The sequence below is a fragment of the Antechinus flavipes genome, chromosome 1 (genome assembly GCF_016432865.1).
Source record: "Antechinus flavipes isolate AdamAnt ecotype Samford, QLD, Australia chromosome 1, AdamAnt_v2, whole genome shotgun sequence".
Classification (NCBI taxonomy): domain Eukaryota; kingdom Metazoa; phylum Chordata; class Mammalia; order Dasyuromorphia; family Dasyuridae; genus Antechinus; species Antechinus flavipes.
Genome location: NC_067398.1, coordinates 120780259 through 120852347, shown reverse-complemented (window position 1 = coordinate 120852347; position 72089 = coordinate 120780259). Strand labels below are relative to the sequence as shown.

General features: G+C 34.8%; 1 long non-coding RNA gene across 1 annotated transcript; it reads left to right on the top strand.

Moving 5' to 3' along the window:
• Positions 1-34333: 34333 nt before the first annotated feature.
• On the top strand, positions 34334-56458 carry LOC127556675 (uncharacterized). The gene is made up of 3 exons (XR_007952491.1): positions 34334-35133; positions 46320-46347; positions 55825-56458. It is a non-coding gene; the product is annotated as an uncharacterized LOC127556675 (long non-coding RNA).
• The last annotated feature ends 15631 nt before the right edge of the window (positions 56459-72089 follow it).

Here is a 72089-nt window from a genome sequence, read left to right as displayed (position 1 = left end):
AAGCTCAGTAGAAACACTGCTGGGTCAAAGGGTATGCAGAGTTTGATAACTTTTTGAGCATAGTTCCAAATCGCTCTCCAGAATGGTTGGATCTGTTCACAATTCCACTAACATTTATCAGTCTCCCAATTTTCCTGCATCCCCTCCCAACATTCATCATTATTATTTCCTGTCATCTTAGTTAATCTGACAGGTGTGTAGTTGTATCCCAAAGTTGTCTTAATTTGCATTTCTCTGATCAATAATGATTCGGAGCATCTTTTCATATGACTAGAAATAGTTTCAATTTCTTCATCTGCAAATTGTCTGTTCATATCCTTTGACCATTTAAGAGATTTCAGCAAGGTTTTGCTTTGTTGGTTTGATGGCAGCATAGTTTCTGCTGGACATTGGTCTCTGCTACCAGGTTTTTGTATCTTATCATCATGGCTACCCTTAGTCACCTCAGTTATAGTTTGCTAAGATATAGGAGCAAAAGGACAACTTGACAATATTTTAGTCATAGGTACCACATGAGCTAATACAATCTAAGCAGAATATCCCCAGGTTAAGAATGTCTTTTTTTTTTTTTTTGACTAGATGGTGATTAGAAATCTCTGTTATAGATAACTAACTTAGGGGTTAGTCATTCTAAGATACTCTTTGGCTTAGCATGCAAATTAATTTGCTATCCCTTTCCCACAAAATGTAAGCTAAGGGGGCAAGGGTCATGTGTTCTTTATTCACCTAGTTAACTTTCCTGCTGTTATTATGCTTATCTGAAAACAGCAAAGCTCTCTTCTTTTGGTGTTATATTGTGAAAAACCCTATTATATCTCCCTAAGGGTCATTTTTAGTTTTGGTCTATCTTAAGAGAGAGAGGTTTCTCCTACTACATGTTTAAGCAAACTCTGGATGAACATTTGTCTTATAGGTGGGAGAGGTGATTTATTCAAAAAAAATCTTGACCTAGATGACATCTAAAGGCCCTTCCAATGCTTGTGTGATTTTGTAATGTGTTAGACTTACTCTTTATTAAATACTTTTGTTGTGGAATCATTTCAGTTGTGACTGATTCTTTTTGACTCCTTTAGGGGTTTTCTTGGCAAAGAAACTGGAATGGTTTGTCATTTCCTTCTCTACTTCATTTTACATATGGGGAAACTGAGGCAAACAGGATTAATTGATTTATCCAAGGTCACACAGTTAATACATGTCTGAGGCCAGATTTGAACTCAGTTCTTCCCAAGTTCAATAACAATGCTCTATCCACTGAGCCACGCAGCTACCTGATTATAATCAAATGTTTATACTTTATAAAATAATTTTCAATTACTCTTAAAATTTAACTTCTGTATTATTTATATATTTTTTACTAGTGATTTGATATCTGTTGGTAGCAGTGTTCTTTTTTTTTTTTTTTTTTGCAAAATTGATAACTTTTCTTTTGTAAACTAGAATGCTCTATTGTTAGGTGCATAAACCCTGAAAACTGATTGAGAAAATCAATTGATCCATGACAACTTTAAGTATGATATATTTTGTCTCTCAATAATTTCTGATTTTAACTCAAGTTTGTTAGATTTCATCACTGAAATTCCTGATTTTCTGGAATGAGATATGGTAGTATGGTAAATTTTAGTACACTCTTCCATTTGAATTTGTAAATAAAAGTTTGATATCACATGTTTCCTATAGACAATATACTGTTGAATTCTATAATTTTTCAAAATCCATTTTGTAACTCTTTTTCTTTTTATGATGGAACTAAATCTACTTAAAATTAATTTTATTATTGCTCAGCATTTATTTACTCTTCCTTCCATCCCCTACCAAATGAACAATTAAAATATAAAGAGAGAAACTGAACCATCATAACAAATTTGCATATTCATGTCATTCAATAAACATTTATTAAATAGTTACTGTGTCTGAGGCACATTCATGTTGGGGATAAAAATAGGAAAAAAATTGTCTTCAAGAACCTTGCAGTCTAATGGGAAAAGATTTCACACACACACAAAAGAAGCTTAAAAAGGGAATAGGGAAAAGAAGAAGATCAGAAAAAGAGAGGGACCAAAAAAGAGGACAAGAAAAATTATGATGGAAAACTCAAGAGAAATTGCAAAGTAGTGCACACAGATGAGAAATGAAGATTTGTGATGAACTGAGTTTGAAATTCACAGTTCTGCCCCTCAACCAGAAGGACAGACAGAAGGTGGTGATGAAGTGGAGGATTAAGACTGATGGGTTCCTACAGGATGATGAGATTTTCTCAATAGTAAGCTTTCTTGGGTGCAGTAGAGAAGTAGGTCAGAGAAGTCCCCAACAATTGCATCTAGGAAAGAAATGAGTAACTAAACAAAACAAATCTCCATATTGATCATATCCAAAAATATATATCTCATTATGCATTTTAAATCTATCACTTCTCTGCAAGGGGTGGATATCATAGATCCTCTTTGGTCCTTGGAATGGTGGGTTGTTATTGCATTAACCAGAGTTCTAAAGTCTTTCTCCATTATTTTTTCTTAAGATGGTACATTTATAAAAAGATTTTCTTTTTCTGCTCACTTCACTGTGTATTAATTCACAGAGGTATTCCTATTTACCTCTGAAACTACATTTTGTCATTCCTTGTGGTGGAATCATATTATATTCATGTATCATAATTTTTTAGCAGAAAAACTAGCAGTTTCCAGTTTTTTGCTACTACAAAAGAGCTGTCATAAATATTTTTTGTACATAACAATCCTTTATTTCTTTCTTTGATCTTTTTGAGTGTAAGCCTAAGTAGTGACATCTCTGGATTTGTACACTTTAGTGACATTTGGGCATAATTCCAAATTGTTTTCTAGAGTGGCTGAACTAATGCATAGCTCCACCAATAATTCATTAGGATGCTTGTTTTCCCTCAGTCCCTCCAATATTTGTTAATTTCTTCTTTTGTCATTTTTGCTAATCTCTTAGGTGTGAGAGGTACTTTTGTTTATATTCCTCTAATTATTAGTGTTTTAGGGCATTTAAAAAATAGTATTTGAGACCTTGGATTTCTTCCTTTGAAAATAGCCTATTCATGTCCTTTGATCTGTGTATTTAGACTTTTGTTCTTAGACTTTTGAATTAGTTGCTTATATATCTTAGACATAAGGCCTTTTTCAGAGAAAATTGCTGCAGAGATTTTCCCCATTTACCTTTTCCCCTCTAATTTTAACTACATAAGGTATGGTTGTATGAAAACCTTCTACTTTATGAAGTCAAAATTTTCCATTTTTATTCTTTGGCATCTATCTTGGTACACAATATGAAATGTTGATTTACACCTAATTTCTGCCGAATCATTTCCTGTTTTCCTAGTAGTCTTTGTTAAATATTATATTGTTACTCCAGTTGCTGGAGTTTGGGGATTTCTGAACACTATGCTAATGTGTTAGTTTGCTTTTGTGTGTTTTATATTTAATCTGTTTTATAGTCAACCTCTTTATTTTTTAGCCAATACTAAATTGTTTTTAATGAGTATTGCTTTACAATTTGGTTTGAGATATGGAAGATCTCTTTCTTTTCTTATCTTTTTCCATGATTACATTTTCCATGATTCCAGACCTTTTGTCTCTCCATATGAATTTTTATAATTATTTTTTCAACTTCTATAAAATAATCTTTTGATAGTTTTTACTTGGCATGACACTAAATAAGTAAATTTATTTAACTTGTATTATCATTTTTATTATATTGGTTTAACCTCTCTATGGGGAATTAATATTTTTCTGTTTATTTAGGCTTATATTTATGTAAAGAGTGTTTTGCAATTAGATTAATATAGTCCCTGCTGGTGTTTTGGTACATAGGCTTCCAAGTATTTGATGGAGTTATTTTAAATTGAATTTCTCTTTCTGTCTCTTCTTTTTTGGCTTTTGTTGCTGAAATATAGGACTACTACTGACTTATGTAGATTTATTTTCTATCCTGCAACTTCTTTGAATTTATTGTTTCAATTAATTTTAGTTGACTCTAAGACTTTTCTAAATAAATCATTACATGTGTTAAAAAAAAGTTTTATTTCTTTTTTTGCTATGCTTATTCCTTCAGTTTCCCTTCCTTGTCTTAGAATTCAAATTATTTATGAAGTTATGATTGTTACCAAGCCCAAGAACTCTATCCTAGAATGGTTAAAAAAATGCTAGATGTGAGGCAACTAAATGGCATAGGAGATAGAATGCTGGAATCAACATTTATCTGTTGTATGACCCTGATCAAGACTCTTAACTTTTCTCAGCCTCTGTTTTCTCAACTGTGAAATAGGAATAATAATAGTATCTACCTCAGAGAGTCATGGTGCAAAACAAATTAGACAATACATGTGTAAAGTGTTTTGTTAATCTTAAAGTGTTATCTAAATTTACCTATGACATTGTTACTGAACCAGTATCAGTAACTTTTGAAAACTTGTAGAAAATGAGAAAATCATTATAGGACTGGAAAAGGGCAAATATCCTGCTTTTTATTAAAAAGAAAATAATGTACTATGGGCCAATGAACTTGCCTTTACTTCCAAAAAATGTTCCAGGTATAGTTAAAAATATTTAGAAAAGGAAGTGAGTATCACAAAGGCAATCATCGAGAACACGCATTATTGTTGGAACTGAGAATTGGTTCAACCATTCTGCAAAGAAATATGGAATTATGTAAAAAGAGTGTGTAAAATGTCTCTATCCCTTGATACAAAGATTCCGTGTTGTAAAAATAATGTGTAGAGAAACATGTAAAGACAGGCGAATTAATGTAAAGAAAAATAGCATAGGTATAGGTATACAATGACTACAACAATGTAAATGGAAATAACAATAATAAAACCATAGAAACTGAAAAATTGAGTTGGCCCCAAAGCAGAAATATACAAAATCATTTCCACCTGCTTCTTGCAGAAATGAAGGATTGGGGGTATAAAATACTGCATAATAATATCAATTTTTATGCTGATTAATTTTACTGAACTTTTCTACTTTTTTATTTTATAAGGTGCAGGTCTCTGGAGATAATAGGAGAGGATGTAATGGGACATGTTGGCAATTTAAAAAAGGATTTAAATAATTTTTAAAAATAAAATTAAAAAACCCAACCAGTTATGCAACATTAGCTTCATTTCCTTTTTTTCATTGATAATCTTCTCAACTAATATCAACTAACTATCAACTAATAGAGTAGAGAAATATTGGCAAAATTTTGGCAAAACATATGACAAAGTAAATCATACTATTTCTGTGGACAAGATGGAGAGACGTGGGCTAGACAACAGTAGATGAATTCTGAATTCTTGAAATGGCTTGTCATTAATGCTTCACTTCACAGGATGGATTGAATTTCCTGCCTTACATGACTGTGTCTGAACACCCATTGTTAAAACTGATTACTCTATTTCCCAAGAGGATGTATGTTTGGTCTGGAGGAGGCAAGGGATCTCATTGGTAAAGACCCTGCTTGGAGGTACGTGTTTTAAAATATACCTTGGTCAGCATGTCTGAAGAAAAAGATCTAGAAGAATCTGGAGTCAGGGAAATGGCTTTCTCGCAAGAGGGTTTAGAAGACTATCTATTATTGGGAGAAATTGGATGAGAATGATTTCACTTGAGAGTTCCAAAAAGCTCCATAAATCCAATAGCATTGGGGGTTTCCCCCCCACTGCTCTTGAATGGCATTAATTTTCTTTTTTAATATGCTGGGGAATTAGGGAAATTATGGAAGGATTACATTATAATTCTCTGAGAATTGGTAAGATACTACACTTGTTTGAATATGGAGTATTAAGACTGATGCTTTTATACTATTATGTTTCCTTTTTAATTCATCTTGCTATTATGTTTCAATTAAATACTTTTTGCTATTGGGTCTGTAGTTCCTGCCTGCTCTATAATTGAGGGTGTGTTGAAATGAGGTCTGGCTCTGTAGTTTGTATAATTATGATTAATTTAGATACTTCACACTGAATCTGAGGTAATGAGGGATTACAGGATTGAGATCCCTGTTATAGTTATCAACTTAAGAATTTTGAGTGTGATGCTTAGAGATTTTTGCTTTTTCCTTCTGCTAATGTAACAGTTTATAATTAATGACTTTAAAAAAGGCATAGATGACATGTATAGAGGGGACTGACTAATCTTCATTTCACATGCTTATCTGATTTGAAGATTATATAAATCTGGAGAGATTACTGACACCTTGAAAGATAATGAGATTTCCCAAAGATGATGATAGAACATTGTGTAAAGCTTGATAAAATGAAATTTGATGGAGATAAACATAAACTTTGAAGTGAGAATGTGTGGAAGGTGTTGTGGGTAACAAGCCACTGTTCATTAAAGGTGTACTTGGCTATTGGGATTGGGGAAAGTAGTCAGGCTAGGTACTACAAATGCAAAGCAGGTCATACAAGAGTGGCAGTGGATCAGTGGCTACTAAGTAATTGATTCCCTCAGTTTGTGACCCAAATTCTCTCATTCAGCTAGAATGTAGATTCTACCGACAATTTTCCTCCAAATTGTTCAATTAACCTTCTTTTTGATGAGGTATTTTGGGCAGATTACTAATACCAAAGCCTTCCCAGACAACATTTTGGACTTCCTTTAAATGCCAAAAGTTAGCCTGTAGCATATTCACACAATGTAAATGTCTTCATTCACTGGAGAAGAAAATAGAAAGACCATTCCAGTATCTTTGCCATGGACACCCCATGGTCAGTAGAGAATAAAGCACCAGGTCTATAGTCCAGAAGATTTGAATTCAAATCCAGCCTCATATTCTTGTTGCATGTACTTTATGCTCAAAGAGGACCAATGCCCTCAGGAAGGTGATGTCTTAATTTGTGTGAGAACTGGATTTAAATGAGACAGTTATGCACGAGACAAAGATCAAGATGACTGGTGATGGCCCAGGATGCAATGGATGACTTTGGCCTTTCTATATTAAGGTCTTTCCCAGGTCTCAGTTTGTCTGAGGGCACGGCTATTCAATGATTAAGGGCTAGATAAGAATGAAGCATCCTGTACCATTTTGTGTTAAAGTAGTTTCCCTTTAGGAGGCAGCTAGTGGTTCAGTGGATAGAGCACTAGGTCTGGTGTCAGAACGATCTGAGTTCAAATATTATCTCAGACATCTACTAGATGTGTGATCCGGTGCAAACCACTTAATCTCTATGTCTTAATTCGCTGGAGAAGGAAATAGAAAGCTCCCTTCGTGTCTTTGCCAAGAAACTCTTTGGTCAGCATTGGTGTATTATGGTCCACAGAATCATGAAGAATTGGATACAATGGATGGAACAGCAAAAAAATTTTCTTTGAAAAGTAATTTTATGTATTTAAATATTATTTCTTCCCTATGTCCAGTATTAAGATGCTCTGGGCAGTTTTAGTATTCTGGGTCATACAATGAGAGCCAGATATCTCCTATGGTCCTTAAAAATTGTTAACAGCCTGGATTAAATTTTCTTACTCACTGTTTGCCTCAGTTTCCTCATATATAAAGTAAGAATAATAGCAGCAACTACCTTGTTGTGAAGATAGAATGAGATGATATTAATAAGGCATTTAGCACAGTACCTAGTACATAATACATGTATATAAATGCTTATTCCATCTCCCCCTCCAAGCTCTAGCTCCTGGCATTCACACAATGGAAGTATTCTCCATTTTTGTGACCTTTCCCCCTGCTTGGATGCTTCACACAATCTCCATATAAGGAGGAGGGCAACCAACCCACACATGTTTCATTCTTCTCCAAGGTACATCCTTGTACTTATTCTATGATGGTCCTCTTCTTCCTCCTTTTCCCAGCTTCCTTTTATATGTTGTCTTCCCCTGTTAGTATATAAGCTTCTTGAGGGCATATGCCTGCATATAACAAGCACTTAATAAATGTTTGTTGATTGACTGACAAGATATTCTGGAAATCTTTTTCTTGTCTTGGATATTGAGAATTGAGTAACTAGAAGGGGTGGTTTTTGTAACAATGGTCCATGGCTTGCTTAAGATAACTAGGAGATAAAGGCGAAGAATGTTTAATTTTGATAATGGTTCTCATACCTTAAAGGTCCCCCTTCCCAGCACTTCCAAGTACAAAAAGTTTTGGAGAAAAATGTAATGTACCTATAACATAAATGAGAATCTCTATGATAACTTAAATTTACTGGGATTTTACATCCAAAAATCTTTGCTGTGAGATGTGAAAATTTTTTTGTTTTTCATTTTTTGGAAAAATACTGGTAGAGGTGAAGAGTGGAGAAAAAATATTAAGAGAGTTTGGAGAAGTTAGACTAAGTTAGAAGAATTTATTGAAATGAAACAAATAGTTAAGGAAAGAGCAGAATGTCCTTTGTGGTGTTTGGCTATTTCTCCCTCTAAATTAATGCTTTTCATGGCTACATTTGGACTGAGAGTCATTTCTGGGAGTTCTAGAACTTTTAAAATTTGAAGGAGACAGAATTAGTTTTTCTTACCCATTTCTATGATTTCATTTGGCAGCAAAGGTCTCTTTCCTGATGTGGAATTAAATAGTAAATGAACTTCTACACCAAGGAGTGAAAAGAAGAAAATCTTCACATATAACTTGCATGTCCAAATGTTATTTGTTTAAATATTCCATATAGACAACAAAGATCTCAGAAAGATTAAACAAAATAATGCTATATAGCATCCTATAGGTAGGAGAAGTGCTATGATCCTCCAAGACTGTGCACATGTTGGGGCAGTAATATGGTAGCTCCCCCAAAAAACTGACTTTTCAGTTTTCTCTTGAGTGTGTATATGTGTGTATTTGTGTATATGTGTGTGTGTATAGGAAAAGTTCCATCTCTAATATATATTAGGGAAACTCTTCTACTTTTAAGGACTTAACAGTGGTCACTGGTGGGGAAGCAAGATTTTTCTAATACCTTCAATGGATCTCTGAGTTCTTTAATAGTGTTGAATTAGCAAAGAAGGGAGAGATAGATAGTAGAGAGATTTCTGACATCCTATATTTCATAGAGATAGCACCCTACTTTTCATAGTCTTGGCTGGACATCTGAGAAACTCCCTGTACAGGTGATCGTGAATTCATACAGAGAATAAAGGTGCCGATGTTTGTTCATGGAGTAAATTTGATTTAACTCTTTATTGTCCTGAGCTAGTCTCAGCTTTTATGTACAATATATACAGTGAAAAGATTAACATCCATTCAGTATTTTTTGCTTAATACAGTGGGTGATTGTTCAGGGAAAGCATAGACCCAAACAATATCTAGCATCATTAATTGCCCTCTTCGTGACAACTTCCTGGGGAAGGAAGAGATGACCCTATATATTTAGAGACCCTGAGGCAAAACCTCATTTAATCCATCCTAGATACATCTCTAATGAAAGTAGTCTAAAGGCATTTGAAAAGAAATCATAGGGAAGAGAAATTAGACTTTCTTGGCTTGACACTAGTGTGTAGAAATAAGAGGAAGAGTTGTAAACAGGATAATTTGGACTGCATGTAAGGAAAACTTTCTTATATTTAAAACCATAGAGGTGGAATGAGGGGAAGTTGAGGTGTAATGAAAAGCGCACCAGGCTCAGAGTCAGGAGTAGCTAAATTTAAATCCAGTTTCAGATACCAGCTGTATGACCCTGGACAAGTCACTTAATCCTGTTTGCTCCAGTTCTTTCTTTGTAAAATGAGCTAGAGAAAGAAATGGCAAACCATTCCATTATCTTTTCCAAGAGAACTCAAAATGAAGTCATGGAGGCAACTACAATTGAAATGACTCAACAATGACAACATGACAGGTGGAATGGGCTGCCTTGGGAAGTAGTGATATCTTATCTGGAAGACCATTTATTGGATATGGTGTTGAAAGGCTTCTTGCTTAAGTAACAGCTGGACTATATGACTTTTGAGGATCCTTTCAACCCTGGGATTCACAGGAGAGAAAAAACCTCTCATGTTGTCATAAAATGGAAAGACAAAGTATTTTAAATAAACTCTATTATAAGTACAATACAACTATCATTTTAATGTGATACAATATTTTATAGAATCTTGTAATGGCTTAATAGTACTGAACAACTAATGAGCATCAGGCTTATGATACATTAAAAAAACCCTGTAATATATCAATGATATAGACTCTGTTAAAATATTATATGATCCATTGTTATTGTTAAAGTATTATTTATGGAAGAACATGAAAATGGTTATTATTTCATTCTATATGTTTTCTTTGAAGAGTGAAAGTGGAAATGAAAAATTGAAATGAAAAATAACAGGGAAAGGAAAGGAGTGACAGAATTATAAAATTGCATATCATAATCATAAGACAAAAAGAATGTTTCAAAAATACAACTTATTTCAATTGTAATTGTATAAATTATAACTCTTATTTTAATAAATCATTAACTTTACCAGCATATTAGAATGGTTTATATGGTCTCAGAGGAAGTGATAATCAATATTGTACTCACTTTTTTTCCTAGTTCTAAAAATAATGCAGAGATAACATTTTAGAGACATTATAGAAACAATCATTATATCTGAATATTCCAGTTAAGTAATAAAGACTAAAATATGCTTTTTATATTATGTTTATCAATTCTTACAGTTTTTATATAGTTATATATTTATGGTACATTTAGGCTTTTCTATTATGGACTAGATTCTTACTCTAGAATTTTCCAATAGAATTGTCTAAGAGAAAAATAATAACCATGGTACAAAATGAATTAGATTTTCAATTTATCAATATCTCAGGGAACTCCAAGAGTATAGATTGATACACATGAATTCAGATTCCATGATCTTGCAAAAATAAACACAGAAAATGAACAGTTCATCAAAGTTTTCTAGATGCCCATCCTTCCTCCATGAGGTAGAAAGATAGCAAAATACATATTCGCTTGGCATGAATCATTATTTCTGCTGAGAGGATGGATGACCATTTCCAAAACTAACTTAGTGAATAATAAAAGATATAATGACTTAATGAATAATAGTGTTATTATTCTATTCTTGGATTTTATTACCATTTCATCTAATGATATTTGGTCTGATTACCTGGGCAACAAGAGAAAACTGAGATTAATTTTCTAAGCTTTTTGCTGGTTGGTTCCTTAAGATATTATATATACATGTAGGTCAAATATCCTAGGGAAAACTGAAAAATTCAGCCAAATATCTGCATGTTTTCTTTGAATCAAACTTTTTGAGGTTTGGTATGAAGTATAAAAAAATCTGGATGACTGAATTTTAAATTAAATATTTTGCTTTTTTCTAGATGCTTTGGGACTATGAAGATAAATTCAATAACTCTATGTAGGATGATAAAGCATATATTTATTTGTCCATATTTGTAGTTATAATTATATATCAGTCTCCTTACATATAAACCATAATGAGGAGACATGTTTGTCATTTCTGGAAGCTGTGTGATGCTTTTAGTGACCAAACTAACCCAAAAGGATTAAGAGAAGCTAAATCAAGTCAAACCAACAAGCAATTATTAAGCAATAACAATAGCTTTCATTTAGATAGCACCTACTATGGATAGATCCTGTACTAATGCTTTACAAATATCTCATTTGATCCTCACAATAATTCTGAGAAGTAGATACTATCATTATCCCCATTTTAAAGTTGAGGAAAATGAGGCAACTAGAAGTTATGTGATTTGCCCACATAGTAAGTCTTTGAATTTGGATTTTAACTCAGGTCTTTCTGTCTTCAAACCTAGTACTCTATTCACAGTGTCATCTATCTCCCCTAATATGGGAGACATTATGTAAACAACCTTGTACAAACAACATATATGCAGGATAAAGTGGTGGTAGGGTCAGAGGGAAGCCTCTATTATCAATCAATACAGATGCTAGTTGAAAGCTTATCTGACATTAATAGGGAAGTGAGGAAAAGAGGAAAGTTTGAGGAGGAAAAAGATTCTGACTTCTGTTTTGTACTTTAAGATGTCTATAGGACATCCAAGTTGAAATGCAAAATTAGAAGTCAAAAGAGAAATTATTACAAAAGAGTAATAAATAGAGCTGAGATTCATCTGAAAAAAAGATGATAATTGAATCTATGGGAATTAATAAGTTCACCAAGAAAAATACCGTGTTTCCCCGATAATAAGACCTATCCCAAAAATAAGCCCTCCCATTACTGTGTAAGATTCCTCTAAAATAACCCCTCCCCCGAAAATAAGCCCTATTGAGATTGCTACTGTAGTGAAGGTGATCCCCTGTGCTACATGCTACATTACGGTAACCTCTGTATGCACCCCCCCACCCAGTGAAATGCACGCCACGCTCTGAGCTGCATCCAATCAGAGCTGCAGCAGTGAGCGCGTCATCCTGTTCTTCCCTAGTGATTTGCTTGCTGGCGCCATTGAGAGCAGTGCCGCGAAGGAGAGCTGAGGCAGGACAACATAAAACCTGGTATGTAAGTGGGAGTGAGGGGGCATGATGGAGGATAAAAGGGGAATGATGGAGGATAAAAGAAGAACTCAGGGGACATGATAGAAGATAAAAGAAGAACTCAGCCAGCACTCACCGCGCTAAAGAAATGAAAAACTTCCTTGCAGAGAGAAGAATAGATCAAGTAATGATTCCTGCAGGAATGACTGCCTATCTCCAGACCCCTGATATTGCAATAAACAAGCCATTCAAGGACCATTTGCGCATGGAAATCAATGACTACATTGAAAATAGAATGGAAAGAAATCAGCGTGGAAACTTTGTGAAGCCCTGTCTGTAAGAAGTTGTGACTTGGGTGAAGAAGTCATGGGATAAAATTACTGACAGCTGTGTAGCCAAGGCACTACGAGCAGGTTACCTGGACAAGACATGTTCATTTAAAGAGAGCTATATTGCTGGATATGACAGATTGGATCCACTTCTTCTGAAGGAAATAGAGGCGCAAGACATCCAGGACGGAATTCAGGGTATGGACACTTATGATGATGTTGTTGAAGAAGATGACATGATCATTATTGAATAAAGGTATTTTTTTTGGTTCACATTTACCTGTTTATTAAAATTGCTGTCAATGTTCATTAAAATAAGCCCTCCCCTGAAAATAAGCCCTCTTGTGTTTTTCTGTCCAAAAAAATAATGAGACAGTGTCTTATTATCGGGGAAACATGGTATAATTTGATTTTATTATGATAATATGAAGAAGAAACTAGAGGTAGAAAGATGGATTATACCAGAAAAAGAGGAAAAGGAAGGTAAAATGAGGGAAATTACATCTCATGAAGAGGCAAAGAAAATTTATTATAATTAAGGGAAAGAATGGAGGATGAATATCGTATGAATCTTACTCTCATCATATTTGTCTCAAAGAGAGAATATCAGACATATTTGGTTTCACAGAGAAACTTCTCTCACCTTATAGGGAAGTGAGAGAGCAAAGGAGAAAGGAAAAGGGGAGGCTAATAGAAGAGAAAACAGAAGTAGTAGGGGAAAGATGTAAGAAAGGTGGAAGGGTTGTAAAGGGAAAGGGCATTTTGAAGGAGATGGTGGTCAGAAGCAAAATACTGGGGAGGAAGGAAGGGGAAAAGAAAAGAGAATACCACAACCGGGTAAATAAGATGGTGAGAAATACAGAATTAGTCATTTTAACTGTGAATATGAATGGAATCAACTGTCCCATAAAATAGAAGCAGATAGTAAAATGTAAAATTCTACAAAAGATTGTTTACAAGAAACACATTTAAAGTAGAATAAAAACAGAGAAAGAAAATTATAGACCAATTTCATGTCCAGGATAATACACCATGACCAAATAAGATTTATACCAGGAATGCAGGGCTGGTTCAATATTAAGAAAACTATTAGCACAATTGACTATATCAATAACTAAAGTAACAAAAACCATATGATTATCTCAATAGATGCAGAAAAAGCATTTGATAAAATCCAACACATTCCTATTTAAAAGACTGTAGGAATAAATGGAGTTTTCCTTAAACTGATCAATAACATCTATTTAAAACTATCAGATAGCATCATATATAATGGGGACAAACTAGAACCATTCCCAATAAGATCAGGAGTGAAACAAAGTTGACCACTATCACCATTACTATTCAATACTGTATTAGAAATGTTAGCTTTGGCAATAAGAGAAGAAAAAGAAATTAAAGGAATTGGAGTAGCTAATGAAGAAACCAAATTATCACTCTTTGCAGATGATATGATGGTATACTATATCAGCTAAAAAACTACTAGAAATAATTCACAACTTTAGCAAAGTTGCATGATACAAAATAAATTCACATAAATCATCAGCATTTTTATATATTACCAACAAAGTTCAGCACAAGAGATACAAAGAAAAATTCCATTTAAAATAACTGCTGATAATATAAAATATTTGGGAGTCTATCTGATAAGGCAAAGTCAGGAACTATATGGATTCTACTACAAAAGATTTTCCACATGGATAGGCTGAGTGAATATAATAAAAATGACAATATTACCTAAATTAATCTGCTTATTTAGTGCCATACCAATCAAATTCTCAAGAAATTATTTTACTTATCTAGAAAAAAATAACAAAGTTCATCTGGAAGGAAAAAAGGTCAAGAATTTCATGGGAATTAATGAAAAAAATGCAAATGATGGTAACCTAGTTGTACCAGACCTAAAACTATATTGTAAAGCAGTGGTCATCAAAACCATTTCGTACTGGTGAAGAAGTAAAGTAGTTGATCAGTGGAATAGGTTAGGTTCACAGGACAAAATAGTCAATGTCTATAGTAATCTAGTGTTTGAAAAACCCCAAAATCCCAGCTTTTGGAATAAGAAGTCACTATTTGACAAAAACTGCTGGGAAAACTGGAAACTAGTATGGCAGAAGTTAGGCATTGACCCACACTTAGCACCATATACCTATATAAGATTGAAACAGGTTCATGATTTATACATAAAGAGTGACATTATAAGCAAATTAGAAGAACATATAATATAGATCTGTGGAGAAGGAAGGAATTTGTGACCAAATAAAAATTGCAGATCATTAGTGAACACAAAATAGATAATTTTGATTATATTGTTAGAAAGTTTTTGTACAAACTAAACTAATGCAGACAAGATTATAAGGAAAGCAATAAATGGGAAAATATTTTTACATTCAAGGATTCTAATAAAGGCCTCATTTCTAAAATATGTAGAGAATTGACTCAAATTTGTAAGAATTTAAGCCATTATCCAGTTGATAAATGGTCAAAGGATAAGAACAGACAATTTTAAGATGAAGAAATTGAAACAATTTCTAGTCATATGAAAAGTGCTTCAAATCATTATTGATCAGAGACATGCAAGTTAAGACGACTCTGAGATACCACAACATACTTCTCTGATTGGCTAAGATGACAGGAAAAGATAATGATGAATGTTGGAGGGGATGTGGGAAAACTGGGACACTGATACATTGTTGGTGGAACTATGAATGGATCCAACCATTCTGGAGAACAATTTGGAACTATGCATATTGATAACAATGTGTTATCAAACTGTGCATACCCTTTGACCCAGCAGTGTTACTACTGGGCTCATATCCCAAAGAGATCTTAAAGAAGGAAAAGGGATCCACATGTACAAAAATGTTTGTGGCAGCCCTTTTTGTAGTGGCCAGAAACTGGAGACTGAGTGGATGCCCATCAATTGGAGAATGGCTGAATAAATTGTGATATATGAATGTTATGAAATATTTTTGTTCTATAAGAAATGACTAGCAGGATGATTTCAGAGAGACTTAGAGAGACTTACATGAATACATAAATATGTATAACTATATTGAATTTAACATGTATTTTTATCATGTTTAATATATATTGGATTACTTGCCATCTAGGGAAGAACGTGGGAAGAAGGAAGGGGGATATTGGAATACAAGGTTTTTCAAGGATCAGCGTTGAAAAATTATCCTTGCATAAGTTTTGAAAAAAAAAACTTCAATAAAAATAAAATAAAATAATTCTTTGGCATACATATAATTTTACCACTTATTAAAGGCAAAAACAAATTTACATACTAATGACACTAATGTGCTTTTTTATTTTTACATAAAGAATTAAATCTTGGTAGAATAGTTGATACTGCAGGATATAGAGCATACAGAAATCTCTTATTGTTGCCAAATTTTTCGTGATCTCCATATTCAGTTACATGGCCCTATATGGGGTTATAACCCATAGTTTAATTCAGCTTTGATCTAGATGAATGAAGGCCTAGAAAAGACCACTAGATTTGGAAATCAAGAGACCATTGGTAATGTTAGAGAGAAGGATTTTAGTTAAATAATGAAGTTGAAAGCCAGAATTAAGAAGAAAGTGAGAAGAATGTAGGTAAAAGAAGAATTTGTCTTGGTTAGAAGAAAGACCATCTCTTCATGTGAGAATGGAGTGAAAAATGAAATAGTAGAGGAAAGTATTTGAGTGATTTGGGATAAGGAGGTATGAAGAAGAAGAAACTCATTGAGTAGAACTTTCAAAAATGTCTTGTCTATTCCCAGAGAGCAGTACATTGTGGTGAAAATCTGACTCATTGTAGACTTGCTATAGGAACTGCTACCTGAATTTACATTTGTGTCCCTGTAATGTTAGGTTCACTTATGATTTTCAATTCATAGCTTAGAAATCACAGTACAAATAAATTCACATTTTTAAATTGTTTTCCTAACCCAAATCCTGATAAAGTATAAATTAGGAAACTAGAGTTTTTAAGAAAAGAAAGTGGCTATATAAATTTCAAATAAGGTAGAAGTGAAAGAACAACTAAATTTTCTTCAGGTTCTGTTAAGGAAAAAAATATCCACTCAAAAAATCCTTTAAAATACACAAATATCATCAATCATAAGATCATAGGCTCAGAAAAAGAAAGGTTATTAGTAAATTCATGAATTCAGATCAAGTCTATAATTTTCTATTATAGAGATGATCATTTGTTGGCACTTAGGGCTCTTATTCACTACTATTATTGTGGTAGACATTAGTGATAGAATTTTATATATTTTTAGCAAAGATTCTGACTCAATACTTTTGTACCACTATGATCATATTGTCATAAACTCTGATTTAAGGTCATTCTCTTCTTGTTAGAAACATGAATCATATCTTATTGAACAGTGTAAAATTTCTACCTTGTTTGAAGACTCAAAAATACATAGAGTGTACTGATTCATAGACTGCACACAATTCTTCATAATTTCCTGTAGAGTCCTTGAAGTTTTATAGAGAAGGAAAATTATTAGGCATTATGTTAATGTTGTTTTTCAAAGTAATATTCTTTTTTCAGGCAGCTAGATGGTCTAGTAGATAGAGTACCAGGCCTGGAGTCAGGAGACTCTGAGTTCAAATCTAGCCTCAGATACTATGTATGACCCTGGGCAAGTCATTTAACCCTGTTTGCCTCAGTTTTCTTATCTGTAAAAAGAAGCTGAAGAAGGAAATGAGAAACCATTCCAATATCTTTGTTAAGAAAACCCCACATGGGATCATGAAGAGTTAGATGTGACTGAACAACAATAATAACAAATTATTTATTTTGGGTAGCTAAAATGATATATACCATGGCAATAATCATGACAGTTTTTTAAAGTGTGGTTTTTCATCAGTGGCAATGTTGATTTTGTTTTTGCCTATAGCATATAAGAGTGTTTGTTTAGACTTTGCATCTTTGGTAACATGATGCAAACAAAAAGTGTTTTTCTAAATGACTACAATTACAAAGCCATTTTAAAAATTGATTTGCAGAGAAATGACCACTTTTGGGCGAACACTATGACAAATATCCTATTAGTGAATGATAGAGACTCGAAGTCCTCCATGGTCTCTATGGTGTGAGTAGATTTAAACTGATTCATACCTTTTCATTTCTAAATTTTTCTAGTTTAAACTTCCAAGGAGAATGCTGAATTCCCTCCTTTACAAATCTGGACTTTGAATGGTATCAGTGGAGTACCCAGGGTTGTTTAAATGGCTGGTTGGTTGTTCCTTCTTGAAGAAGAAGCAAAATAATATTACTGGCTTATATTTGAGTTAGTCTGACTGTGGCTGATCAGACCAACACAAGCTTGGAATGCTCAGGTCATGCACAAATAATCCTTTTGAACATTTGGGATGGATTCTCTAACTTGGTTCGTCTCATTCTTCTGAGCCAGTTCAATTCTGCTTTGCTCATAGAGCACAACACTTTCTCTGATGAAGGTCCACCATGCTGGACCATTGTCTCCCATGTCATACAATCAGTTCTAAAGTTCATAAGAAAGATCTTGAGTGTCCCTGTATCATTTTTTTTTTTTTTGACCACCTTGGGAGCACTTGTCCAGTGTGAGTCCTCCAATCATTCATTGTGACCTTCCCAAACAGGTCAGGTTGGAATGGCTTCCATTGCACTCTGGATATTCTTTTTATTTTTACTGTTCTTTTCAGTTTGTATTGATTTTGATCTTGTTAGGATTCTTACAAGGTGTTAGGTCACTGGAATTGATAGGGATAATAATTATCTAATTTAGCATGGTTCAGTATGATTGATCTGATCCTACAAGGAGATGTTATGAGCCAGAACTTGAAACAAGGTACTAAGTGGAATTGAGGAGACAATGGTTAAATCTAATTTAGTATTGATTTAATCCTACAACAAATAATGGTTTCCTAGTGATGTAATGATTGGTGTGTACTCAGTGTACAGCATATAAGCAAGAAGCTCTCAGGGCCAGACACAGAAGCCCACTAGAGGACAAGCCCACTAGAAGATCATTCAGAGGAAGCTAGAGGCAGAAGCTGGCAGAGGCAAAGAATTAGCAGCAGGAGCTCTCAGAACCAAGGAGAGAGAAGGCCTCTAAGAAAGCTAACTGGGCCCAAGGAAGAAGACAAGACTTGGAAAGAAACAATAAAGGATTTGGACTTTAATCCCTAGCTGCACTTGTAGTGATTATTCGCTGCCTCCAGAAGCCCCCAAGAAACCTGCTCCCAGAGAACAATTTAGAGAAGAATATTACAGTCTTGAGCTCTAAGAAGTCAGTAGCCTGACTGTAATAGATAGCAGACCTAGGAATGACTCCCACATCAGGTATCTCTCATTTCTTGCTTGTTAAAATCAATTTAATTTTTTTAGTGATGTGATTTAATGCCCATCATGTCTACCACTTCCTGTCTCTTCTCAAAGAGTTTATGATATATCAATGTAGAGCAGAAGTTCTTTTAATATAATTAGTTTCCTTTGTAATCCCAAGTATTTTACTTTATGAATTAAAAAAAATATTCTGCAAAGGGGAATCTTGAATTATGTTAAAATTATGTTTTATTTTTCCCCAATTACATGTAAAAATAATTTTTACATTCATTTAAAAAATTATTTGAGTTCCAAATTCTCTTTCTTTCCCTCCCTTATGCCTTCCTTGAGATGGTAAGCAATTTGATATAGGTTATACATGTGCAATCATGCAAAACATATTTCCATATTAGTCATGTGAAAGAAAATACACAACACACACACACACACACACACACACACACACATACAGGAAAATAAAAAAAAATAATATTATGCTTTGACCTTCATTCAGACTTTCTCTGGAGGTGGATGCATTTTTAATCATGAATTTTTTGGAATTGTCTTGGAAAATTATATTGCTGAGACCAAATCATTCATAATTGTTCATTGTATATTATTATTGTTGTTGTTGTGTACAATATTTTCCTGATTCTGCCCACTTCACTTTGCCTTAGTTTACATGAGTCCAGATTTTCTGAAATCATCCTAATTGCCATTTGTTGCACAATAATATTCCATTACAATCATATAACTACAATTTCTTTTGCATTCTCCAATTTTTGGAATCCCCTCAATTTCTAATTCTATGTCACTATAAAAACATTTACCATAAATATTTTTGTACAAATAGGCCTTTCTCCAAAGGAACCTCTTAACTTGTGGAATAGGTTCCCTAGCAGACAGTTACTCTAGGTTCAAGATACTTTTTGTACCAACATCCCCTAAAACCAGATTCACAAGACCCTACCATATGTTTATCTTTAAAACCCAGTGAGAGTACATAACCAGGTCAAAGCATGAGCATTTTTAGTGAAACAGCAGTAAGAAAAGTTGGAACAAAATATATTCCCCATAAACTATGGGGAGAAATAATTCATTCTTTCACAGATACACATAGCATTAGTGGGAAGCATAAGAAACATGTAGGGGACAAGTCACAAACATAGGAAATATTTCTGGCCTTGGCAAATGCATGTCGAAGTACCTAATGCTGCACCAGAGTCGTGGGGATTTGCTATAGGCATTATCATGCTGCCCACACCAGGTTTTCTTGCTACTGACTTCACATTCTATGCTGGCTGCTGCTCAGCTAGTCCTAGTTTTTGGCTCTGCCGAAATCCTTAGTATCTTTCTCAGGAAAAAAATGGGTGCTACCAAGTCTAAAGTCTATACAACTACCATGTAAAAAATCTATATGACTCTCAAACTTCTTGGTCTTAGGACCTCTTTATTCTCTTAAAAATTATTAAAGATTACAAAGTGCTTTTATTTATATGGGTCATATTTATTAATATTGATTGTATTAGAAATTAAAATGTATAATTTTAAAAGTTTGATTTATTAAATATAATCATAAAACCATTATATGTTACTATAAATTGCATTTTTTAAAAAGAAAAATAACTATATTCCCCAAGAGTAAAAAAAAAAGTTTTGGCTATTTTTGCAAATCTCTTTAATGTTTGGCTTAACAGAAGGCAGCTGGATTCTCATCTACTTCTGCATTCAATCTGTTGTGATATGTTGCTTTGGTTGAAATACATGGAGGCTTCAGCTTCATGCAAATATGTAGTTGGAAAAGGGTGGAATGTTTTAATAGGCAAATAGCATCTTAGTATTATTATGAAAATAGTTTCAACCTCAGCTGGACCTCACTAAGAACTTTGAGGATCTTTCTAGCTCTTTTAGAAAATACAGAAAATCCTTGTCCTAGACCAAATTAAAGATTCCCTTTTCTTTTTTTCTTCAATCTTAATTACTCAGGTCTCTTAGCTCCCCAATAGGAGATGCTCAGCTCTAAGCACCAATCCCCTTGGAACAAATATCAGTATCCTTTGAATTAGCTAATGCCTTTAAGCTAAGCCTTTTTGGGGGAGTCCTCTTTTTGATCTGGGAAATGACTTTCTTTTATTCACCCTGTTTCTCTCACCATTGCTGATGGATGGTAAGATGTGGCTTGGTCTAAAGCTCAGAGGATCGAAGGGGTTTGTAAAGTTTCTGTGTAGTCTATAAGTCATTGAACTCAATTATTTACCACTCTTAAACCATGTATTCCATTATACATTTTTGCTGCTTACCACAATTGAAATCATCCAGGATTTATTTAGGAGGCTCTAATTGAATGTTGGCAAAATTTCTCTACCTCCTCATCTTCTGCAACAGATGTGGGAGTGATAATTTCCCCCCTCATTTTCTTTTGAAAATATTTTTATTGATATTTTCTGTTTCTTATATCACTACAGTTATTTTAAGTATCTTTCCTCCACTCCTTTCCCGGAGAATCACATCCTATATGATAAACAGGATTTTTTTATGAGGAAAAAAAACTTAGCACAACCAATCCATATATTGAAAAAGTTAAAAAAGAAAAAAACCTCAGGTGCAATGTGTAGCACTTATGGACCTTCCATCTCCACAAAGGGATAGGTTGGTAATATCTTTTCACATCTCTCCATTTGAGTCTTGTTTAGTCTTTCTAATTTTGTTACACTTTTGACTTTTTGGTGTGTGGTTGTTCTTTCCATTTATATTGTTGAAATTATTCTGATTTTTAGTATGGTTTCTTTGAAAATGCATATCATTGTTCTTTGAATTGATATTTTTAGAGCCTTTGGATGTCCATTAAAATAAACATCACCAACTCTCTCTTTTTTTAATCTAATTACATTATTCTTTAGAGTCTAAAGGTCTCCTTGAAGGATTGGAATCTCTATCACCTCAAGCCTCCCATATATTCCTTGTTAGATCTCAGTTACATACACTTAATTCCATTTAACCAATTGATATTAAGTATCTTTCACTTCAAAGGTATAGCAAGAATAGCATTACAAAAATTTTCTTCCTAGTACTTCAGGGGCATATTCATTGCTTTACTACCCCAGTCTCTTGGGAAAATGAGCTCAGACTTAATACAGGTTTTGTAAAGAATTGATCCAACTATGGAACATTACTGGATGATCAATTACCTCTGGCCTGGGTTCTAAAGGTTGCTCCTCATTCCTTGAATGATCAAAGCTGCATCTGCTGACTGCAAACCCCAGATCAGATATCATTCCTGGACTTCCTCATGGTTTAGTTTCTGGATCTTTAAAAACTCACAGGGTTGTAGCTTCAAACTTTCTTTACCTAATATAAAAGAACAAATGCCATGGCAAAAAACTGAGGCCCATATTTCACAGTCCACACATCAACCTTGGATGGGGATAGCCTGAAGCCTTTCCTTCTACAACACTGTCTCATTTCTTCATTATTAGAATGACTCCCTATAGGAAGCCAGGCTAAAACAGACCCATTTTGTTTAACTAGAGTTTTTTGAATGCCTCAAGTTCTTGGGTTCTTGGCTACATAGCAAGTCAAATAGGATTTTCTTCATCATGTGACTATAAGACTGGATTTCATATTTAGATATTAATAGTCATGGTAATATTTATAGATGTTCTAGATACTCTGATTCTTTAGCTTTTCTCTCCCCTTTTCCACCATTCGGCTACTATCCCTGCAGAAATGGAAGAGAGCCACATGAGACTTAAGGACATTTTGTATTTTTCTTTGTTTCCTGGATTACTGTGGCCAAATAATTCATCACCAAGTGGCCATTCTTCTGGAAATGAGCCTCTCTGTATTTATTAGGTTGGCTATTGGAAAGCAGAAAGGGTCTGTTGCTGGGACTATATTTCAAGCATTTAAAACATAGTAGAAACTGTTAGAGTTTACAAATGGGCACAAATTTCAAGAATAGAGGCTCTTTTTCATGTAGGGTGGAGGTATCTTATTAGGATTCTGAAAAGTGAATGACAGAAATATAAACAATAACATAAATGATTTGGAGAATTATAAATCATAGGTACAACTTAGATTTTGTAAAACAGAAGAATATGTCATAAACTTATTTTTTGTCTTTTACTGTTTAAAATGATTAACACTTTTGAATGATTTCAAAGGCTGCAAAAGTAGAATACTATATCCATACAGATTTTGAAAATGAGGAGGAAATGTATTATGTTACTACTGGGAGTTTCATGTAGAAAAATTTCTGGTTTCCCTATAAATTGCCATCTGTACAAAATATAATGACATATTGCAATCAATAGTGACCAAGCCGGATATTTGCAGGTCAGTTATGGTAAAAGAGGAAGGCAATTTCGCATTGAGAATGAGTAATGGAAAAGATAAAAGGTAACCTTGACAGGTAATCCTGTTAAGAGGGAAATTGGAAAATGTTTAAAGATCCTGATTTGTACTAATAGGTAATTCTATAGAATTATATCTTAGATGAATATACAGTATTCTCAGATATAACTTCCTAGATTCAGTGAAAAACCTTTTTTGTGACCTGAAGATACTGAGTTTTTTTTGAAAATCATTATTAACATTTGTTAAATAATAGGGACCCATCAGTAATATAGTATGTTATTTGGGGAGAAAAATGAATTAGCAGATCCTTACTTAACATCCATAAGTAAATTTACTTAATTTATGTGCCTAGTTCTGTGTTAGGAGCTGTGAGAGACTGTTCCTTCTTTAATGTTAAGGAGTTTACAAATTAGTTGAGGTGATAAGATAGTGTAAAGCAATAGCGAATAATAAAATACGTAATGAGTGGGAGATTGTGCCTTGTGCCTTATGTATGCCTGGGACGATTCTTGTTCAGTGTTAGTATTCTTAATATTTTGAGTTCTTACAGTAGCCTGCAATAGTGCTTCAGGGTGATTTTGTTGCAAAAACAGACTGACTTGCTGAAGGCCTGACCCTTCTTTGCTTATTTCTTACTGTTACTCAACAGAATATTGGAAGGAATAGGCTATAAGTGCTATTTGAATACTTATGTATATATACACGCATATGTGTATATACAAATAATATGTAGTATATATATGTTATATGTAGGTATATTGATACCTACATACTTATATACATATAGTCAAAGAACCTTGAGAATAGAAATGCTTACAGTTCAGCCATCCTGCTGGGAAGCAATTCCAATAGAGATGGAACCTGGCAACTACTCCTGTTGGTACTGGAGTCATAATTTCAAATAACCCAGAAAAAAGTTCTTGCCACCAAAGTCCTTAGCATTGAAAAATGGCTCAACATCAGAAACAGATATGAATTTATCAGTGGAAATGCCATACAAAAAGAGACATTACTTTTTGCTTTGCTGCTGAATCTTAAGAACCATAACGCTTTTCCATCTGACTTGGAGCTGAAGTCTTCCATAACTGTTATCATCTTCATTAGAATGTGAACAGAGGCTCTCTGACTTTTCTATCTGTATTTGCTTTATGCACATAATTATGTACATAATCAATGCTTCATTCATTAATTAATACAAATTCAGAGTAGGGAGAGATCATTGTTATGTGGAATAGTCAGAGAAGGTTTCATAGAAAATATAGGACTGAATTGGGCCTTAAAGGATGAGCAGTATTCAAATAGAGTTAAGAGAACATTAGAGACAGAGAGGAGACATGCAGGTGGAAGGAGAAATGTTTTGAATGTAATTCTCATTGTCTTACCAATTTTATTTAGCTCCCCCTTTTAAAAAGGGTCATAGAATTTATTAAAATTTATTTTCAGTTAAAAAGAGACAAAAATGAAATTTTATAGCCTTTATACTATATGTTTGGTTAATAACATAGGTGTAAGTCATAACCCCTGAGGCCTGCATAAAAATGTCATAATACTATATTTCAGAGTAACTATAACCATAATATTGAAATCAATTTAACGGCAGGTTAAAAAAAAGGCATGTGTTTATTGTGCTCATAAGAACATAATACTGCAGCTCTACTAACCTAGGGCATAAAGGGAATTTTATAATCAAGGACCATTCTTAAAAGAGATTGTTTTTCTAGTTCTCTGAAGATGAAATTTTGGAAGGGTCAGCAGAAGTGCACTGATTATTCTTATTGTACAAAGTTTAAGTTTGCTTTGAATCGATCATTGAATCAACAAGTATTTATTAGATATGCACTATGTGCCTGGCACTTTGCTGGGTGCCAAAGCTATAAAAGACAAATGGCACCTATTCTCAAGAGGCTAAATTCTAAGGGGAATGGGTCAGGTATGTGTATGTATGTGGGTAGATATCTATTTATCTATATTAAAGATACATTACATAAAAATGTGTGTCATAGCACTAAGGACCTTATCAAGTGCTCTGTATCACAAAATGGCAATAGGCTGGAGGTTCCCAACATAGTTTGTCTCCAATTCACAAGCATCCAGAAGTATTATGCTGAAGGTGAAAGGGTGGAGGGAAACAAAGGTAGATCTGAAAACAGTTAAGTTTGAATTAGAGATTTTTCTTGTGCAGCAAGATAATTGTATAAATATGTACGCATATATTGGATTTATATATATTTCTATCATGTTTAACATATATTGTATTATTTGCAATCTAGGGGAGGGGTGAGGGAAAGGAGGAAAATTGGAATACAAGGTTTTGCAAGGGCTAATGCTGAAAAATTATCCATGCATATGTTTTAAAAAATAAAAAAGCTTTAATAAAGAAAAAAAGTTTGAATTAGAGGCAGAAAGAACTGAGAAAGGTAAAAAAATCAAGATATTGGCAGAAATCATTTCTAGAGGAAGCAAAGTTAGAGTATAAGTAGTCATTAAGTCAGGAGATCATCCTGAGAGCAGCCATTTTCAAAATTACATTTTTTTGCAAGCAAGGTGCTTCTCTGGTGCTAGAAGGAAGTGTTGAATATTATCCTCCCAGCTCCTTTCAGTTTGGTGATAAGAACTGGACAATTTAAATGCTTCTAACCAGTTATGCTCAATTTAAGTGCTGGTTTTGGTGTCCCACAGTCACAAAATGATAGATGATAATTAATTGAATGGGTTGATGGTGATTCTTAATAATTTAATGAGAAGTATAACTGCAGAGAAAATGCCAGTTAGGTGACTCAGTGGATAGAACGCTTTACCTGGAGTCAGAAAAATCTAAGTTCAGATATGGCTACATATACTCACTAGTTGTGTGCCTGAGCAAGTCACTTAACTCTGGTTAAGGAAATGACAAACAACTCCAGTATCTTCACCAAGAAACCCCCATGGAAAGTATGGTGCATGAGGTCATGAAGATCTAAACAGCAAGGACAACTGCAGAGAAGTATTGATAAAACTCTTGAACAGATTATTCATAGTAGGTGCAGGTCTTGACATTTTAGACATAGTTACTATTCTTTATAATTTTTATTTATAATTTTTTAGTAATTCTTTTTATAATCTTTAGCCTGTTCTAGCACCCTAGAATTTCCATTAGGGCAAAAAATAAAAATAAAAAGATGTTTTCTGGATACAATATTTGTATTCTATGATCACTTATTGTTGTTGATTGTTTCCTCATCTGTAACATGGGAATGATAATTATACCTATTTTAGAGGGTTGATGTAAGGATCAGATTAGATAATATATGTTAAGTGCTTTATAAATCTTAAAAGTCTATATATGATAATTAATTATACAAATTCAGTAAATTATAGAGACTAAACAAATCTTCTGCAATAGTTTATCAGAATGTCTGCTCTTTGAGAGTAGGGACTAACTGTTTTTCTGTTTTATTTCCAGCTATTTACCACCCATCCAAGTGAAATTTCCTCCCATCTCCATCCATCTCCACTCCCATCACAAATTCTAGAATTCTGCTTGTCAAATTAACTCTGCCAATGTTAGTTGGGCAAAAAGCATTTTTAAAATCTTGGCTCATATGCTAATCTTTGGGAATATGAAAAAAAAAAAGGAAAAATAGTTCCTGCCCTGAAAGAGCTTATATTTTAACTCAGGAGACATACACAAAAAGAAATGGAAAGCAAGGAAGGGGCACTTTGGTGCTGAAATTACAGGGACGACCAGGGGAGTAGTCTTGAGACATCCCTTTTAAGAACAATGTTTCCTTCGACTTTTTTCCTCCAGGATCAAATTTAAAATATTCTGTTTGGCATTCAAAGCTTTCATGCAGCACAATACCGGGCACATTTTTTTGTTATTTATTTGTTTTCAATTGTTTATATCTCTTCATGATCCCTTTTAGAAGTTTTCTTAGCAAAGATACTGGAGAAATTTGCCATTTCTTTTTCTAGCTCATTTTATACACAAGCAAGTTGAAGCAAATAGGATTAAATGCCTTGTCCAGGGTCATATAGCCAATAACTGTCCCAAGCAGGATTTGAACTCAAATCTTGCTGGGTCCAGAATTGATGCTCTAACCACTATACCACCTAGCTGCCCTCATCTGGCATATAATTGGTGCTTAATAAATTCTTATTGACTTGAATTTATGATAAAGCCCTTTCCTACATTATCGGTCCCTTATGTTTTATACTTTTCCTCATATTTTCTAATTCAGGCCAATGGCATTCTTGAGATTTATCTCTCAAGAAACTCCATCTTCTGACTCCTAACCTTCTCACTGGTTGTTTCCTGTGCTTCGAATTCTTTCTCTCCTCACTTCCACTTAGTGATTTCCCAGATTTCCTTCATGAATTTTGTCAATCTTATCTTCTCTAGGAGATTTTCCCCTGTTTCCCCCCCTCCTGTTACTCCAATTACTAGTGTCTTCCCTCTCTATTTACTCTGTAAATATAGCATATGAAGAGATTAAATTTCCTTATTGTGTCACAAGAACTGTTTTTTGCCTATTTTTGTAGCTTAGCATTTTGCCTGATTTTTTGACAGACTGACAGTGACAGATTTGTTCATAATTTAAGTTTCTAAGAAACTTAGAATTGTGATGCTGGTGCAAGTGGGGAATGGAGGAAAGGGGATGGGTGAAGAACACTGTGGGGCAGCAAAGAAGGCCACAGAATCAGAAGGGAAGAGCTTGGATTTTTCCTGAAATAGTTACACATCAGCAATAGTCACCTGTGGATCGGCAGAATACTTTGAACCTGGGATAGCTGTTCTTTGGGTTCTGGCCATATTATTGCCCCTACTCAATAAACTCCAGTGGCTCCCTATCACCTCCAAGATCAAATACAAAAACGACATAACCTAGGCCCCTCCTACCTTTCCAGTTTTCTTATATCTTAGTCTCTTTTCCATACTCTTTGATTCAGTGATACTGGCCTCCTGACTGTCCCATCTCTGTTTTGAGTATTTTCTGTCTATCCCCTAAAATTCTTGCTTCATAGCTTCCCAAGCTTCTTTTCAATATCAACTAAAATCTCATCTACAGAAAACTTTTCCCAGCTCATTTTCCATTATGAACCTCAGCTTTCTCATCGCTCAGTTGAAAATAATAATGCTAGTACTTTTTTTCCTAATGGAAATATTATAAGGAAAATCCTTTGGCAGGCATTCAATCAATAAACATTTTATTAAGCATCAATCATGTGCCAAGCACTGTGTTGAGCATTAAGCCTACAAAAAGATCTAAAACTATTTCCTGTCCTCAAGGAGCTTTCTATCTACTAGAGAAGAAAACAAGCAACCGCATATTTGCAAACTAGCTATATGCAAGATAAATAAAAAGGGAAGACACTAGAATTAAGAGGAACTGGGAAAGACACAATAATTAAATAAATATTACAATTTCTTCTGGAAAAGGAGGACCACTTTAGTCCTACCTAGGTCAAATTCATCATTCCTGTCACTCCCTAGATCAAATATTCCTTCTTTGGCTACCTTACAAGGATTATTTCTCCAGTTAAAAAATAAGTTACTTGGGGCCAGGGACAGGGCAAGCTTTATATTTGTATTTCCCAGACTTTGTTCAATGTCTGGCACATAATAAGTGTCCAATAAGCGTTCAATCATTCATGTTTTTATAAACTATTAACTATTTTTAATTTCTAATTTATACAACAAAGGTTTGTGTGGACAGTGACCCTTACCCAAATTAAAATTAGAGAGATTCTCAAGATAAAAAGCAAAAAAAAAAAAAAGATTTATTATTATCTCGTAAGAAAGAGCAAACAAAGTGCCAGTTGAGTAATACAGAGCACAAGCTGCAAGCACAGAATTATATAGATTTTAACACAGAAGCCCCCACCCCCCTTTCTGACCTTTTCTCCCATTGGCTGGGGAGTTCTAATTTATCCAGAGACTAAATATGTATGGCAGAAACAAAGAATACTAGTCAATAACAAACTCTTTACTGAATTAGGTACTTAATGATAATGAAAAGTTTGTGGAGAGGCAGGAGGGAAATATTTGTTTATTTAAGATAATTGAACATTTGCAGCTTTTAGCTATAGCTCAACTTGTTATTGCAAAGTCTCAAGTCACAATTAGGCCTTGGGGGGGGGGGGGGAAGGGAGGAGCCACATTCACATGAAAGGTCTTCACTCAATTTATTCTATTCAGGTTGAATTGCAGAGTTAATTTTTTTTTTTTTAACTAATGCCCCCTCCTCCCAAAAAATTAGTTTAATTATAAGTTTATCATGCAATATGGGAATTAAAAGAGAGTTTAATAGAAAGAACAATGGTAAAACAAAACAAAACAAAAAACCGACATCAAATTGCCCAGCTCTGCCAGAAAGATCCCTTATTAAATGTTCTGATTGTATTAGCCATCTCTCTCTCTCTCTCTCTCTTTCTCTCTCTCTCTCTCTCTCTCTCTCTCTCTCTCTCTCTCTCTCTCTCTCTCTCTCTCTCTCTCTCTTTTTGATTGAAGCAGTTGGGGTTAAATGACTTGCCCAGGGTCACACGGCTAGAACATGTTAAGTGTCTGAGGTCAAATTTGAACTCAGGTCCTCCTGACTTCAGGGCTGATGCTCTATCCACTCCACCTAGCTGCCCCATATCTTATTTTTTTAACTACTGAGAAAACTGAATTTCAGAGAAGTTAAATGATAACAATTCTAGTTGCAGAATCTAGCTTACAACCCAGAACATTTAACTATTACTATCAGGAATAAAACTCTGCCTTATTCTCTTTACAGAATTATATTCCTTGTAGTAGTGCTCATACATAGAGGCAACTTTAAATAAATTGCAATCTTATAAAAGTTAATGGTTTATTTTTTTATTTAATGTTTAATTTTTGCTTTGTGAAATTTATACTAAAAAGCATCCAAAAAGCAGGGTCTTTGGGGTGACATTTTGTAGTTACATATGGTTAAGATTAGTTTAATAAAAAAAGAAAGAATATTGCATGTTAAATTTGCCAGCATTATTTTTTTTCTTGTACTATAGACCAAGAAAAGAATCAAAACAAGTCAGTCATTTTTGAATATCACAGATTTCCTGATGAAAAAAAATTTTTAACTGGTACTAAATCTATAAAGAATGTATTACTACTGCCAAAAATAATAGCCATTTCATAAGGCACAAATGTATGCTCTTCAGGATACTTTTTCAATTTTGCTTCTTTTTGTTTTTTCAAAAACAAGTACAGATTAAATGGAATAAAGTGCTCATTATTAGGCAGTAAATGAAAATAAATAGCTGAGTACCTAGGAAGTTTTTTCTTTTTTTCAAAGTAAATTTAAATGATCTTAAAAACCTATTCTCAGTTGAAATTATCTTTTCAGAAGAAGCTTTCTTTTTCAGATAGCACCGTCAATTCAGTCTGAAGTATTGATCAGTTCTATTTGTTACTAGCTTAAAGCTAACTCCTGAACTCAACAAATAGCCAGAATAAAAAAAATACATTTTCAGCATCTACCATGGGAACTGTCACACAAATACTTTATGCTAACAATATTTTTTAAAGGGAAGTTACATATTTAATCTGACACTAAAGGCTATTTGCATAAGACTCTCCTAATTGGTGAAGAATGCTTACTAGATGCTCTCTGCTTTTCAAGGAACAAAACCGGCCTTTGGTGGGAAGGGAATCAATCATTCAGATATAGTTCTCTATATCCTTATTAAGCATTAGTGATTAGAATAGCTTGAACCTAAAAATTATTTCTCCTGGATTAATGATATTTGAACAGGAAGAAGGAAGATAGATATAATTATTATCTAATAGTCAATCTCTGAAGAGAGCAGAACAGCCAACCTCATGGGCCCAGTCTCCCATTCTCCACCTGGAAATAATCAAAATCTCCTTTGGAGAAGGAGAGTTAAAGGAGACTACTACAAAGACTTCTATTCATAAGTCTCTTTGAGATGCTTTTAGACAGACTCATGTAACTTATATGGACAACACATGCCTTAGACATTTATACATATAAGATTTAACATTTAACATAAGATCATAAAACTGTAAGTGACCTTGAAGGTCATGTTGTTTAATCCTCTGATTTGATTGATAAGGAAACTGAGACCTACAGAAATGGCTTGACTAGTCCAAGTTGTTCACATAGAATAGATAATAAGGGGGCATAGAACCTAGATCCTTTGAATCAAAGTCCAGGCTCCTTTCCAGTATTTTACACTGTATTTCAGAAGGTCAGTAGCTCAGTGTTCTGTTGACATTGACAATAACTAAAAAATAATCATTGGGTAACATCTATAGAGTAAATGCTATGAAATATTGGTGATTTCAATTCATTTATTTTCCATAAAGCATAATCATTAATTAGTATCTTTATTGGGGGCTCTGTAGAGAACACATATAATTCACATATGTAAACAAATATGTGAATTGTGTCTATCATTTATATGGACTTTTTGGTGTTTTAATCAAGTTGTGTATGAAAGCCATTTTCTGATTACCTTGCTTAGTTAGAAAAGTTGTGGAGAAGAGGTGAGCAAATCTGACAAAATTCACAAGGAGAGATTGTTTTTCAGAAAGTTTCATTTATGAAGGATGTTTAATAACATGGACCTTAGAGAGCACTAATGGAGATAGAAAGGCAAGGAAAAACAGATAGTTTCTGCCTTCAAGGAGTTGCCAAGCTCTTTTACATTTACTTTATATAGGTCTATCTGTCCAAATTGTGTACTTTTCTCAGTAGAATGTAAGTTCCTTGAGAGTAAGGGCTACTTGGTATCTAGCTTTACATTCTTATTCTCAGAGTCCAGCACTGCCTGGCACATAGTAGGTGCTCAATAAATGCTTGTTGAATTGAATTGATAAGGCATGGATATAAGTTAAAACAAAACCTTTTAAGTATACAGGAAAGGTATAAGCAAAATATTACAAGAGTATTGAGAAAGGAAAGATCATTTTGGATCTTTCTGATCATTTTTAATGCAATAGCCAATGGGGGAAGAGAAAGAAATAAGCATTTATATAGCACCTAGCATGTGCCAGAGCCTGTGCTAATAGTATCTTATCTCATTTGATCCTTACAACAACCCTAGAAGATAGGGGTGATATTCCTATTATGTAGTAAGGCAATTTTGAGTGCTTAAGTTATTTTGACTATTAGGAATGTTAAATTTAATCACAAAAGATCTATGAAAGATGTAGAAAGATCTACATCTAGAAAAAGAATTGATAAATAGAAGAAAGAAAAAAAGAAATTTACGTGATAATTTTATTATATATTTAAAAGGAATAGCAAGTTGTACATAATAGTTTTGCAGTTTCATGCGCAATCATCTTTTTTTATTCTACTGTTATAAGAACACTTGCTTTATTTCATAAACTTAAAATAAAATAAATACAATTTTAAAATAAAAAACTGTGGCAAATAGGGTTAAGTGACTTCACTCAACTGCTAGGTTTCTGAGGCCAAATTTAAACTCAAATCTTCCTGACTTCAGGCCCAGCATTCGAGCCACTTTGCCACTTAGCTCCTATTATTATAGATAATTTATCATAGATTTAGGGCTGGAAGCAAATTTGGAGGCCATGTAGTTCAATTCCTTCATTTGATAGATGTCAAATGAAGAAACTGAGGCACAGAAGGCCAGAGTGATTTGTACAAGGTCATGCAGGTAAGTGGCTTCTGGTGTGTAGGATGAGCTGGGCTGAGGGTAGAGGCTTGAGAAGAAAGGGTTGAAGTGATTATTCTGGTGAAAGTGAACTAGAATCAATAAAAAGCAAATAAAAAGATTAATAAAGTGCACAAGGTGAGGTGATGCTGTGTCTCTCTCTATCTATCCATCCATCCATCCATCTATGTATCTATCTATCCATTTGTCATCTATATACATCTCTATGTACATATCATCTATCTATGTATCTATTTGTATTTGTACATGTATATGTATATGTAAACATATATGCAACGTGTACAGGTACATAAGGCTATAAACATGCATGTGTATGTGTATATATACATATGTATATATGTGTATCAGTATGAGTATATATACATGTATTTTATATGTATCATGTATGTGTATGTATATATATGTATCTGTATATTGGATGAAAAAATGTCTTGTGATTCAAGAAACATTTAGCAACCAGATAGTAGCTGGGGAGAAGGGTTCAAAGGTTGGTGTTTAAATTTTATCAGTAAGAGTAATGTCTGTCTGAAATATTATCTGAAGTAATCACTAGAATCCTGGATCAGGAATCAGTGAAAGTTGAGTTCAGTTCCAGCCTCTGACAATTACTAATTTTTTCGTTTTTCTTTTAACTTTGAATTAGTCACGTCTTTGAAATTCTCTTGTGGTGTGCTTTAGTGAGAGCTGCTGTCATTTTTTCCCAACATTTTCACTTTACATACAGCTTACAAAGCACTTTACTCATGGCATTCTTTGGAGGTGGCTAATATTATAATTTTTATTCTCATTTTGCAGATGAACAAATTGAGGATCAGAATAAATTACCCCAATCCACATATTGTAAGTGGCAGAGCTGGGACTTGAACCCACATCCTCATAAAATAGAGAGTTGGACTCAATGGCATCGGAAAAAAACCTTTCACAATTTTATGAAGATTGCGACACATCCACAATACCTCAGTGAATCTTGTTTGATCCAAAGGAATACATCTCTAAAAGTGAAATTTCTGCTACCTAGGGGAAGGTAATAGGCAAGGAGAGGACAAAGATTCCTCCTTCCCCTCCTCATTCTTGCTCTTTATTTCAGTTCATGTAGATGACTCCTCTCTCCTTAGTGAAAGGCAGGCTCTGACTTTAGGGGCTGTCCTGAAGAGCTAAGACAACCCAGCCAGAGGAAAAGATGTCCTGCGAGGCTACTGGAAAGTCTGGAATGGAGTTCTCCAACCTTCCTGGGGGAAATCTGGGAGCTGCGTTTGGGGATGTGTCCAACCCGTGGGAAGTCTCCATTTCCCTTCTGGCAGATGAGAACAAATGCTTCATTGAAGAGTTAATAACTCATGTTTTGGAAGCCATGAGCACTATGTAGTTCCCAGGAATTCAGATATTTTATTTCTCACGTAGTGAGAAAGACCTAGTGGATAAAATGGCAAGGATTAGAAATAAAACCTGCATGTTGCCCCGATGAGAAACACAAACAGAAAGTCACCGGATAGTTGGGAGCTATTCATTTAAAGAGACAGCATGCATGCTTGCCCAGAGTTCAAATTTCAAAAGCAATCATTAGACGAGTTATGGCAAGCTCTGTAATCAAGGCTCTCCTGATTTTATCCCACTCAGATTGGGGCTCCACTGAGACAATCATTTCTTATATTTCCTGCTCCTGGCTTTCTCTTTAAAATTATTGCACTACTTCTTTTTTTTGTTTGTTTCACAAATTATACACAGTCAGCATTTGGCACTTCATAAAAGTTTACTGATTAGAATGCATGTATTTCTCACCTCTTACCATTCCTGGGTGGAGTGCTTGAGTAGGTGAGAGTGTGGAGAGTAAAGGGCAACTACAATGTAGAAGAATGAATAGGAGAAACTTATCCAGGCAGAGGAAGGCAGATCCATTAGGAAAAAAGGTGAAAAGGAAATATGGCTCCTGTAGAAAACATTTGCTGCTGAAACTCAGAACATGAATACCCAAATACTAAAGAAAATATTCTCGGAGCTACCCTGGAAGCCACTAAGAAACTTTCCAGTAAATGGAGAAGGATGACTGGACAGGTAACTTGGAATATGAGGTATGACTACTTTAATAAAAATATCTACATATATCTTAAGAGTTGCCAAATGTTTTGCAATAACATTTACTGGTTGTTAAATTCATAATAAAAGATAATATAATGATAGCTTGGCTGTTTACTGTAAAAATAATAATTCTGTCTTTTTTTTTTCTTTATAGTCAACTAGGACGAGATAAGCTCTTACATATGTCCTAGACAGACTGTTTATTTTCTGGTTTGAAAAAATGGATTGGATGTGGCTCAGACATGTTAGAAAAGTCACTTACGTTTTAAAGGAAGATAGAGGTTTGGGGCTGCATCTATTGGGGGCTGACACTTCCTAGCCAGAAACATCCTTTCTCTTCCATGTAATCCTTGCTCCCATCTCACGGTAAAATGTACAATTATCCCTGCCACATAGCTACTTTCTCCAAGGTGTTTTGATATAACATAACATAAGAAACATAATAAATTGAAAGAGAATTTTGGGGGATAGTTCAGTGGAAGTTACAGATGATACATGAAAGCCAGCAGAGAACACAGAGCTTATGACCAAAAACACTTAATCCAATTTTACAATAAAATACTATAAACACCTCATAAAAAAGAAAAAAAAATTGGATTTCTTTCAGATATAAAAGAAGAGCCAAAACATTTAACATGGATTTTCCAGATGGAAGTGTGGGTGATATGACCCCTAATGCCTGTGATATGGAAGGAATAATTGTACAAAATATGACTACAGAGTCACAAGACAAATCTTTTGTACAAAGAGATAATTTAAATTAAATTAAATATTTTGATGAGTCTTAGGAAGCTTTAAGAAGAAATTTAGAGAACACAGACATTGTAGTAGGGAAAAGAGTTCTGAATTTCAAGTTATAATCTGTCAGTTATTACCTCTATCACTTTGGGCACATAACTGGGGCTCTCTGAGCTGCCATTTCATCATCTATAAAATGAGCAGGTTGGATTTGGTAACCTCCAAGGTCCCTTTCAGTTCTAGAGCCATTAGGATCTTATGAAGAAGAAAATCAATCTCAATACTTCATAGTAACTGTTTGTTTTCCCACCTCAAATGAAACTGGTATTTGGTACATTCACCTTAAATCCCAGACTGGACCTAGAATGGTTTCTGGTTGTTTCCAAAAGACAAATTCACTCTCAAAAAATGAAAATTTTATGTCATTTTAGAGAATGTAGTGATTCCCAAGGAAGAGCTTTCAACATGTTTTTGGTCAATAGTGGTATTTTTAGAATAAATAAATGGTCTTCCACAGTGACTTATGTGGAATGGACAGGTACTTACTTAAATACCTTTGTCTCTAAGTTGTTTAAGAAAAAATATCATCATATTATAGTCAAATCTGTTTTCTACTTCTTCTGAAATACCTTGCTTATGTTCTTAAGGGAAGAGAATAAGCATTTATTTAGCACCTACTACATGCCATGCATTGCACTAAGTAAGCATTTTATAGATATATCATTTTATCCTCACAACAACTCTGGAAATAGGCGCTACTATTATTCCCATTTCATAGTTGAGGAAACTGAGTCAGACAGAAATTAAATGGCTTGCCTAGAGTTACATAGCTAGTGTATCTAAGGCCAGATTTGAACTCAGGCAGAGTTCTATCCACTGGGGTCATCTGTTCTTTTAGTTGTATCTAACTCTTTGTGACTCCATTTTGAGATTTTTTTCTTTGCAAAAATTCTGGAATTGTTTGCCATTTTCTTCTCTAGCTCATTTTACAGGTAAGGATTCTGAATCAAACAGGACTGAGTGATTTGCTCAGGATCACACAGCTAGTAAGTATTTGATGACAGCCTTGAATACAGGAAGATGAGCCTTCCTGACTCCAGAACCAGCACTTTGTTATGCATCATGATGCTGCCTTACTGCCCACTGGGTTACCCAGATGCCTCTCAGGTAGTAAACTAATAAAGAAATTTTATAAAATCTTTCTAGAAAACTTGAGTATGAACCATATTTTCTATTTTACCATCATAAGATCAACTCTTTCTCCATAATATTCTTAATATTATTGACATAATCATTTTCGATGTTATATTATTATCTTGAAGATAGACTACAAGAAGTAGAAATAGTGACAAAGTAGTGACATAGGAAACTTTTTAAAGGGACAGCTTGTAACAATCAACACTATATGACATCTTCATTCTAATAAATGTCTTTTGGAAAAGCTCAGTGGAAAGCCAAGCAGACACACCTTAAAAATATAATCAAATATACCCAATCTCATGAATTATGAGATATGTATAGGCGTATTCTTTAAAAATTGTGTCCAAGTTTCTAGAGAATGTTGTTATAGTCAGGAAACTGATGATCAGATTTGTAAATCAGAATTGGGTTCTGGCCCTTCTTTGACTCTAGTTGTGAGAACTTTGGACAAATTATTTTTTTGCATATTGCAATAGCATTTCCCTCCCCCCATCTGTAAAATAAAGGAGAACTAAATGATCTGCTACTCCTTTTGAATTGGTTAATACACACCTTATGGCATTCTGTATGTATTAATTATCAAGAAGGTAGTTGAATTTTATATTTTCTATAGCAGAAAAATAAAAGCATAAATCATTAAGAGTTTAAAAGAATTTATACTTTTCCCCCTATAACTTATTGTAATGAAAGTCATTGGACAGAAACATTTGAGAATTCTTTTTATTAATACAACACCCTAGTTGTATTAATTAAGACTCAGTATACTTTCTATAATGTTAGCACATAGTTTAAGTAAACATAAGTTTCTATGTCTTTTACAAGGAAACAAAGTAAACAAAGTTATCACCACAGTTCCAGAGACTCCTATAATTTTAATATATGCATAGAATATACCCTATGAGGTCTTTAAAGGTCTTTAAAACTGGATCTTCTTTTCTCCTAGAGTAAATGCTTTATTAAAATCGGTAAGCAAGAGACCTCAAAGGATTTTGTATTTTCTATACACTAAATCAATAGAGTAATCATAAAGTTGTAAAAATCATTTTTTTCCTGTGAAAAATTGTCTAAATATGGGTGTTACTTTCTCATGTTTTCATCAAGGACTCTTTCCATGTATGTAGAGCATTCCCATAAGTATTTTATACAGAGAGGAAAGCAAGTACTTGAATCAATAGTTGTTGATGTTTTAGTAATCACTCTGTTTTTTGTTTTTTTTTAATAGACATGTCATTTGTGATGTTTTCCATTCTTTCGATCTTTATTTTTTGAAGCAGCTAATGGCATAATGCATAAATTGTTTGGCCTTGAGTGACTCTGGTTAAATCATTTAATCTTGTTTGTCTCAGTTTCTCTACCCTAAAATGAAGATACTATTAGCATCTACTTCATAGGACTATTGTAAGGTTCAAATGAATAACACCTGTTTTTTGAAAAGTGTATAGAATGGGCTTACCACATAATAGGCACTATATGCTTATTCTACTTCCTGCCTTTTTGGATATCTTGAAAATTTAAACCTCAGTGTCTTTAAGGTTGCATTGCCTTCATTATGTATTTTGGGAGGTGTCAAGGGGGAGTGTTGTCTGGCCAAGTACAAGTTTCTAACTACACTGTCTTGAGTATGAATATTAATTACTTCCTTGAATAATATGTCAAATCCCATCTTATTCCATTTTGCTATCTGCATTACCTTGAACAAACTGTTGAAATTCTCTGGGTTTAAGCTTCTTTATCTGTAAAATGAGGAGGCTAATCTACTTGATTTATAAGGACTCTTCCAATTTTAAATCTATCATCCAGTGGATCCTATGTTAAGTACTATGATGGTAGATACAAATATGGCAATTCTAAATACTGTTATTGATTTGTAACAAGTCATCCATCCCTTTTGCATGCCTAAATAGTAGATATGTGAGTTTATATCTCTTAAATCTTCTTCCAGTTTGTATAACCTGATTTAGCTGGCTCTCAAGCTAAGCTTTCTTAATAAGAAAATGGATATTTTTTTCAATATTATTCATAGTCTTTTCTTCTTCTCTATGTAACATAGGCTTTGGAAATACTATCCCAACTTTCATTAACACTGGGAGTCAAATTCCCTAAGAGAACAGCTTCTACATTTTTACTGAAAATTCCAGGGATAGGCTTAAGGAGTTGAGGGTTAATTTTCCAGTGCTAGTTTTTCTGAACCTGCTCATGAGGATTCTCAATAGATGCCAATTAATCAGTCAGGCTTATTTAATTTTTAGAAAATGGTATTTTACCATAGAGATAATAAAGTACAGTTGTAAACATTCTCCCACCAAAATCTGTGACTTACTCTCTACAAGTACATACAGAAGTCAGGAGAAAATGGACTCAAACTCATAGAACATGTAGCAAAGAAGAATGACTCATAGCTCCTGAAATTCCCTTTGATGGAATCCTTAAGATATGGTTTTTCTTCTGGGCTCTTTGTAAAGCTTTAATCTGCTTTACCTTACTTGAGCCTGTCCTTGTCTCCTAATGCAAACATTGCCAACAGCTGTGGCAGATATGTGGGTAGAGTGCTGATGGGGAAATAGGAAGTCTAAAATCCTCTAGACCTTCAGAGTGAGTTAGACCTCCAATTAATGTGTAAAGACAGAGGCTGAAAATGTGGCAAAAGTACTTCCCCTTTCCCCTCATCTCTTATATCTTCTAAGCTCTCTCCGAGATTAATATGGAATGCTCTCTTGGCTCCCTGCTCCCTTGAATCAACATCTAGCTTTATACCACTCTAGAGAGTGTAACTACGGCTCTTAGCCAATCCAAACAGACTTCCTGTTTAACCCAGAGAGGTGTCTTGATCTTGTTCCTTCATTGTGAACAATCAAGATGTTTTTACCTGATAAATATGACAGGAAGTGTCATCTTATTACTTATCCTTTTAGATAGATTTGGTTGATTTACTCAGTTGACCCCCATTAGCACATCTGTAATCTTCTACAGTTAAATAGCTGATGCTCTTGGCTGCCATATCTCTCTACCAGCAAGAAATATTTGAAGAAAAAAAAGTTTTAATATTATATATAAATAAGGTTTTTTTTTTTTTTAGTAGTCTATATAAGATTGCTAGTTAAGGCAATTTCTGGATTATTTTGGTCTCCTTGTGGTGACTATTTTGCATCAAGTAAACTTCAAAAAGTGGTGATGATCAGAGTTAGTGTCTTTATTTTTGTTGGCGCTTCTACAGTTGTGCAGTTTCTTCTGATAATTATCCTTTCTTTGAATTTGTCATAAATCTTGATCTTTGCTTAAATCAATGATCTGACCATACTCTCTATTTGGAGAAATAATTGGTGAAAAAACCTGTTTCTCTTTGCAGCATTCTACAATATTTTGTTCTCCTACCTTTCAGGGTTATTGTATCAAAAGAAAAATATTTGTAAAACATTTCACAAGTTATCTGGAATGTAGTAGATATTATATCTTTGCTAATTTTAAAGCCACATTTAACAGACTAGATGTCACCAGCTCTTATCCCTAGTTTTGCACTGACACCACCAGGTATTAAAGTTTATGTTAACAAGTTAATAGATGATCTTGGCAAGTTTTTCTTAAGCTTCTTTACTTTTTATTGCAGTTAACTCTCTTGTGGTCATTTTCCTACACTCAATGTAAGATTGCAGGTCAAGTGACTCATTAAATTCTTTTTCTTATTTATTCAGAGTGCATGATGAAACCAGTTCCTTAATTTGCGTTCCTGATAGAGGTCATAAACTGTTTTTATCATTTAGCTAGAATTTATTTCTGCCTTCCGATTTCCTTAATAAGAAGAACTTTGATGTGAATAAGATTTTTCTTTTACTAGGTTGTCATGTCATTACTACACTGGTTATTGGACAGATATGCCATGTTTAAGTGTCTCAACATTTAATAATTCATTTTGGTAGATGATTCAGAAACAGTATCCTCTGTTCTTTTTTTCTACCCCTGAAATCCATTTTTTATTTTTTTATTGCTGTGAGTTTCAGTGGCCAGAATATTTATCACCCAGTGATCAAATGTATAGTGATAAGCTTCCTTCCATATTTAGCTAGGCTGGTTCTTAGACAGAACATACATATAATCTATTGTCAGATCGAGGCTTGAACTACTCTCTCTCTCTCTCTTTTTCTCTCTCTCTCCATCTCTCCCTCTCTTCTCTCCATCTCTCTCCGTCTCTTTTCTCTCCATCTCTCTCTGTCTCTTTTCTCTCTGTCTCTCTCCATCTCTCTCCGTCTCTCTTCTCTCCTTATCTCTCCATGTCTCTCCATGTCTCTCCATCTTTCCATCTCCATCTCCATCTCCATCACTGTCTCTCTCTCCCCTTCTCCCCTGTCTGTCCACTTCTGTCCGTTTCAATATCTTTTTTCTTCTCTGCTTCTCTTTGTGATATATATATATGCTATATAATAACAACAATTATTATTGGTTACAAAGTAGATGATGATTTATATTGATAGGGGGATCTCCCTTGATTTGGGATTGTACTTGTGATTTCAATGGTTTGGGAAACCATTGAAAGTCCTGATTTGAGTTTTCCAAACCATTGAAATCACAAGTACAATCCAAAAAGATGTTAAATATGGGATTAGGTTCTGAGAATATAAAAAAAAAATAGGAATTCTTCCTCTATCTTTAATATCCCTTATCCCCCTAATTCTTGCCCTTATAGAGGTTCCATTCTGAATCTCTATTCTGCTTATCATTTTCTATTTGGTAGCGAATTTTTTGTGTACTTAATAATACTTTGTATTATATTTCCTCCTACTAGACCAAGAGCTCCATGAGGACAAAGATGTCTTCTATAATGCCAGACACACAACAGCTTGCTGTTATCTACAACTTTCAAAACACTTTCTCCATAATAATCCTGCATGACAGCTATAGCAAGTATTTTTATCTCCTTTTCACAGATGAAGAAAATGAAAGTAGTAGAAATTAAGTTTCAGCAATAGTTTCAGTTTGTGGATGCCAAAGCTGGAATTCAAACCTGGGTCTTTTCACTCTGAGCAATATGTTTTTTAACCTTAGAAATCTGCCCTTCATGCTACATTCATATACTGGTCTGCTGTTGGATCCTCAGTGTCCGTTGAATATAATTTAGTTGAACTGTAACCATATGATGTAAGAGTCTTATTATATTTATATACCTTGTGGACATATTTCCTGGATCCATACATCATTCACAATTTAATCTCTCTATATCCCTAGCTCAGATTTTATGTGTATCCCAGGAAAATACCTCTTTTCACTCTTACTTTAACCCTTATTTCTAGTGTACTGGTCCTCTAACTTCTGGCCTTTTTCTTCTCTTTCACATGACAATCTAGCTAAAGAAATTGTGGTGCAGGAGTATAATAGAATATCATTATGCTGTAAAAATGATGAATATGATGAATGTAGAGAAGTATACAAAGAATTATATAAACTGATGCAGAGTGAAGTAATCCATAGTAACCTCAACATGGGAGATGAAAAAAAATTACAGCAAAACAAAGCTAAATGTTTCAAAATCATAAGTACCAAGTTTGTCTGAAAGAAGAGAACCAATAAATGTGTACCCTAGCTTCTTTGCAGAAATTGAGGATAGGTATGCAACAATGCATAATATCACACATTTTGATGTGTTTTTGATTTTATTGATACTTGTCTTGCTCTTTTTTCACGTTTTTGTTAGGGTTCTCTGTGAAAAGTAAAGTAAAGGGGATGGGTACATTGAGAAAATGTGAGTGACATGTATATATATATATATATATATAATATATACACATACATACAGACATATATACATACATATATACATATATAATATTGATATTTTTATAGATCCATGACATTCTGAATAATCTTTCTCATGTACTGCTCTGATATCATCACTTCCCTGAACAAAACCATTAGTGGATCCTCATTGCCTACCAAATGATGTTTTATTCTGTTATTCAGGGCTATCATAATTTATTTTGTCTCATCTTTAATGTTTACCTTGCTTCCTATATTTCAAGAGGCAGCTAACCTTATTGGTACTTACTAGGGCAGCTGGTGACACAGTGAATAAAATGCTATGTGTGCTTTTAATAATAACAATGATAATATTTATATACTGCTTACTATATATCAGGTCATATGCTAAGAGTTTTACAATTATTATCTCATTTGTTTCTGAAAATAATGCTGAAAATTAGTGTTCTCTCTTCAGTGACTCCTAAAAAGAAGATACAGGACTTAGAACTAGAAGGAATCTTAGAAATCGTCTGTTTTAAGAGATTCTTAACTTTTTTGCATCATGGACCTTTTTGCTGTGTAGTGAATCCTCTGGAATCATGCTTGTTGTTTACATTATTAACTGAGAGAAATGTAAAGTTTCAATTAAAAGTGAATTAAATAAAGATGTAGTTTGTCCCCCATTCCAGTTCAGGGACTACCTGAAATCTATCCATGGATACCTCATGGCAGGGAGAAGTGGTTTGGACTCCAATTTAATTACCTCTTCTCTGATTCAACCAGTTAATTTTATAAATGTGGAGATTCAGGCCTCAAGTAATTCTCCTGTGGTAGATCACACAGTAGCAAAGCAGAGTAAGGATTTGAATACATATCTTCAGACTTAAGAATAAGTACTTAGTCCACAATTCCATACTGTCTCAATCTCCAACTAAAAAAGAAAATGAAAAGAGAGAATACAAACTCATGTATATATTCATGAATGTGTTTCTTTTGTTTGCCTAGACTTTAGTCAGAACTAGATAGTTATATTCACTAGATTGAAACTGAAAAATTCCAAAAGATCTCTTTTACTTCTTTGAAGAAATGTGCAGATAGTTCAAGGATTTCACTCTTGGTTGGTGTTTATCCTCACCTATTGCTGCTAAGGGCATTGCTGCCATAAATCTTCTTAATAATAGGATTCTTAGACTTCAGTTGAAATAATGAGCTCAAGTAACATCACTTTTGTCGCATCTAACTGGCTAAACCAGTTTCCAGGTGCTGGTGTGTGTGTATGTGTGTGTGTGTGTGTGTGTGTGTGTGTGTGTGTAATATTGGCACAGGGGTTAGACAATGATTTCACTGGCATTGGGAATTTCCTGGAGTGGAAGGAGATGTTAAATAACAGTCACTATGTGTCACAGCTAGACCTTCAATCTAGGTTCTCCTGAGTATACTGCTGACTCGCTTCACTACAGCATGTTGCCTCTCATTTTCTATACAATTGGTATAATAACTTTCCTGGGAGTTAATATTTAGTCATACTATAGAAAATGGGGGTCTTTAGAATATGCAAGTATTTCATGGCAACCACTTTGTATTTGTGTATGTATATGTGGGATGTTTGTGTATGTGTGTGTGAGTGAGACAGAAAGACAGACAGAGAAAGAGACACACAGAGAGAGACAGACAGAGATGTAGAGATAGAGACAGAGAAAGAGACAAAGACAGAGACAGAGACAGAGACAGATGGAGACAGAGAGACAGAGAGATGGAGAGACAGAGAAAGAGACAAAAACAGAGACAGAGACAGATAGACAAAGAAGGAGAGACAGAGACAGACAGAGATGGAGAGAGAGATAGAGACAGACAGACAGAGACAGAGACAGAGAGAACACAAATGACCAGTAGTGTTTTAGATAAATGCCCAGAAGTAAATCATGACTCAAACACTCTTGGGCGTTCCTTTTTAGTTATTGGCTAACTAAGCAGAGATGTTGGCTCTTAAGGGAAGAAATGCAAACACACCCATGGTATTCTTTAATAGCTATATACCAACAGAGTATGTTTTATATGCCTCCTTACACAGTTGGTCACAATTATCCATTGCAGATTAATTTAATGGCACTGCTTCAGTAGAGCATCTAGGTGCTAAATAATATCAAGTGATTAGTAGCATTTTACCAACTTTGTTTTTGGAGATGCCTCATAACATTCTACTACCAGAGGGGAATGGCATCATTTCCATTTTACAATGGAATTTTACTGAGGAAATATGGAAAACGGACCAAAGTCACATAACCAATCAGTCAGAGGGCCAAGACTAACATTCCCAATATTTTGTCTCAGAATCATATTCAGTGTATGAGACACAAAGCATCTCATATTGGCTATAAGCATCAGTACAAAGCAAGCTTCTGAATTGTTAAGGACTCAGTAGAGTGGGGTTAAGTTAAGGTGCATTTAGTACAGGTGTTTCCTAAGTCTCTATTTTGGGCCCTCTTCTTTTTTTACATCTTCCTTGGGGATCTCATCAGTTTCTGATCAGTTCAATGATCATCTCTCTGAAAAAGACTTCCATCTATACATCTGGACTGAGGCTTTCTTTTGAATTCCAATACAGCTTCAGAACCAAGGACTAAGGTCAAGGCCAATAGATTATTCTATAAGCATTTCAAACTCAGTGTCTAAAAGGAAAATTCATTATATTTTCTCCTAAACCCACTTTATTTTAAATTTTGAAGCAGATAGGTGATGAAAGGGACAGAAAACTGGGCCTGTAGTCAGAAAGCCCTGAATTCAAATCTTGCCTCTAACACTTACCAGCTGTGTGACCCTGAGCAAGTCATTAAAAAAGCCAAATTTCTATTTGCCTCAGTTCCACTAGTTATAAAATGAAAATAATAATAGTTCTAACCTTCCAGAGTTGTTGTGAGAATTAAATGAGATAATATTTAATAATTGCTTAGCACAATTTCAGGCACCCAGCAGGAGCTTAATAAATAATAAACATTCATTTATTCCCTTCCCCTTCCCTTGTTTCTGGAATCTGTGTGATTATTTCACTGAGTATAATGTGTGTGTGTGTGTGTGTGTGTGTGTGTGTGTGTGTTAGAGACAGAGACAGAGACAGAGACAGAGAGAGAGAGAGAGAAAGAGAGAGAGAATCAGAGATATGGAATGGAGTAGGTGGCATTTTTTGTGGAGTCAATATCCTTATGTTTATAGCACCACAGGTCATAGTTATATAATGCATGAAAAAAAGTTTATATATTACATGTATATACTATTCACTGGACAATAAGTGCTTTTATTCATTAATTGATTCATTTCTTCTTTTCTTCCTTCCTTTCTTTCTTTCTTCCTTCCTTCCTTCCCTCCTACCTTCCTTCCTTCCCTCCTACCTTCCTTCTTCTCCTTTCTCTCCCTCCCTCCCTCCCTTTTTCTCTGTCTCTCTGTCTCTGTCTCTCTTTGTCTCTGTCTGTTTCTGTCTCTCTCTCTCCATCCATTCCTCCCTTTCTCCATTTTATAGCTCAGAAAACTGAAGCAACAGACATCAGGTGAGTTGTTCAGTCTCACATCCTTTGTGTCTAAAGCTGGATTTGAATTTGGGGCTTCCTCACTCCAGGCCAAGTACTCTATTTATTATACCAACAATTGCTTCCATTAAAAAAAAAAAAAAGTTTATGTGCCAAGAACTGTGCTAAATGCTGAAAATACAAATAGAAAGATTATGAAGGTCTTTTGCTGATCCAGTTATTAAGATGTTATATAATCTTAGTTTTAACACTGAAACTCTTGTTTCCTGATCAGCAAAATGGTGATCATAACATCGACCCCCTTTTGGTCCTATTGAAATGACGAAGAAAAATGGCAGCCAAATAAATCACAACTATGTTGGTATTTTTCACCTGAACAATAATAATTATACGTAGCATTGTTTCTAGACTTACTCTCTTAACTCTTATTCCTACCAGGACACTGGGTCCATAGAAGGCTGTTGACAGCTTCTCCTCTTATGCTTCTTAGAGAGGGATGGGGGATTTTCAAGTACTAGCTTTCATGATTCCTTTCAATTTATTCTTCTCCAAGTCAAGTCAGTTAGCATTTACTTTAGCACCTACTATGTGCCAGGCATTCCACTACATTCTGTCAATGTAAAAAGACATAAACAAAAACAAAATTTCAATCTCATTTGATCTGTTAATATCTTCTCATTATCAATGAATACCAATTAGTTTTTACAAAAGGAATATTTACAGAGAAGGTATGGCAAGGAGTGAATACATACATATGCAAAGCAGTCAACTCTGGTGGTGTCATGTACTCCCACACACATGTCCACACACGGTTCGGAATATTCTTTTTTGGATCAAGAAAATTTGGGAGTGCTGAAAAATGGGATGCTTTTGAATATCTCAGTTAAGTCAGAAAGAAACTTAATTTATTAGCTGGACCAAATGGGTGTGATCCACTTTTTGTTGAGTGGGGACTTTCCAGGTATGTCTTTCTATTCCTTAACTCTTTAAGTGATATTCTTCTAGCTCTGAACCAGATGTGATCTATTACATAAATGGCCACCAATGCTTCCAATGTCTTTAGCAAAAAAAATTCCTCCCTCCCCCCTCCTTTCCTGACTAAGGATCATTATTTATACTTAACTCTATGTTGAGAATCAGACACCATACAGTTTTTATTCCCTTCCCTCACTACCTATTTCATGTATTTTATGAAATGAAAGATTCCTCTTTTCCTTTAAGAATGTGTATATTTATATATCTTATCCATCAAAATATCCTTGAATTTAGATGCTTCAGATGATTTGTTACATTCAATAGAAGTTCATATCTTATGAGGAAAAAATTGGAAACATCTAGTCTAGAGATAATTGAAATTTATGTAGATTTGCAGACTTTCCTTGCTTTTGAAAAACAATAACACCACAACAACAATCCTCTGGGATACAAACTAGAATTATAGGGATATTGAGACCTTCTGATCCTTTCTCTCCCTCCTTTTCTCATTTTAGAATGTGGCAGCTGAAACCCAAAGAGGCTATGTCACCAGCCTAGGATTATACAACTTCTACTGGCAGAGTATGGACTAGAAACCATACTTCTTCATTTAGGTATTCTTCCTCCAAAAAAGCAGAGCATTAATAAGAAATTATCAAGTTTTATGCTAATAACATATAAAAACATGTAAAATATTTGGTACAAAGTGAAGTCTGTGGAATCAGATAAATAACATATACAATAACTTGAACATGTGAAATGTATAATGTATAATCTTGACTGCCTCTTTATAAAGAGGGATATGAGAATTTATCTCCTTTTCAAAGTGGAAACTATGGGTAGGAAATGCTGCACATACTGTTGGACTATATTGCTGTGTTGGTTAGTTTTAATGAATTGCTAACCCCCACTCCCCCTTTTATTCTTGGTTATAAAAGAAACTTATCTAAGGAAGGAAAGGGAAGGGAAATATTGGGAAATTAAGTTGCTAAAAAACTCAAAAAATATCAATATAAGTTTTAAAAAAGAAAACCTTCCCTGCATGCAACAATTACAAGAAATTTCCTTAAATAGAATATTAAAGAAATTGTCCACAAGACACCATCCCCCCCCCAACAGTTTCAAAGGATGAGTATTTTTAGAAATAGCATAATTTTCCATCCAGTTTATTTAATTAACAAAGTGGATAAAATGGCACAAAATTAAAGGTGAGGATAGGGAGAAGGGGAATCAAGACCTTATGATAAAGAGGAGTAATTGATTTTTTCCCACAGATGAGCAGAATCTGGTTCTGTTTGAAGCATGGTAAATAATTTCTTACAATTGCTTTTAGAAAGAGACAGTCAACTTTGTAGATTCTATGCAACTTTAGATGGAGCAGTCTTCTCAAGGAAATTTTACTTATTGAAAAAGTTTTCATCCTTTTATAGACATTTTGATATGGGAAATGCAAACTTTCATTATTAAGTCTCCCCATATTTTGCTTCATAAGTTTGTTTCTTTCTAAAATCCTTAAAAATGTTTTAAAGACTTTTTTTCTTTTATCTTATTTTTCAATTAACAAGAATTTATTTTTCTCTCCTCCCTAAATTAAAAAAAATATATATATGTGCAAAATCAAGCAAACAAATTCTTATATTACCCCTGTCTCAAGGGTCTCTTCCTTTTCAGGTCTATCATTCTGTTAGGAAAGGGGTAGTGTGCTTTCTCATCTGTCCTCTGGAATCTCTGGTTGGTCTAAGCATGGATCAGAGTTGTTAAGTTGTTTATTTGTTTGTTTGTTTTTTTGCTGAGGCGATTGGGGTTAAGTGACTTACCCAAAAGTCATATAGCTAGGCAGTGTTAAGTGTCTGAGATCAGATTTGAGGTCAGGTTCTCCTTACTTCAGGGCTGGTGCTCTATCCACTGTGCCACCCAGCTGACCGGTTCTTAAGTCTTAATGTTTTTGATTTTTCAATGTTATTATCATATAAATTATTGTCCTGCTTCTGCAATGTAAAAACAGTGTTTATTATTTTTTTTCTCCTCCTTCAGATCAGAGGAGTAATTCATCTCTGCAGTCTACCTTCCTACTGCCGTACTAAAGGGAAGTGTTCCTTCTATTAAAGTCAAAAAGTTGGGGTTAGTTGAAACTGAGTGTTGAGAGATAGGGATTTTCTGCCAAGAAGAGTCAGAGTAGCAATCATCTCTGCTCATTTAGGAATTGAATTAGAACTCCCTGCCCCCTCCCCGCCAAAAAATTTAGGGATATGAATTTAAAAGGAAGCAAATTCATCTTTTATTAGGGATAATTGTTGTGTAGCATGGGACACACCTGCTGCAGTTTATGTTCCAGAAACAATGTATCTTTCACAGAATCCCCTAAAGTAGCTCAAGGCAATCTGGGAACAGCAGATCCATTGAACTGAATGAACATAAAATACCTAATTTAAACAAATAGATCTTTTGTGCTAGACAATCCTAAGTCTTACATGTCAGTCTCAAAACTAGATCGGAAATAAGCTTGGAAGGAGGGAATCTCAGGAACCACAAGACTAGCCAGCCCATCCCTAAATTACAGGTAATAGGCTTTTTGAAGGACATTGGATGAAATAAATCTCTAGGTGGGGTAAATAAGACAAACCTTCTGTCCTAGGTTTATCTGAAAGCTTAGAGGCTTTGACTAACTTAATAAGCCCCACTTGTCTGCCTGAGTGGAGAGTTAGTATTTTCTCACTCATGAGGAATTTTCAAATGATTTCGCTAAAGAAGTCATTGAGCCAGACTACCTGCTTAGGTGAGTAAGGACTAAGAGATGCCGACAAAACAGGAGGAAGAGTCTCCCAGGAATAAATGGATATCAAAGAAACTCTCATGGCCTGTATTGGCTACATTCAAAATAATAGAAGCTCACATCTATTTAGCACTTTACAATTTATATCTCTCAACTCAATTAATCCTTAGCACATCTAGTGGAAAAAATGGAATCAAAGAAGTTTGAATTCAAATTCCAATACTCATTTCTAGGAGATCTCAAACAAGTCATTTATTTTCTTTATCCTTGTTTCCTTATCTATAAAATGAGAAAATTAGACTTAATGCTCTCCTAAGGTCCCTTAGGCCCATAGCTAAAGTCTGCTCAAATGGTGAAGAGAGCTGATTGTTAAATTTTTAATGTGAGTGCTTACACAAATACTACAAATCAGGGCTTGATTTATCATTTTGTTGATTATCTGGAGTCCATACTCTGAATTTAAGAAAGCGGTGGAGAAAATGGTAATAATACAGATTAGATTTAAAAGTGCATTATGAAAAAAAAAAAACAGAATTAGTGAACTGAAAAGTGTATCATGGGTACATTTCCACTTGCTTCTCCCAGAGAACTGATTGTTAAACATATACCAGCACACTGGCTGGAAGAGCCCCAAATAAAAGCTTATGAAGTAGGTAGTATAATTACTATCCTTATTTCTCATGTAAGGGAATTGAATCTTAGTGGGATTCAGTAATAGTAGTAGTAGTAGTAGTAGTAGTAGTAGTAGTAGTAGTAGTAATAGTAGTAGTAGTAGTAGTAGTAGTAGTAGTAGTAGTAGTAGGTAGTAGTAGTAGTAATAGTGGTAGCAGTAGTAGTAATTAAGCAATAGCTAGTATGTATGTAGTACTTTAGGAGCAGGGGAATGATATAGTTAATAGAGTACTGGGTCTGAATCAGGAAGATCTGAGTTCATATCTAGCCTCAGATTTATTAGCTGTGTGATCTCAGGCAAGTCCCTTAACCCCAATTTAATTTCTTTATTTCTAAAATGGTGAGGCTGGAGAAGAAAATGGCCAACTACTTCAAGATCTTTGCTAAGAAAAATCCTGCTGTGAGATTTAAATAGAGTTGGATATGACTGAATGACAACATAGAGCACCTTGAGGTTTTCAAAGTGCTTAATATGTATTACACCATTTGACCTTCATAACGGCTCTCTGAAATAGATACTGTTATTTACCCATTTGACAAAAGAGGAAACTGAGGCTGAAAGATATCAAGTGACTTGCAAAAGATCACATAGTATATGAGATAGAATTTAGCTCTGGTTTTCTTGACTCCAATTCAAGCACCTAGCTACCCAAGATAACAGCCAAGATTTAAAGCAAGCTCTTCTGATCCAAATCCAAGGTGCGTTTTTTCCTATTAGATCATGTTGTCTTTTCTCACTACCTAAATACTGATGTATCCACCCAGCTCATGAAGTTCCACTTCCCTTGTTACCTCTGGCATCATCTGTGCAGAAGTGAACAATGATGCTGACTTGGCTTCTCTCCAGATGGTGCACCTGTTTCATATTAAGAGCAGCTTCCAGTATTTTCTGTTCTCCACACGTTCTGGACTTTTATCCTCTAAGAACGATTTATTACTTCCTCCTTCTTGCACTTTTTAGAAATCTGTATGGTGTGGGTCTAAAGTCACTGCTGTCCTCAATTGATTATCACCTGTTGCTACTTTAGGAGAAGCAAAGGAGTGTGGTGAGATGTGATGAAATTGGGTCAAGATTATAATACTGCTTTGGGGCTCAGTTTACTTATCTGTAAAAAAAAAAAAAAAGATGTTTGCCAGAGAATCTCCTGTTTCTTTCAGTTTTACTTTCAATTTTTATTTGAAAAAACCTTGGGGTTGGGTTTAAAGTGGGATAGAATAAGAGAGGTGTGGCAAGTGACATGGATCTTGAGAGCCTGAAATAGAGTATGAAAAATCTCCTCATTGACCTACAAAGAGCTAATGTGTATTTACTGAAAACAAAACATGAAGTGGAAAAGAACATATTTTGTTAAGCTAATGCTTGGAAAATATTGTAATAGAAAGATGTCTGATATGTTCAAAACAGGATATGAAGCTCCATCAATTAGCAGCTGCCTTAATTTCCCTTGATTTTGAGAATGTGACTCTATGCTATCTCATATTTCACCTGTCTTTATGGTTTCTCTGTTTTCTATGTATAAATCCTGATGTATATATTCTTTTATTAATTCAGCAATTGTTTATTAAGTACCAGGCACTGTGGTAAGTGCTGGGCATCCAAAGACAAAAGCAGTTCCTGACCTCAAAGAGTTTACATTCCATTGGAGGAAAAAACCTATGAACAAATAAATACATATAAAATATAAACAAAGCAAACACAGAGTAATATCAGAGAAAGGGAAGGTCCCAACAAAGGGGAACAGGAAAGGTGACATTTAGGAGGTAGTACTTGGACTTACTTGTGGGGCAGAAGTGAGGAGAGAGGACTTTTCAGGTATGGGGCACAACTAGGATGTCTGGCTAGAGCATAGAGGACAGTCAAGGGAAGGAATGTGATGCAATCCTGGAAAGGAGATCCGAAACCAGGCATTCTGGTGCCTCTGAAGGTACACAAAGGAAAAGGGAAATTGTGTTTTTTCCTCTGGAGGCAATAGGGAGCCACTTGTATGGCTTCATACCACAGCTCCCCTTCATTCTCACTATACATACCATGGGGGCAAGTAGTGGCTCAATGAATAGAGTTCTGGGTCTGGAGTTAGGAAGACTCAACTTCCTGAATTCAAATTCAGCTTCAGACACTTTTGTAACTGGGCAAGTCACTTAAAAAAACTTTGCCTCAATTTCCTGATCTATAAAATGATCCGGAAAAGGATATAGCAAACCATTCCAGTATTTTTGTCAAGAAAACCTCAAATGGCATCATGAAGAGTCAGACATGTTGAAATGACTCAACAACAACAAAAGCGATCTTTTCTTTTTTTATTAAGGCTTTTTATTTTTAAAATATATGCATAGGTAATTTTAGACATTCATCCTGACAAAACTTTGTGTTCCAATTTTTTTCTCCTTTCTTTCTCCCCCAACCCCTCTCCTAGATGGCAAGTAATCCAATATATGTTAAACATATGCAATTCTTCTATACATATTTCCACAAATAACATGCTGCACAAGAAAAATCAGATCAAAAAAGGAAAAAAATGAGAAAGAAAAGAAAATACTAGCAAACAACAACAAAAAGTGAAAATAGTATGTTGTGATTCACATTGTCTCCACAGTTTTCTCTCTGGGTGCAGAGGGCTCTTGAAGTGATCTTTTTTGAAAGATTACTATGAGCTTAAAGGCCCATGATTGGTACCATTTCTTCAGTATAGTCTTTTACTAGTCTATTTCCTCATGTAACATCCTACCTAGATCCAGAGACTGTAATTTGATCATCTGCTTTGTCTCTGAGAGTGCCTAGGTGGGATTACTCCCTGGGAAGATGACAAAATCCATAGCTGGTTCTTGTGGAGAAAAGGGGACAGATCAGATTTTTGCAATCTGTAGAGGTCTTCCCAAAGTTCAATACTGAGATGATTCAGGCCTCTGGAGATACAGCATCTTCTACCCTAAATTGTGTTATCCTTTAAGTGGAGATACCCAAAATATCACAAAAAAATACACTAGGATTGAGAGCTTGTTCACAAATAGCTATAGTTTCAAACCCCTTATTGATAATAAATATAAAGTATCAATAATGATTCATTTATATAGCTACAAAATCCCTTGCATATATAATTTGTTTATTGATTGCCCCAAACTACTAGTCTTTTTTTTAAAAATAGTTTTTTTTTTTAATTTTAAAAATACATGTAGATATATATTGGATTACTTGTCATCTTGGGGAAGGAGAGGGGGTAAGTAGGGTAAAATTTGGAACACAAGGTTTTGTAAGGGTCAATGTTGAAAAGTTATCTATGCAAATTATCTATGTTTTGAAAACAAAAAGCTTTAATAAAAATGGAAAAAATCTACCTACATAGTTTTCAACATTCACTCTTTCAAAACTTTATGTTCCAAAACGAATGTGAACTATTTGCATTTTTGTTTTTCTTTCCGAGTTGTTTTTACCTTCTGAATCCAATTCTCCCTGTGCAACAAGAGAACTGCTCGGTTCTGCAAACATATATTGTATCTAGGATATACTGCTACATATCTAACATTTATAGGACTGCTTGCCATCTAGGGGAGGGGGTAGAGGGAGGGAGGGGAAAAATAGGAACAGAAGCGAGTGCAAGAGATAATGTTGTTAAAAAAAATTACCCTGGCATGGATTCTGTCAATATAAAGTTATTATAAAATAAAATAAAATATATACTAAAAAAAAAAAAAAAAAAAAGGACAGGTCTAAAAAATAAATGAATGAATGAATAAAAAAAAAAAACCAAAAAAACTTTATGTTCCAAATTTTTCTCCCTCCCTTCCATCCATCTCCTATTCTTAGATACATATTATCACATTTATCATACTGCACAAGAAAAAATCAGATCAAAAAAAGGAAAAATAAGAAAGAAAACAGGAAGCAAGCAAACAACAAAGAAGGTGAAAATACTATGTTGTGATCCACATTCAGTCCCCCCTCTCTCTGGATGCAGATGACTCTCAACATCACAAGTCTATTGGAATTGGTCTGAACATTCAGTGTTGAAAAGAGTCACGTCCATCACAACTAATCATCACATAATTGTATTGTTGCTGTGTACAATGTTCTCTTGGTTCTACTCACTTTACTTAGCATAAATTCATCCAAGTCTCTCCAGGCCTTTCTGAAATCATCCTACTGATTGCCAAATTACTAATCTTGAGGACTTTTTGCAGTTTCTTATTTTGTTAATTTTTTAAAATTTCTTTAAACTCGTATTGTACATAGGGATCTATGGAGTTTTCAAGAAGGATTAGCACCAGAGATGTAAGGGCTTGTCAAGCCTTTTTGAGGACTTCTTTACCTTATGTATCTATCTGCTACCCAACTCTCACCTTTGACTCTAAGAAGCTATAACATGTAAAAACTGATAAAACTGTCTTTGGCAGATGGACTAAACAAGATTGAGAGTAACCAACAGGCCTCAAACCTACCAGTGAAGTAGGGATATGTCTACCCCCAAGTATGGGAAGACTTCTGCTAGAAAGGAGGGATGAGAACCAATTGTTCCATTAGCCATGAAGACAGCTGAAGCAGGGTTTTAGAGCTTAATTGGGTATCAAAGACACCCAGGTCATTCACTGCATCATGAGCTATTACCATTCATCTGATTTTTCTGCCACTGGACTTTAGTAACTCTGAAGGAGAAAGTGAATTTGACAACTTTGTGCAATTCTGCCTCATTTAAATCCAATTCACTCATGAGTCAAGACATCACCCCATAATACCACTGGTCCTTTTTGAAACAAAGAGTGAACCACATTTTGCATAGCATTCATCAGTTATTCCCAGCCTCATAGACTTGTTTGACTTATTCACAACCAATTTCTTTAGTATGCAGAAACTCTATAAAGCAAAATGTTAGTTGAGATATACTGCTTTTAAGATAGCATTATTTTACTTGATTTTAAACTTAAATATAAAATAGAAAAAGGGGAAAAAACATTGTCAGGGATACATGAGAGAATTCAAAATATAAAGCAATAAATTCCCATTTCAATAAAGCCTATATAGTAAATACTAAACATTATGGTCAAAGCTGTCCATTTACTTCTTTTTCTTTTTTCTTTTGCTCTAGGGAATACATTTTTAGACATAGTCTTCCGAGCTCTATGCTGACTCCAGACCACCCAGAGGAGTATTGCCACAACAGTCTTGACCTCTGTATTACAATCTCCCAGGGATGATGTCTGGGGCAGGATGATATTTCCTAGACTTTTTCGAATGAGCAAGAGCATCTTTTATTTCTAAAATAATTGCATCATATATTTTTATCATGTTTAACATATATTGGATTACTTGCAATTTAGGGGAGAGTGTGGGAGGAAGAGGGGGAAAATTGGAACACAAGGTTTTGAAAGGGTCAATGTTGAAAAATTATCTTTGCATATGTTTTGAAAACAAAAAGCTTCAATAAATAATAAAATAAAAATAACTGTATCCCACCCAATTGATATAAGCCCAGTTACCTAATTATCTGCCCGTACCTGGAAACAAGTAATTGTTGACCTAGGATGATTTGGTCTCTTGAAAGAATGAGGTGGGTCACCAATCTAATTCCACTGAAGAGTGACCAAAGCTGAGAAAAGGTACGCATGGACCTTTGGTCAGTTTGGAAAATCATGTCCATTCAACAATTCAAAATAATGTTTTTTGAAATATCTATAATGTGTTAAGCATTGTGCCAGGCCCTTGGATTGTAAAATCTAAACTTAAAGCAGTTTTTACTAGGGGTATTTTATATGTAGGAGAACAAATATGATGTGATGTGATTTGAAAAGATAAAGAAGAATTCTTGCTGGTGATCTCTGAAAGGTTAAGGAAAAGCTTCAGAAAAGAAGAAAGCCTCAACTTTTTATTAAAAATCTGCTATGTGGTACAAGATAAGGTTCCTGAGTTTAAACCCTCCTCCAAAGAGAGTTTATTCCAGACACAGAAGTTGGCTTTTACAAAAATGCATCGAAATGGAATATGAATGTTGAGGTTGTGAAATCAATCAATCAATTCATCAGCAAACAAATATTAAGCTACTACTATTTGCTAGATACTGCTGAGGCACTGAAGATGCAAGTACAAAAAAGAAGAAGAAGATTTCCTATTCTCAATAAGTTAATGGGGGAAACAAATAGATGTAAAAGTATATATAAGATAAAGTTAATGAACATATATACAACTAAGGTATATATACATACATATATGCATATATTAAGTAGTTAAGGACAGAGGACACTAAGAGGAGAATTAGGAGATGCTTGTAAAAAATGCTTGCATGAGTTACATTGGTTTTTTTCCCCCATCAGTATAAAATTTACTTGGTTAAAAAAAATTCAAATGCTGACTCTTCCCAGAAAAATTTAGCAGGATCTTTTATAATTTATTATAAAGTTGCATTGTTGAAACTTATTCACTGAAACATTTTTGACCATATTAATGCCTCATGTCCTCAAAATTATTTTTGAAATTCACATACAAATGAAAATGGAAAAAAGGACTAAAATCTAATTGTCTCTTATTTTTCCACTTGCAATCACATACTTAGGTTCCTTTTCACCTCATCAGGGAAAATATTTAACATTCAGAACTACTAACAACAGGAAGAGAGGTTGTTTTGTTTTATTTTGAGAATGATGAATGTTTCTTATCCCATGTGGAGTTTAAGCATGTTCTGTTCTCCCTGTATGCAGCATGCTAGCTGGATATCTTTTGGCATGATTATGGCATGCTTGTCAGGACTTACAGATAGGTTGGTGTGCTCAAGCAAGCCAACCAGATAAATTTCCTTTGCTGCCTGCAAAGCACCAATAGCTTTATCCTGAAAGATCAGATTCTGAGTTTTAGGCAATTTTATAAACTAACTCTAGAAGGGAAGTTTAATAATTAGACATTTGGAGATTTGGTCTTATTTTATCCAGAATCACAATGCTGGGACTGTAGTGATGAGGTTTCTTAACTCTTCCCACTGGGGGTGTGCTCTTGCAATACAAACATTTTGGGACAATTTAATACAAACCATGGTCCTGAAAACTTCTCCTGGTGCTGTATACTCATTTCTCATTTGCTTTGGGCTCACTCAGAGAGTAAGAAGTGGCCTTTAGCACTTATGATTGTAATAAAGTATTAATGCTCATGGTAAGACATGAATGAATTAATAAAAAGCAAACAGAATCAGGAGAACAAGATACACAATGACTACAATAACTTAAATGAAATCAACATTAAACCCATCAACAATCAAATTAAAGGTAACTGTGTTTCCAGAATCCCAATGATGAAACAAGTTTTCCTGTCTTTGGTAGACAGGTTGGAGACTATAAGTGCCGGATGTTACATAGGATATCAAGTTACTTTATGGATTGGACTGATTGAAATGTTTTTCTTTATTATAAAGAATGGTTCTATGGAAAAAAATTTTCCAGGGGACTATGGAGTAAAAAGAAGTATCAATTAAACATTAAAACATCAAACCAAAAATTATATATTGCTGAAAAGAGCCCTTACTACTCTCCTCTATTTGTTTATTAAGAAATTAATTATTGTACTTAGAATAAGTGATAGTGTCTGTAAATAAATATAATTTTAAAAAATAAAATGAAGTATGCTTGCTAAATTTGAAACCAGAAAAATAAAGGAGTAAGAGTGTCAGGAAAGCCAGCATACTGTTGTAATAGCAGAGATCTGGTCATAGATAGAGATGGATGAAGTAAACCTTAAAGGAGAGTTTCTGAGAGATAACAGAAGGAAGGTTTCTGAATAGTAAGAAGTCACGTGGAGTATCCTGACTCCTCCTCCTGTTCCAGGGAAGTGGTGTGTGAGAGAAGGAGCACATGAAAGGATGAGTAGCCAACACAGAAGAGAGTAGCAAGGGGTGAGCCTGATTTCTGTGAGTGTCAGAAGATGGAAAATGTTCAAGGGGGAAAAAATCTGAGAGGAAAAGATCTAAGATGAAGTTAACAATACAGAGACATTCCAAAAGGCATAGTCGAATGAAGTTGGAGGAGGAATGGGAGCAGAGAGGAAGGAAGACAGGTGAGATATAGCTGTGAGCTGAATAAAAATTAGTATGAAAGGAGAGATAATAGGGGAAGAAGGTTGTTTTTTTCTCCTCAGAAAGAAATTGAACTGCAGGGCTAAGGAAGCAGAAGGTAGGCATTTGCTTACCCTAAGAGAAAAATACCAAGTAATAAGAATTCTTAGTTAATTGTTTTAAGTGACAAGAAGGTCATTGCTATTGGTGGCTGGAAAAGTCCAGCAGTGAAGAAATCTTATGCTAGGTAAGGTCAGTCTGAGTACGTAGATGGCATAGAATGTTAGATTTTTAGTTAAGAAGACCCAAGTTAAAATCTAGCTTCAGATACTTACTAGCTGTGTGACGCTGGACAAGTCAGTTAAAGTCTGTCTACTTCAGTTGCTTAACTGTAAAATTACAGTTGTAATATACATTGTAAAAATACAGTTGTAAATAGTGTAAAAGTTACACATCTATTGCACAGAGTTCTTTTTGAGGCTCAAATGAGATAATATGTGGAAAGAACAGACACCTTTCAGAAGAAGAAATCAAAGCTATCTAAAGTCATAAGAAAAAATGTTCCAACTCACTGTTGATTAGAGAAATACAAATTAAAACATTCTGGGCTACCACCTCATGCCTATCAGAAATAACAAATGCTAGGGTTAAGCGTTACCTTTAAGTTGGTTTACTCCATCTAATAATTGACTTTTATAGTTTCATCAGGGTATGGCCACTGTGCATGCTACAGCTTCTTGGAGCCACAGGTGAGAGATGCATGGAAGGTGGATTCTAAAGGTGAAGGGGCAGCTCTGAAAAGGATTTGACAAGCTCTCACATCAGAGGTGCTAGTCTTCCCTGATCCCAACCAACAATCATAATTATCTATTATGTACTGAGGACATAAAGACAAAAAATGAACAATCACTTTCTTTTTCTTTCTTTTCTTTCCCTTCTTCCTTCCTTTTTTTTTTTTTTTTTTGACATGGCTAATATGGAAAAATTTTTTTTGTATTACTCTAATATAATACAATACTTGTGTATTACTATTTGTAATAGGTTTTATTTTTCTTACCTTCTCCATGGATGGGAAGAGGAGACTGAAAGAAAATTCAGAACTGAAAATAAAATAAAGTTGATTTTTAAAAAAGTAATGAGTTACTTTCTATCAATTAAATAGAATTAATTTTTAAAAATAATTTAAAAATATTTTTATATCCAATATCTACTGATACTTCAACTGAAGAAAATTCATAATATACAGGTAGGAGGTTTCTGGATAGTCTTGGCTTATTTCCTTCCTTATTCTTGATTTATGTTTTCCAACACATTTCTCACTGTTAACTATTCCCACCTTTGCACTGAAGTCACTAAGTATCAACTCTTAAGTTGACTTAATTTGTAAGGACTTAGTGAATTTTTAATAGAATTTTCCTACCTGATCATTCTCTGCAACAGATGTTAGTGCCTAACCTGCAATTATTTTCTCACTGGTCTCATACTTATGTACCTTGCAATTTGAAATGACACAATGCTCATTGAAGTCAAGTCTGCAGGTATTTATCAAGTTTTTCATTATATATTAGACACTGTCTCAAGCACTGGGAATATGAACATAAACAGAAAGAAATACAATCCTTGCCTTCAAGATAGTTACACTTTAATGAGGTGGGGGAAAGATAACATATAAAAGAAAGTTAAAAAGCGGGGGGGGGGAGGGGGGGGGAAGAAGGTAGCTACATGGGAGCATAGAAGAAAAATTCCAGAGTCTGAACTGAAGCCTGCAAAGGAATGAAGACATAGCTGGCCTGAGGCTTTTCTTCAAATGAAGGTTCTGGGAGGAACCAGACAATCAGAGGAAGGGGCTGCAGGGAAAGTCCTTCTGTGAGCAGGAGTAGACTAAATAGTTAGGATGAAGAGGCTTCTTTGGCATGGTGGAGAAAGCCTGGAGAGAATGTTCATTGTTCCCTTTAGGTGCATGATAAAACCCAACTCTTTCATCTGCTTTCCATTCAACTCTTTCCCCCTGCTCCTCCAACCTGTAAGCCACCCTTATATTTAGATCAAACATCCTTCTTTCTTCTGGTTTCATTTGAAGAGGGAATATCAAGACTGATTCAATTTCTTCAGTAGTATATCAGTATTTCGCTCACTGGATCAAGATCTTTTATTTAGTGGATTAATAGATGCATTAAAGTTTGTAGATGGTCTAATAACTATAGGGTTCTTGGGACTGTCTGCCCCCTTTGCTGCTACCCTTCCACTTTCACTGCAGAAACAGAATACTGTTGCACAAGGCTGAGCACCATTTTATATTTTTCTTTGTTTTTAGGTTATCATGGTTGAAGAATTCCTTACTAAAAGACTAGCCTCCAAGTGCTGATCTTCTCTACACTTAACTATACTGATCCTAGGACAGCAGGCATAGTCTTGGAAAGGATGGTGCTCAAAACCTCTCCAGAAACATAGTAATTATCAAAGGGTGCTGTTCGGTGGCAAATAGAGTAGAGTGCTAGGCCTGGAGTCAGGAAGATCTGAGTTCAAATTTGCCCTCAAATACTTAGTATCTGTGTGATCCTGAACAAATCACTTAATCCTGTTTGCCTCAGTTTTCTCATCTGTAAAATAAACTGGAGAAGGAAATGGTAAACTACACTAGTATTTCTTCTAAGAAAAACCAAATGTCTCACAGAGAATGAGACATGAGTGAACACAGCTCACCAGATCTTAAATGCCTTAGGGAACTCTCTATTACTCCTACTCCATGATAAAGTATTGGGGTAAGACTTTCAGGAGAAAATATATATATATATATATATATTATATATATATACATACATATATATGTATTTTATATATATATATGTATGTATATATATAATATATATATATATACACACACACATGTATATATATACACACATATATATGCATATATATATATATATATATATATATATATATATATACTCTTCAACTTCCTACTAAATGCATGTGTATCCATCTATAATATAATATATATATTGGAACCCAATGATCTTCTGCTTCTAAATCCATGACCCTAAGATTCCATGATTTTCTTTTTTATGAATTCCCTCAAAACTGATACCCTGTTTTATTCCACTCAGTATTTTTTTAGAACAAGACATCAATTCATAAGCTTTACATGGCACTCAAATCATAATTAAAGGAGTTAATTTTAAGTAATGCTTGTCTATATTGGGAGAGGGAGAGAAATCCATAGCGTGTTGGGAATGTGGTTTAATGATTGAGCTTCTTGTTTCATCCAAAATCTGTAGTAGACTTAAGACATTCTTTGAATTCTAGTCTCAGCAGATATTGGACTGTGAGCTCTCTCCTAGTCTTACATCCTATGTCTTTGGAGTTGCACGCTCCAGTCTTTTTCCCTTTCACACAAAGTTCTGGCTCTGTACTCCAGATAGAAAGAATACCAGCACAGATTACACAAATCCCTTCTAAGAAACTCAAATTACAGTATTTTTGCATTAGAAATGAAACAAAACAAAACAAACAAGCATTAAAAACCTTGTTCCAGGCTGTCTTTTCTTTACAGCCTAGCCCAGCCCAGCTAATACCCTTCTAACTGAAGTGTGAGGAGAGCTCTCCCAGAAACTCTCCTTTTATTCTACTGGGTGTGTTCTTGGCTTTATGGAACTGAGTAGAATAATAGCTAGTAGCTACAGCCAAACCAGCTCCTCCAGGTTTGGGGAACTATAGAGCAGGCTGAAGCTTTACAAAGTCCGAATGAGAATTTCCTGCTTGAGTTGCTTTTAGGAATTTCCCAGATTTGGTTTCACCCATTTCTAGTAGTTCCTGAAATTGCCGGGGGAGGGAGAAGAGAGGGGGGAAAAATGGGCAGTGAAAATTAAGATTACTTGCTTTTATCTCCTGCCTTTCTATAACTTCTGAATTTGCATTTTTATATCCTTAGCCTTAATAAAATCACCTGGTTTAGTAATTATAAGTATTAGTTAAGTATTCAGTAGTTGCCGAGAAAAGGATCACACGTGCTAGATCAGATTTAATTTCTAGGAAGCAGATTGTCATCTGACCTTGTTAAATCATCTGAGACTCTATATTCTCCAATATTTCAAGAAGCCGTGAGTTCATCAGCATAACACAGTCTTTTAGAGATTACAAGGGAAGAGAAGAAGGGAATAAAAGCATTTATAAAGTGCTGTCTATGTGCCATGTACTGTGCTGTACTTTATAAAATATGATCTCATTTGATCTTCACAACAACTCTGCTGGGTAGATGCTATTATTATCCTCAATTTACATTTAAGAAAACTGAGACAAGCAGGATTTGTTTGTTTTTTTCTCCTTAAAGTGACTGGCCCAGAGTCACACAACTGTTAAATGTCTGAGGCTGAATTTTAAAACTTGGATTTGTCTGTCTGACTCATGGCTTAACACTATCTATTATGTCATTTAACTACCTTAAGATTGTAATCCTTTAGTAGGCACTATTTATGATTTATTCTTGCAGAAAAATCATCATTGGTGATAAGAAACAGAGTATTTAATTTTGAGTTGATAAAGTATTTCTAAACAAAAGCTGTCAGAAATCACTTTGATTTTTGATAAATTTGATAAATTGTTGACACAAATCAGGCAAAAGAATATGGGTATTTGTGAAGAGATCAATGTAACTTTATTTTAAAATATTCTATTCTGTCCAAAATGTTAAAAAATAAGAGGAACTTGGATGCTTGAAGACATTTTTTCTCTAACTCCCATCTTGTCATACCTTTTCCCTCAATAGGTGGAGGTTTCTAATCTAGTTAATGAAAAATGTTTAACTATTTCATATAGAAATAATTTTAAATGTAAACTGTGAAGATCCACAGGGAGGATAAAGTGATTTACTTGTTTTGTAATTTTTTTTTTTTTGCTTGGGGAAAAAGAAAATCTTCTTTACCTTCTCTCCTCTTTTCTTTCTTTTCCCCTCATCAAAAACATAGTAAATATTTTCCTCCATTATCTTGTTTCCTCAGAAAGAAGGTAAAGGATGAAATAAGAGTGGATGATGGAGAAGATTTTCTGAGAGGAAGTGAGCAAAGTAGTTCTTAGGAGACAGACTGGTGAAAGAAAGAAAACTCTTCACTGCTTGTAAAATGAATGTCAGTATATTAGTGAATTTTAATCAAAGCAATAAAAGGAGATGAATTGCCAGTGGCTTGTTAAGAGTTTGAGAAATTTGGACATCCAAATCCCAAATAGAAGAATGTATTATGTTTTCCTGAAAGGAAAAAGGGAAATTAAAGCTGAGCTAAGCACTATATTCTGCACAATTTAACAGTCACTGCTTCTAGGGTATTTTAGTATATATAACATGAAGTTTAATAGGATAGAATTTAACTTTTATCAAGGTGTTTGTATTTCTTTTATTCTTACTCTGTATTCTCTTTTTTTAAACTAAATAATTAGAAACTATTTGATTTTTTCATATCGTGCCAAATGCTGGGGATATAAAAGAAGATTAGCCCTCCCCCTCCCCCCAAAAAAATAAATAAACCAGTTCTCAAGGAACTCTCCTTTTAAAGGGAAGATAATATGTAAAAACCATGTAAAAACAAGCTATACTTAGTATAAATTTGAAATAATCAACGGAGAAAAGGCACTAGAATTAAGGAGAATGGAGAAAAGTTATTTTTGCTTTTGGGTTTTTTTGAAGGCCCAGTCATTTTATTTTATTCTGAAAGATTCAAGGATTTTGATGGACTTTATATGTGGACTTTGGAGGAGGTCTTGGGGCAGTTCTTAAGCAATGAGGAATGTCTCATTTTTTTATGCCTCCTGAGATGGAATTCCACCTTGATGTGGATCACATAGAAATGTACAGTTATGCCGTCTACATCACAGGGATGAGGGGCACTGCACCCCTGTGATCTGAAAAATCTGTGTAAAATTTTTTGGTTCTCCCTTTATACCAGAGAAGAAGTTTGAATTCTTTTTTTATGGAGGTTTATAAAACCTAATTGTAAAATTTGGGCATATTAAGGGTATTAAAAGATTAAATTTGTTGACATTATACAATATCATATATATTTTGTGAATTATTGATTTTTTAAAATTTTTTTCTGTGTCTTCTTCTGGCCTTCACACATTATTTGAGGCTTCTGCAAAACTCCCTGCGAATTCCCATTTAATTTCTTTTGCCAACGTACAATATATCAAAACCACAATGGGGAAAGTCGCAATGTGGAAGGGATAGCTGAATTTCCACATATTCCTTGGGCAGCAGATGGGATTCAAAGATCCTGGCCTTAAATAAGTCCCTTAAGGCCTCAGCTTCTACCTAGTGACAGATGACAAACTTATTGATCATCTTGTCTTTGGATACACAGTGGGGCAGTGGTTGGGCTGCACTTACTTGTCAGTGGCCTTTCTTGGTGTGTCCATTCTTTATTTAGTATGTTAGCTGGCATTTGAAGGATATAAAGGAAATCAAAGTTGAATGGATTCAGCATTCCAAATGTGAGAGAGTCAGTGAAATGACTGGAGTTGGGGAGACGAAGTATCTTGCTCTAAAAGGAGCAATGAAGGTAGTGTCACTGTGATAGTGATGGGGGAATATAAAGACTGGAAAGGTGATGGGAACAGGTTATGAAGGGCTTTGAATGCTAAATAGAGAATGTCATATTTGATCTTGGAGGTGATAGAGAGCCACTGATGTTTATTGGGTAGAGGAGTGACACCCTGTAATTTAGGAAGAATACTTTGACAAGGGAGTGGAGGATGAGCTGAAATGGGGACAGACCTGTGGTGGGCAAAACAACCAGTAGGTTATTACAATAATCTAGGTTTGAGGTTATAGGGTCCTGGAGAAGTGGGGACACATGTGAAGGTAAAATAGATGGACAGTTTGAATAAACAGATGAGAGTTAAGGGTTACACTTAGATTGGGAGCCTGGATGACTGGGATGATGGTGGTGCTTTGAACAGGAATAGGTTACTTTGGAAGGGGAGAGTATTTAGGGGAAAATAATGAGTTTAGTTTTAGACATGTTGAGTTTAAGACTATGGGACTTTGAATTGGAAATGGAGAAGTCAACAGAGAGGTTAGGGCTAGATTTGAGAATCTTTAGCATAGAAAGGGTAATTGAATCCAGGGGAGTTGGTAAGATTACCAAAGGAAATAATATAGAGTGAGAAGACAAAAGGGCACAATACAAAAAGCCATGAGACACCATGGTTAGAGAGTGAAATGAAGATCCAGCAAAAGAGAATGAGAGGGAACATTCAGATGTTGGAGAACCAGGCAGAGTAGTATCATGAAAGCCTAGAGCAGAGAGAGTACCCGGAGAAGGAGACTGGCAGTATAGCAAAAGCTGTGGAGGAAGACAGACATTTTTAATTGCCATTAGATTTGACAATTAAGAAACAGTAAGTAACTTTGGAGAGAGCAGTTATGTCAAACTATAGAAAATTAAGAAGACAATGAGAGAAAAGGAAGTGGAGAAATCTATTGCAGATGGCCTTCGCAAGAAGCCCAATCCTTTCTATATCTTGGCAGCTGGATAGTACAATGCATAGAGAGCTGGGTCTGGAGTCAGGAAGACCTGAATTCACATGTAGTCTCACATGACTGTATGACTCTAGGCAAGTCATATAACCTCTGTCTGCCTCAGCTTTCTCATTTGTAAAAATAAATATAATATTAGCACTTACTTTCCAAGGCAGTTGTAAAGATCAAATGAGATAATATTTGTAAGATGCTTTGCAAAAATTTAAGAGCTATATAAATGCTAACTACTATTATTATTGCATAGATAAAAATACAATTACTTTCTTAGCAGCCTGTGTACTCTGAGTAAGACAACAGATGTGGTCGAATGAATCATTAAATCACAAGAGTAATCACAGTTGGGAGGGACCTTGGAGATTATTTAATTTAATTTCTAGAACATTGTTAGGAAGATCTCACCTTCCTGGTTAGATTGTAACCTTGGTGTGGGGAGGGGGAAAAGTACAGAACTAAAAGTCAGGACACCTGGGTTCTGGTCCTGGTTCTTTCCTAAGTGACTCTATAGGGGAGGATTGATGGTCACCCTTTGAGAGGGCATTGTATGCTGATAATGACAAAAAGCTGCCTGGCTTCAGGTGACTTGTTTAATCTTTCTAGGTTTCAGTTAGTTTTGTTTTTTTCTCATTTGTCAAGTGAGAGGTTTGGGCCAGAGGACATTGCCAAGCTCTCAGGAGGGTCCTGTGGCTTCTGACAAAACACCTTCAAAAAAGGACATTGAGAAGCTGAAAACCATCTGAATAATGGAGACCCGGCCCCTAAAAGGCCTTGAGAATGTGTCGCAGGAGGATTATCTAAAGAAAATGAGGGTTTGTAGCCTTTAAGAAGGAAAGACTTGAAGGAACTTGTTAGCTGTCTTCGAATATTTGAAGTGGGATCACATGTAAGAGGGATCTAAGGGATCTGCAGAATAAGAAGCACCGGATGAAGGTTGCAAAATTTTGTAACTGCTAGAATTATCCCTGGCTAGAAAAGGTTGCCCTAAGTGTTAGGAGTTTCCCCTCACAAGTGGTCACAAGGAGGATGCTTACTCCTTAGGGAGGCCATAGAGCATTCTGGCTCAGGTAGGGATTAGGTCAGATGCCCTACTTGCAATTCTGCAAACAGAGAACAGCTCAGAAGGGGGGTTGCAGCTTCTGCTCTTGGAACAAAGAGTCATCGGGACTCCAAAACCTTCTATATTTGTTGCTGCAAACCTCAAGACAGCTGGTACAGTGGATAGAGCACCCTATGCCTAGAGTCTTTCTAGCTGTGTGGCTCTGGGCAAGTCAATTGTAAAAAAAAAAAATAATAATAAGTATATAATAGTAGCTACAGCTGTGTGGCACTGGGCAAGTCACTTAAATCTCTTTTTTGCCTCAATTGTAAAAAAGAAAAAAAAAAGTATGTATAATAGTAGCTACTTCACAGGGTTGTTGTGAGAATTAGATGAAATAATGTTTATAAAGCACTTAGCACATACTTGGCACATAGTAGTCACTTAATAAATGCTTGTTCTTTTTTCCTTCCCTACCCCTCCTCCCACTATGGGGCACAAGGCTTCTCCTAGGAACCCACTCATCAGAGGAGAACACAGATGTACCCAGAAAGCCGCTCGGGAGCACCACACCCCCTGAGCCACAGTGCTCTGCCAAGAAGAGATGTCACACAGCTCTCTGGCTCTCTTCGACTCCCTCGTGCCAATATACACAGCTCTGCCTCTGCAGTGTAATTTGCCAGCCTAAATAAATACCAGCCCAGACACCTGGGCTCTCCCTGCTTTTGTCTGGTGCCCTCGCTGAAGCTGTCGGTAATAGCTGCCTCCTTAAGAGTATGGGGGTACAATAGATCGGGAGTTTGAGGGTCTCTTAGAGCCATAGGGTTCAACCCCTTTATTTGACAAATGAGTAAACTGAGGCCCAGGGATTTTATGCAGCTTGCCCAAGCCTCCAGAGGCAGGATATAACAGAAATGAGATAATATTTGTCAACCCTGGTTCTCAAACTCCAAAGCCAACCTATTTTCACTCTCCCAGACTCGCTCCAAGGAGAGACTCTGGCTTTCTCTTTGTGGGAATAGCAACTGTGAAACTTCTAGCTCCAAAGTTTTAGTTTCTATAACTTGCTGCTGTTATAGAATTTCCTAGAATGTAGATTCCAGGAAGACAAGAGCTTATCTTATTTAATCTTAATATCTTACCTCATGCTGTGCTTTATTCTTAGTGGGTATTTAATATCCACTGAATCTTGAATTGACTGAATGAATGGGTGAATTCATGCTCCTACCCCACTCTTGGGGTATATATAATGTCCTTTTTCCCAAAAATCTGCCAAATTTTAGATGGCTATATGATAGATTAGGGCAGCTAGGTGGCTAAATGGAAAGAGTGCCAGACCTGGGTCAGGAAGACTCATCTTTGTGAATTTAAGACACTCTCTGAGTAATCCTAGGTAAGTCACTTAACCTTGTTTGCCTCAGTTTCCTCATCTGTAAAATGAGCTGGAGAAGGAATTGGCAAATCACTCTAATATCTTTGCCAAGAAAACCCCAAATGGGGTCATGAAGAATTGGACATGAGTGAGCAACAAAAGAACTATTATATATAATTTTTGATTACACATTTTCTCAGGCTGTCTCCTATGATCCCAGGTTATTCAACATTGTCTTTAAATCCTGTAGTCCATAAGATGCTCCAAATTAATCACAAGTAAATAATCCAGAAAATAATTCTTTTACCTAAGTAGCTTTTGACTTTGCCACTTTAGAAGTCTCGAATAATCTCGGATCATGATTCAAAGTATAGTATGTTATTCATTCATTTCAGTCAGGCCTTATCCTTCATGACCTCATTTGGGTTTTCTTGGCAAAGACACTGGAGTGGTTTACCATTTCCTTTTGCAGCTCATTTTACATGTGAGGAAACTGAGGCAGACAGCGTTGAGGGACTTTCCCAGGTCACACAGTTAATATGTCTGAGGTTGGATTTAAATTCATGTCTTCATGATTCTAGGCCTAGCACTCTATCAACTGTATCAGCTAGCTATCTAGAGATCATTGGTAGTTTGGTATATACACACACATGTATTTATATGTATTCATACATGTGCATATAATACATATGTGTACCTGTGAATATATATGTGTGTATGTAGATATATTTATACACATATTACAAAGAGTATTAGACCAGGAAATTCTGGAATCACAAGACCTGTTTTGATCTAGATTTTAGTTCTGAATTTTATTAGTTGTGTGTCCCTGGTCAAATTACTTAATCTCTCAAAGCTTGAGTTTCCTTATATGTATAATAGGGATATTAATAATATTCATGCTGTGACTTTACTGGTATAGAGAAATCATGCCTTTACCAATGCATCGAAGATATTATTCTGCAATGCTCAGTCTTAGATAGATTCCTGGGACAGTGGAAGGTTAAATAACTTGCTCAGAGACACTCAGATAATCTGTGTCAGAGATAGCACTGGAATCCAGGTCTTCCTGATCCTGAGACTGGTTCTCTGTGTACAATTCCAGTTTTTCTCAAGGTATGGCCCAACAACCCCTTGGTGTCTCCAAGACACCTTAAGATCAAAATTCTTTTCATAATAATACTAAGACATTATTTGTCTACAAAATACATAGCTGTTTAAGGATGGATTTTCCTCATATACTTCAATCAAAACAACATATCTCAACAGACTGAATGAAGAAGTAGAAATGAGAATCCAACTATCTTCTGTTAAGCCAGACATTAAAGAGATTTTCAAAAATACATTAAACAATGCTACTCTTCTAATTTTTTAAATTTAGAAAATATAAGTTTTTGTAAAATGTTATTTATATTATTATATAATGATAGTTATTGTAATTTGAATTAATACATATTTTAAGTAAACAGTTTTACTTTCTATATGGTAAACATATATTGACCACATTTTTAAAAAGAGGTCTGTGGGGGAGAAATCTTCATAATTTTTAAGAATGTAACGACTTTCTGTAAAAAAATATAACAGTCACTTACTTCATCATGTTTCACAGTTTCATCCTACAAGAAATAAAACATTTACACTAACTTATCTCCCAGAAGAGTTGTGAGAAACTACTTGGTAAATTTAAAATATATATATATATACACACAGACACACACATACATATATATGTATAAATATATATGCATATATAGAGATGGTAAATATAGATATAACTAGATATATACACATATAGATATGTATATACATATATTAAATATAACAAACATTTTTGTTATTGTTCAGTCATTTCAATTGTGTCCAATTTTTGTGCAACTAATTTGATGTTTTCTTGCCAAATATATTGGAGGGGTTTGCTATTTCTCTAGTTCATTTTACAGATGAGGAACCTGAGGTAAACAGGGTAAAGTGACTTGTCCAGGGTCACACAGCTGGTAAGTGACTGAGGCTAGATTTGAATTCAGGAGGAAGAGTCAGCTTGATTTCAGGCTCAGCATTCCATCTTTTGTTCTACCCAGCTGTTCTTAATAGAAATATACACATAAACACGTATATATAAATGAATGGTATTATATATAATGTATATATATATATACATATATATGTGTATGTACTCACAAAATATGTTTATATAATCATAGTTCATAAATGCACACAATTAACACATATGCAAATCCACCTACAAAAAGAGATTCATTTATGTATACATACATGTAAAATAAGTGAACTATGATTAACCCACCGAAACTTGTGAGGCAGGTAGAACAGGTGGGGCCCCGCCTTCTGACTTTATAGACACTAGCCCTGACCTGCACGGATGCAGAAGCCATAGCCTAAAGTTGAAGAATTCTGAGAGCAATAGATGTCATTGGATGAGTGCAAGTTAGTCCCGGCCCGACAGGTATTAGAGCTGACCTGGCTCAGCACTGCCACTTTGTGGTGACTCAGGCTCCTTTTCTTGGTATATTTTATTGTCTTTCCTCCCCATCTCTGACCCAGAGCCAGAGCTGTGTTTCTCGATTGTTTTGTTTGGTTGGGGCATCCTCCTCCAGTGCTTAGAATTGTGCCCTGGCGAGAGTAGGTGTTCGGTAACTTCTGTCTGACTGAAAACTTGGTGACTTCTATTTATTTGCCCTCTTGGAGAAGATAAATTTATAGATTAAACATTTATTAATCACTTACTACTTGCTGAACAACTGAGCTCACAAATAAAAGCAACAAGGATGGTCTTTGCCCCAGTTTACATTCTAATGAGGGGGACCCCACATAATGGGGAGCTGGAAAGAAGTCTGAAGGAAGAGTGAGCTGAGCTGGAAGTGATATCCTTGAAAGTGGTTTGGACCGCTCACAAACTAGTGATCTGGGCTAGGAATTCATCAGTCCGGTTTCGGGGCAGAATTATTCTCTTTTCCCCCTGTAGGATTCTATAAATTTAAATATTGAGTAAGCCGTGGAGAGTGAGGGAGAGAATCAGATTTAGAGATAGCATGAATCTCTGTATCAGCCTGAGAGCAATACCTAAATGGCGAAAAGTTATTATTCTTGAAAGAGTTACTGTCACCTTCAGTTATGTTGGATTAAAAACAATAAGTTCAATAGTGAGAACCCATAGCAAGAACGAAGGGAAAAATCCAATGATGTAAATGGTTGATTTTGACATGTTTTCACTCCTGGACTTTTCCCAATGTCAACATTTTTGTCATTTTCTATATTTGGAATTCTTTTATAGCTCTCCTTTTCCCATTCAGACCGGGGCTATAAAGACTTGTAAGACTGGAAGGAATGGAAGAAATAATTTAAAAAAATAAACATCTCCTCAG